The following is a 72,089-nucleotide window of genomic DNA, read 5'->3' as shown; positions in this document are numbered from 1 at the left end:
TTGTGTGAACCGTGGCAAGTCACTAAATCTCAGTTTCCTCTACTGTATAATGGAAATAGCACTGCCCTCCCAGAGTTGTTTAAGAATAAAATGATATGATATTTATAAACTGCTTTGTAAACCTTAAAGTCCTATATAAATGAAAGTTATTATTATTATTATTATTATTATTGTCCTTTTTTGCTAGGATTCTCCTTCTGTTAATGAAGGTTTCAAACCCTCCCCAACTTAGTACATAGTTTGGTCTGATTTGCTGTGGTCAAAAATTTCTTCCTTAGTGGCCAGTACTCTGGTGATGAGCTACATTTGTCTGGGCTAGTTATACAGACACACAGTCTGACATAGGGATATAATCAAAGGTTTCCTGTTTGTTTGGACCCGCCAGAACTTATATCTCCATTTCCCCCACCCCACAGACTTAAAGCACTTGGGGGCTTCCTCCATGTTACTAAGAGTTTTGAAATTGTTCTTGATGATGATCTTTTGTTTATGAAGAGGCCCAGTGACTTCATGGGTAATGCCTTGACTTGTGTGTGAATTGGATTTAAGTGAGGTGAAGTTTTGCAAATCATCGGCCTCACTCTCTTTTCCAGAGTCATTGAAGTCCAGTGGCAAGCAAAAGTCGGGAAAACTGACTATGGCCTAGGATGTAGTGGATGACCTTGGCATCTTTGATATCTGACCAAGCTCTCAGTGCTCCACAGTGCTTGCTTCAGCCATCTTCAAGGCATTGGAACAAATTGTTCTCATTCACCCATTCTGCCAAGAGAAGTCTTCATATGGTTGGGATAGGCATTCCCCTAATTCACCAACAGAAATAGAACTCTCATGGAAGAATCTATCAGCCAGTCAATAAGTTGACAAGCATTTTTAAAAGCACTAACTATGTAAGGTAAATTAGGAGAGGAAGGAATAGTTTACCTCTCAGGTCTATGGAGAGGAGAACAATTTATGATCAAACAAGAGATAGAGAATATTATGAAATGCAAAATGGATGATTTTGATTACATTAAATTAAAAAGGTTTTGTACAAACAGAAGTAATGCAATCAAAATTAGAAGGGAAGCAGAAAGTTGGGAAACAATTTTTATAGCCAGCATTTCTGATAAAGACCTCATTTCTAAAATATATAGGGAACTAAATCAAATTTACAAGAATGCAAGTCATTCCCCAGTTCAAAAATGGTCAAAGGATATGAAAAGGCAGTTTTCAGATAAAAAAATCAAAGGTACATATTGCCATATAAAAATGCTCTAAATCACTATTGATTAGAGGAATGCAAATTAAAACAATTCTGAGGTACCAGATTGGCTAATATGACAAAAAAAGGAAAATAATAAATGTTGGAGAAGCTGTGGAAAAACAGGAACACTAATGCATTGTTGGTGGAGTTGTGAACTGATCATTCTAGAGAGCAATTTGGAACTATGCCCAAAGGGCTATGGGACTGTACATACCCTTTGACCCAGTAATACCACTACTATGTCTGTATCTCAAAAGATCACAGAAAAGAGAAAAGGAGCCACATGTACAAAAATATTTATAGCAGCTCTCTTTGTGGTGCCAAAGAATTGGAAATAGAGGGAATGTCTATTAATTGGGGAATGGCTGAACAAGTTGTGGTATATGAATGTAAAGGCATACTCCTGGTCTGTAAGAAATGATGAGCAAACAGATTTCAGAAAAACCTGGAAAGACTTAAGTGGACTGATGCTGAGTGAAGTGAGCAGAACCAGGAGAACATTGTACACAGTAACAACAACATTGTGTGATGATCCACTGTGATAGACTTGGCTCTTCCCAGCAGTGCAATGACCCAAGACAGTTCCAAAGAACTCATTATGGAAAATGTTCTCCACATCCAGAAAAAAGAACTGTGGATTCTGAATGCAGATTGAGCTGTACTGTTTCTACTTCTTGGCTGTTTTCTTCTTTTTTGAGGTTTTCCCCTTGTATTCAGATTCTTCTTTCATAATATGACTAATGCAGAAGTATGTTTAATGTGAATGTACACATATAAACTATATCAGATTGCTTTCTGTCTTGGGGAAGGGGGAGGGAAGGGAGGGAGAAAAATTTGGAACTAAAAATCCTATGAAAACAAATGTTGAAAGCTATCTTTACATGTGACTAGAAAATAATAAAATACTTCTATTATAAAAAGCACTATGTAATAGAAACTGTACTAAGTGTTAGGGATACAAAGAAAATGTGAAAATAGTCCCTGCCCTCAAGGAGTTAACTTCGAATGGGGCAGGCAATATCTGAATGTGTTGGTGTATACAAGATAAATAACAAGTAGATATAGGGTAACCTTAGAAAGGACAACACATCTGGGAGTTGTTGGGGAGAAACCTCTTGTAGAAGGTCAACTTGCATTAGAAATACCAGAAGTTTAGAAAAACCAAATTTTCAATGAAGTACTCATACCACAAAATATAATGTATGAAACTATAATTTAGAAAATTTTTATTTAGGGAGTCATTCTTCAGTTTAGAAAATCATAGTAGTCATTGTATTAAATAGGTAAATTACTCTCAATACATCTAAAAATGGACTTAAAAACACATCTATTATCAGTGACAAGTTATGACTCCAGGAGGCTTTAGGAAGCATATTTCTCACCTCTTGGCAGCCATGTGATGGGCTGGAAGGCAGAAAGAAATGCACATTTTTAGTAATGTTTAATCAGTACTGTATAATAACATTAGCCAATAAGCTTCTTGAAGGCAGGGATCGTATTTTGCCTTTCTTTGTATCTCAGCCCTTTGCACAATGCCTGACACATAGTAAACACTTAATAAATATATACTGGCTGACCAGTGGAATGAATGCTGGCTTTGGAATCAAAAGACCAAGTTGGTTCTAATCCCAGCTTTGCTACTTACTACCTGCATGACCTTGAGCAAGTCACTTAACTTCTCTGGACCTTAGTTTTCCCATCTGTAAAATAAAGGGTTTAGATTAGATGATCTTTGACATCCCTTCCAGCTCTAAATCTATTCTAATTGTAATTTGGAACTATGCCTCTAAAGTAATTAACTGGACCCATTAGTACCACTACGGTCTAGTCTCCAAGAAATCAAAGAAAGAGGGAAAGGATCTATGTGTACAAAAATATTCATAGCAGCTCTTTTTTTTTTTTTTTAGTGCTAAAGGATTGAAAAATAAGGGAGTACCCATCAAGTGAATTGCCTAAAGAAAGTGCGTTATATGAATGGAATGGAATATTGTTGTACTGTAAGAAATGATGTAAAGTAATCATACATATATAACCCATATTTTATTGCTTGCCACCTCAGGGAGGGGGAAGGGGAGGGAGGGAAGGAGAGATAAAAAATTGGAACCCAGAGCTATAAGTAAAAATGTTTATGACATTTTTTTTAAAAAAAGAAATGATTTAAAGGACAGTTTCAGAGAAACATAGGAAGACTTGTAAGAACTGAAGCAGGATGAAGTAAGCAGAACCAGGAGGAGTATTTCTACATTAGCAACAACATTGTAAAGACAAACAGCTTTGAAGGCCTAAAGGACTCTGATCAATATATTACCTAACCTCTATTCCAAAGGACTGATAATGAAGCCTACTACCTATCTCCTGACAGAGAAGTGATGGACTCGAGAAGCAGAATGTGAGACACACTTTTTGATAGGTGGGACTTTGTCTTGCCTGACAATGCATATTTGTTGCAAGGATTTGTTTATTCTTCTTCTTTTTTTCCAAGTTTGAGAAGAGGGAAGTGGGAACATTAAAAAAATTCTTGTTAATTTTTAAAAAGTTCAAAATAAAAAAAAATCCTGTGCTAATTGATCAGGGTTTATTGTGGCTACCCTGGCCTGCATCCCATGGATCTGGTGTTTCTGATGAGCAGAGTGGGGGAAGCAGACTGGAGCTCTCGCCCTGGGCGGCCAGCCATGAGACAGAGGGCTGTGGTGGCTGGCAGGCTAGTGACTTCAGTTTCCTTCCTTTCTGGAAGCAAGCAACAGAAGGGGGAGGGACCCCATGGCTGGCGGCACGTGAGCTGTTCTCCTGAGATCCTGGCCCTTAATTACTTAGCCAGCCTGGGAGCTCCAGCACAGGAAGGCAGAGCTGGCCTGTGGGTTCCATCTGTAGCCTGTGGAGATAACCAAGCTTCCAGCCAGGTGTTGCTGTGCATTGTTCTCATGTGGAGCAGCAAGAGAAGTTTAATTAAACTGCTAATTACCCTGACTTTTCATTGGGCCATTATGGGCAGTGATTAGAATCAACCTTAACACTTCCTTCCTTTCCATAAAGGCTTTCAAATCAGTGTGTACAAGCCTACTTCGATGTTTTCCTTGTTCCCCTCACATTAATGTCCCTGGCTATGGTGATGTCTATAGCAGAGATGTCAAACACAGCCCTTGGCGAACGCGGCCCACGACACTCCCAAGTGCTGCCAGAACTAGATTAAAATGTAATTGGGAAATACTTAACAAAATAATGTCGAATGGGGATAATAATAGCACCTACTTCCCAGGGCTGTTGTGAGAAGCAAATGAGATAATAATGGTACAGCGCTTAGCACATAGTAGGTGCTATATAAATTGTTAGCTATGATAATAATGTTAGCATATTCACAGACATAACTGAAGGCTTCCTGACCATGAGTGGGATGCCTGTTTGGTCAGTATGGGGGGGGGAGGGCTGAGGTTGGCTTGAGTCTAAAACAATGCTGGCTGTTAGGATCCTAGATTTAGAGATAAACTAAGTCTTGGCCTTTGCTGGTGAAGATTTTGCTGTCTCTTTGGGATATAAAACACAAAAGTCTTCTGGGAGAGAACTAAGCTGCTGGAAATTGTATTACCTGTGGTTTGGCCAGAGACTTCTTTGAGAGGGGGTATGGGAGGAGGGGGAGAGAATAGGAGGGGAACTCTAGGGGGAAAAAAGGTCATTTTCAGTTAGTGCCAAACAATCTCAGTAAATAGCAAAATGTTAAAATTCCACTTCTACTGCTCCTTAGTTTTGTGGCTTTGAGCAGTCACTACTACTACTGTTAATATTATATAGGACATTAGGTTATGCAAAATGCTTTACAAATGTTATCTCACTTGATCCTCACAATGACTCTTTTTTTGGGGGGGGCAGTGAGGGTTAAGTGACCTACCCAGGGTCACACAGCTAGTAAGTGTCAAGTGTCAAGTGTCTGAGGCTGCACTTGAACTCAGGTCCTCCTGAATCCAGGGCCAGTGCTTTATCCACTGTGCCACCTAGCTGTCTCACAATGACTCTTTAAGGTAGGTGCTATCATTATCTCCATTTTGCAGATGAGGAAACTGAGACCTAGAACTGTAACTCAGGGTCACACAGCTAATAAGTGTCTAAGACAGGATTTGAATTCAGGTGGCACACTATTGATAGAGTTCTGGGAGTCAGGAAGACTCATCTTTCTGAGTTCAAATCTGACCTCAGACACTTATTTAGCTGTGTGACCCTGGGCAAGTCACTTAACCCTATTTGCCTCAGTTTCCTCATCTGTAAAATGAGCAGGAGAAGGAAATGGCAAACCATTCTAGCATCTTTTCCAAGAAAACCCCAAATGGGATCACGAAGTCAGACATGACTAGCGATTTGACAAGAAGTAATAATAATAAATAACTAGCATATTTTGACTTATCTCATTTAATCTTCTCACCATCCCTAGGAAAAGGTTCCATTATAAGCCTCATTTTACAGATGAGGCTAAGGGATTTGCCGAGAGTCACATAGCTAGTAAATGTCTGAGGCATGATTAACTCAGGTCTTCTTGACTCCAAGCCCAGCACTGCTGCCTCTCTGCGTCTAGGGTTGGTTTTTTTCCCCCCATTTTTAAAATGAAGGGATTGGACACTCTCCATTTGGATTCAATAGGCAGTCGTGTGCGCCAGGAGGCACCGTGCTAGATAAGTGATGGAAATACAAAGGCAGAAGTGAAATAATTGCTCCTCTCAAGAAGCTTCCCTTCCTGGGGGTGAGGAATAAAACTTGGCCACAGATAAATAAATGCAAAATATATACAAGGTCGCTGAGGTCTTTACCAACACTAAATCTAAGATCTTGACTCTAAAGCTTTTTGATTTTTAACCTTAAAGGTAGGAAAATTGGGGACTTGCCCAGTTGTATACTTACGAGTCAGAGCAAGGTAAGGTTGGTCAGTGCCTGAGGAGAGAGCCTGGCTTCTACTCTTTGATCTATCAGAAAAGCTGGTCAATTTGACCCCCATAGGGTATTGAAGGAGGAGTAGGGCAGGTAAAAAGGTAGTGTGCTGGGGATGGGGAGGGGAATGGGGAGAAGAGAGAACTACTTGAAAGAAAACCCTTTAAGACAAACTGGAGGAGGGATTCTGAGAGCCAGAGGCAATGATGTATTCCCTGTGGAGCAGGAAGGGGTGGGGAGAGAAGGAACTGCAGGATTCGTTAATATCTTTCCTCCTTTCTTTCTCTTTATTGGGCTAATAAACTGTAAACACTGTAAAAAGTTCTAAAAGGAAGTTGGTGACTTCTGCAAAGGGGTCTGAGAGTGTCTTTGTATCAGGCAGCCAGCCAGCCAGCCAGCTGCCCCTTGGAAATCCCATCTGGGGCATTGCTGTGTGAGATGGAAGCTTTAAAATTTAGAGGTCCAGCTTTGTGGAGGGTTGGAGCACCTGGATGAGGTCATGTCTAAGGGCCCTTCCATCCCCGACAGTTTATGTTTTAAGGATTCGTCCAGTTATGATAATCTGTGATGCCATGGGAAGGAACAAACTAGTGTCCTTAGAGCACCATCATGGTATCAGCTGTTATTATTATTATTATTATTTTTAGTGAGGCAATTGGGGTTAAGTGACTTGCCCAGGGTCACACAGCTAGTAAGTGTTAAGTGTCTGAGGCTGGATTTGAATTCAGGTACTCCTGACTCCAGGGCCGGTGCTCTATCCACTGCACCACCTAGCTGCCTCCATATCAGCTGTTATTATTAAGGCTCATCATCAGGGTGTGGTATCTAGAACCTTGAATTGAGAGTCCCCCCTCCCCAATATAATCTAAGCTTTATGAAGGCCAAGACTCTTTATTTTATTTTTTGTACCTTCCTGTGGCAGGCATATCCAGGTGGTTATTCAATTCTTGTTGAATGATTGAATTTGGGGACTAGGCATCTCACTTGGGCTCTTCCCTTCCTCTCGGTGTCTCATTTTCACTATCTATAGAATGAGAGGTATGGACTTGATGATCTTTAAGGTTCTATTCTCCTCTGGATCCTATGATTACATGAGTCCCCATTTTAAGAGAGAACTATAGGATGATATAGGTGGAAGGTAACTTGGAGCTAGAAAGTCTATCATTTTTCAGATGAAGAAACTGAGGCACAGGGTGGTTAAGTGACTTGCCCAGGGTCACACAGCTAGTAAGTGTCAAGTGTCTAAGGCCGGATTTGAACTCAGGTAGTCTTGAATCCAGGGCCTGTGCTTTATCCACTGCACCACCTAGCTGACCCCTGAAGTAGAATTTGAAGCCATGTTTTCCTGACTCCAAGTCCAGTGTCCTATTATGTCACATTGCCATCGGCCAATTTGTTCCATCCTGCTAGTATCTTTTGAAACAAGCTAGTCCTAAAAATAAATAAATAAAAATAAAAAAAAAGAAGGAGAAAAAGGAAAAGAAACTAGCTAGTCCTCTACCACTGATTTTATTGACCATGGGAACCACTCTAACCCAGGTCTTTGGCTTGTCCTGGTGCCCCATATTCTCATCATCAGCTACTTCTTTGGATTAAGGTATCTCGGTTTCCTATAAAGATGTGACCATGAAGTCTGGGAGGACTCTCAGTAAGTTAACCATTAGCATCTCATTGTGAATTAGATTATCAGATTAGCCTCAGGCACCCAGAAGAATCATGAGGAGACCAAACAGGAATGGACTATAACCAATATCAACTCACATTTCTATAGCCCTTTAAAGGGATGATTTTACATGAATCCCACAAGGTGAACAGCATTATTCTCACTTTAAAATTGAGGTTTACTTCAATTCACATAGAGGGTATGTGTTAATTAAGACTTGAATTCAGGTTTTCAGGTTCTGATTCAATATGGTCAGACCAAATATCTTCTTCCAAATGGGGGGGGGAGGATAGGGGAGATAGGACAGGACAAAGAAAGAATTATTGATTGATGGATCCACACAGTTAGCCACTAAGCACCAAGGAAGTTTTACTAATCCTTGTGTGCAATCCTGTCTAGCTTCACTCTCCACAGTTCTTTTTTTTTCTTCTGGATTTGGAGAGCATTTTTGAGTAAATGATTTTGTAAACCTTAAAGTTCTATAAAAATGAGTTATTATGATAAGTATATGGAAAAATATCTTCTTTACAGTGACATAACAGTATGTATGCCTGTGGGTGTTTTAAAGAATAACAGTTATTCACTCTCAATTAGTATACTCAAGAGTGGCTGGGGTCTGCTTGTACCAGAGTGTCAATTTTTAAAGGTCATTATCTCCTTTTGTCCTCTTGAGTATAAAACAGTAAAAGCCAGCTTCCTAGAACCATTCAAGTCAGCCTGCAATCCTGGCCAAGCTGGACAGCTCCTCCTTGAGCCTAAGTATTGTGGTATGTGCTGAATCAGGACAAAAGTGGAATGGCTATGTCTTGGATGGACATGTGTGTTCACTGGTTTTAATACCAATAAGTTCTATTTCATTTCCTGTGAATGGGAGTTCTGTGTTCTTTTCCTTCAATCTAAATAGATTTTTACAGACTTTGAAGACCTATGGTCTTTCTACTACACCAAAGCTATTGTTATAGGGTTATAGAATTTTTTTTCTTTAGTGTTAAAAAAATGATACCTTTTGCTTTTACATAACCCTATTTTACATTTTTTCCCCCAGGGTAGTTAGGTGGAGCAGGAGATTGAGTGCTACATTTGGAGTCAGGAAAATCTGAATTCAAATCTAGCCTCAGACACTTACTAGCATTGTGATCCTAGTTCCTTAATCACTGTCTGCCTCAGTTTCCTCATTTGTAAAATATGGGTAATAATAACACCTACCTCCCATGATTGTTCTGAGGATCAGATGAGATATTTGCAAAGCACTTAGCACAGTGCCTGGCATATAGAAGGTGCTTAATAAATTCTTGTTTTCTTCCTTTTTCCTTCTCCCTTACCCACTCCAAGGACCATCCCCTATAGGAAAGAATAAAAATGAGGGAAAGAAATCAGTTCAGCAAAACTAACCAATGTACTGATCAAGCCTGACAGTGTATGTGATATTCTGCACCCACAGTCTCCCACCTCTTCAAAAGAAGTGATTGTGAGATTTTATAGTGTGATGAAATAATGAGATTTAGCAGATACTCAAAGACCCACCTAGACATTAATCTAGACTGATTGAATCAAGTGAGAGTGATTAACTACTGATTAGCCTACTTCAAGTTAACTGGATTGTAATCACACCTTGAGAACACCTTCAGAACCAATGGATTTGGATGATGCCAACCAATCAGCTTGAAGCAGTGTGTAAGGACCGCCTCTGTTCCAGACCTATAAAAAGCTTCCACAATGAGTTTGCTGGAGAGAGTTCGTGATTGAAGCAGGCTTGTGGCAGAGGACTTGAAGAAGAACCAGACCAGGCTGGAACTCTAGGCTCAATAGGCTTTTTTCTTAACTTTCTGAACTCCATGGGAATATCTGTATGCTTTAATAAATGTTTAATGCCCAAGGACTGGTGCTAAAGCCTCTAATTTAAGGCGACCACAATTTAGATTTTGAACATCACAATAGCTAAAAGGGACCTCCAAGATCATCTATTTCAACCCTCATATGTTACCGAGGAGGAAACAGATTCAGAAAGGGGGAATAAACAATTTGCCCCAGATCACACAGTTGGTTAGTAGGTTATCTCAGAGTCAAACCCAGATCTTCTTAGTCAAAATCATCTGGTTGTCCCATGATATCACCATGGGACATATGGGGAAGAAATATAGTTTTCTGTTTGGGACAGGTCGATCAGGACAAGGCCCTGGGGGAGGGGTACAAGGAACATGTTGGATTGGAGTGGGAGGGAGAGGGGTGCAGCATTGGCTGGTGGGATTCTGGAAGGAGGAAGGGGACTGTGGAAGGGGACTGGGAGCAGACATACATGCAAACTTTGGCTTTCCTCCATATGGCTTTAGGTTGGCTCCTGCCCTGAAATTGGGTAATAAGGTAGAAAATGAGAAAGATCTGATTCCCAAACTGAGAATGAGCAGCCCCACTGCCCTTCAACACCATAGTGACAGAGAAGAGCTAGGCCTTGTAAAGGTTTAGAGGACAGGGACAGCTTCTTGTCACAATGCCAGAAAAAACTAGAGACCAGAAAGAGAACCAGGAGCCATCTTCCTGACTCAGTTTCAGGAAGGAGGACTTATTTTAGAGTCAGAGAACTGGATTCAATTCCTAACCATGCCACCTTCTATCTGTGTGACCCTGAGAAAGTGATTTATCCTCTTTGGGCCTCAGTTTCTCATCTGTAAAATAAGAAGTTTGGTTGGGATTATCACTATGGTCTCTTCCAGCTTTCAGTCTGTGTGATATTATGCATTCAGTAGCAGCAGGGTCTTTAAAGATCTGAAAACCCCTGAAGCCTGCTCCCCCCCATACTCTTCAGATCAGATGTTTTATGCTCCCAGGGAAATATGATTTCCCCATTCTGAGCTGGGGCATCCTTAATGACATCTATAAAATATTTTTTTCCTGTGACCAGTGAGTGACAGGATGGAAGAGAAAAGCAGCCAGAGGAAACTAGTAGGAGAGAGCATGGTATAGTGGAAATGGCACTGTTAGGAGTCAGGCCACTTGGGTTCTGGTCCTAGTTATGCAGTTGGCTTACCCTGTGACTTTGGGCAAATTCTTTCATTTCTCTACATCTCAGTTTCCTTGTCTGTAAAATGAGGAAGTTGGATGAGTTGATCTCGAAGGTCATTTTCAGCTCTAAGCTTCTGATTTCTAAAAGGACCTTTTTTTGGTTATGTCCCTTGTGCTCTCCCTAACCTCTAGTGCCTCCACGTGATGACCAGGGTCATAGGTAAGCACTTTCCTGATGTCAGGTCTCCTAAGGCGGAATTTATCATCTTACCATCTGCCCTGACACTGACCAGCTTCTCACCACCTGGAGCAGCACCTCCTGACTGGACTCCCTGATACCTTCCCCCCTCCCACAGCCCAGTCCCTGGGGAGTCAATCCAGTAAGCCCTGGGATGATACTTGGATTGGTGCATGATTAAGCAAAATTTTCCTTAGTCTACTATATGTATCCTGCCCTGGTTCCCAGGTCAGAACATCAGAGACTCACCTCCCATCCAGTCATCTTCCATCTAGTATATCCACCCCCCCCCACCATCCTGGTGACTCCCCAAGTAGTCCTTCCCCTGGCCACTATGCCCATATATGAAGCAGCTAGGTGGTATAATGGAGAGCATGCTAGACCTGGAGTCAGAAAAACCTGAATTCAAATCCTGTCTCTGACACTAGCTATGTCATCCTAGGCAAGTCGAATAACTTCCCAAGCTCACTTTCTTCATTTATAAATGAGGATAATAATAGCATCCACCTCATAAGGTTGTTATGAGGTTCAAATGAGATGCTATCTGTAAACTCTCTGTAAACCTTAAAGTGTTATAGAAACAGTATCTTTATTGTTATTTGTGTTGTTTCCTATTAGAATGTAAACTCCTTGAGACAAGAAACAATGTCAGTTTTGTCATTGTATCCTCAGTGCTTGGCATAAGACACTTAATAAAAGCTTATTTTTTTATTCATTCACCTTTTGAATTAATTAAAAGGCCTTTGATCAGTTTCAGGAAAGGCAATATGTAAAGTTTGTAATTTAATCAAAGTCTTGTTGCAGCCTAGTGGAAAGAGCCCTAGTTTTCAGAGACAGAGGACCTGGGTTCAGATCTTACCTTTGATACTTATTACCTGGCTGACCTAGGGAGAGTTACTTAATCTCTTTACCCCTTAGTTTCTTCATCTATAAAACAAGAGGAGTTGGCCTAGAAATTCCACCTGGAGCTATTTATAGCCCAGGCTGGTGGAGGAAGGAGCTCTAGGATGAGGTATTAGGACCCTTCCCTTTTTTCCCTTCTCCCCCTCCTCCTCTTCCTCCTCTCCCCTTCCCCCCTCCTCCTCTCCCCTTCCCCCTTCTCCTCTCCCCTTCTCCCCTCTCTTCTTCTTCTTCTCCTCTCCCTTCCAGTTCTAGGTCTATAATTTCATTGGTTCTCCACTAATACCTCCTCCTGATGTGGAGGTGACCCTGGGGTGTCAGAAGCCTTGTGGAGGCGCAGAAACTCTTTCAGGTGCTACTAAGCTGAAAAGTCTTCTAGTACAGGCAAATTAATGGACTCCATTTCTGCCTCCCAAAGACTAGCCTAGCTAAGTTTGGAAAGGCTCATCACTAGACTGACCAAGAGGCAATGGATTTTTGTTGTTACCACAGGAAGGCTGTCTCCTGAAGTTTGGAGGAGTGGCTAGCTTTGGGAGTGCAACGAATGACTGCATCAGGAAAACCGTGACCCCTTTAAGGATGGGAGTAGATGGGTTGCTACTGTTAACACAGCTGGGTCCTGAGGCCTTGAGGTTTGAGGGGAGAAGGTGCTACTGGGTTGGGGCTCTACCCTTACCCTTTAGCCTGGAAGCAGAAATGGTTGTAGGCAGTAATAGTTTGGTCTTCACGCTTTAGAAACTATAGGCTTTCCCCACTGCATGAGAGAAAGGAGAGGAGGAGGAGGGGAGTGAAGGAAAGAGGAAAGGAGAGGAGAGAGAAAAAAAGAAGAAAGGAGGAGGGGGAAAAGAGGGGAGAGGAAGAGGAGAGAAAAAGGAAAAGTAGAATAGAGGAGAAGGGAAGAGGATGGGACAGGAAGAGAGAAAGAGAAGAGAAATGGAAAGGAGGAGAGAAAAGGGAGGAAAAGAGAGGGGAAAAAATAGGGGAGAGGGGAAGAAGAGAAAAGGAAGGGTCCCAGTCCTTCAGCCTGGAGCTGCTTCCTTCCCCAGCCTGGGCTATAAATAGCTCCAGTTGGAACTTCACTCCTGACTCCTTCAGCAAAGTCAGCAGCCCCAGGACCTCTCAGCCTGAGATAGGAACCAGGAGAGCTTCATCATTAATCACCAATCTTTAATTAACAGCTCTGAGCCTGGAACAAAAGGTGCTTACCACAAGGATGCCAAAGGGCCCTGAACTCTCCCAGTCTGTTTTCATTTGGAGGACCCGATGGCCTTGGGGAGCCCAGGCTGGCAGAGCACAGCTCCTGGCTCCTGGCAGGGAATAGGGGGGGCTTGGAAGAAGAGCAGCTGGCAGAACCCCCGTCTGCTCCAACCCTCTTTGCTCCCAGGCAGATTTGAGCTGACTCGACTTGGGTAGTAGCCTTAGAAGGTCTCTGAGCTAGCAGCCGGCTAGCCATGCATGTGCAGGGTGTGAGCCGAGCAGAGTCCTACAGCCCCAGCCTGGTCTTCCTAAAGTTTATTTTCTGATTCTTCCTTCTCCTTGCCACCATCCTGGGGACCACAAGTGGGGATGGACAATATGTAGTCCAATTATTTAAAGTAAAAGTTGGTTAAATCAGAAGCTGGCTTTCCTAGGCCTGGCTGGGGATCACAAACTGGGAGATTTCTCTTTGTTGTTGTTGTTTTTTTTTAGTGAGGCAATTGGGGTTAAGTGACTTGCCCAGGGTCACACAACTAGTAAGTGTTAAGTGTCTGAGGCCAGATTTGAACTCAGGTACTCCTGACTCCAGGGCCGGTGCTCTATCCACTGCGCCATCTAGCTGCCCCGAGATTTCTCTTTGTACCGAGCCCAGGTAGTTACCTGAATCTGCTAGGAATTGACTCAGACCCTGTGAAAGGGACATGGTTAGGCAAGATGTGGTGGTCCTGGAAAGGGCATTGATTGGATCATAGCATGACAGCATTCCCAATCTAGGGTTGGGAGGGATCTCAGAGGTCAGCTAGTCCAGCCCCATCATTTTACAAATGAGTCTGAAGAGCTGAAAAATGGTTCAGCCAAGGTCACAGGCTTCATTTCAGTTCCCTGGATGTTTGTGGCATGGCGGCCAAACTTTCTGTTGGGTTTCACTCATATGTTTCACTAAATCATGGGCTAACTTTGGTCTTTGGAGCAGAAAATGCTCTGGGGGGAGCAGGGGTAGATGGGTGACAGGCATGTGTGGGGGAGTCTGTTGGAAGGATGGGATCTGCACCTGGCTTAGAGTCTAGGGGTGAGTTTTAGCCAGGAGTTGCCTATGGCCCAGCCTCCCCTGGGTCAGGTATAGAAAGTCCTGCTCTGAGGACTCTCTTCTCACTTGTGGTGACCTCTAAGTATTGATGCCTATTTTTGGAACATCCTTGGCTTCACCATTCTCTGTCTTAGCTGAGGGTAAAGTAGAGATAATGAGCAGAGGGAAGGCACTAGAATTAATGGTGATCAGGAAAAGCTTCCGATTTAAGGTGGGATTTTGACCGGGACTTCAACAAAGCCAGGGAAAAGCAAAGGATAAAGGAGAGCATTCCAGGCATGGGGGACAACCAGGGAAAATGCCTGGAGTCAGGAAATGGAATGTCTTGTTTTGAAGATTAGCAAGGAGCTAGGTGTGGTGAGTGGGGCACTGGATTTGAAATGAGTAAGTTGTTCAGTCATATCTAACTCTGTGAACCTCATTTGTGTGTGTGTGTATTTTTAAGATACTGAAGTGGTTTTACAGATGAGGAAACTGAGTCAGCCAGGGTTAAGCGACTTGCCCAGGGTCACATAGCCAGTAAGTGAGGCTAGAATTGAACTCAGTTCCTGCTGGCTCCAGGCCCTGTGCTTGCTGCAAGAGTTAGTAAGTCCTGAATTAAAATACTACCTTTAACACTTAGTAACTGATAACACCAAGCAAATTATTTATTCTTTCAGTGCCTCAGTTTCCTCATCCATAAAGTTCGGGGTTTGTACTTGGTGACATCTTTGGTCCCCTCTATCTAGGTTCATTATCAACTATGACCAGATCTCTAAGATTCTTTTTAGTTTTAACATTTGATGGGATTTGATTCTATTTCCTTCCACTCTAACAGTCCCATATGAATGTCAGTTGTAGGCATTCCTATTCACTTTTTACTGATTCCCTAACATATTCTCCTTAGGGTCTTTTAAACCTGCATCTTCCATGACTCTGGGAGAGACAGAGTGAGGCTTATGACTTTGTGCAACTGTGCCTCACTTAAATCCAATTTATGCACAAGTCAAGACATCACCCTGAGATGTCATTGGTCCTCTTCAGAAATGAAGAATGAACAACAGCTTACAACAGCTTTAAACCTGCTGCATTTTCCTCAATCTCCATTACTTCCACCCCACCCTTCCTTTGCCATCCTCAATTTAGTTCCACATTCATTTATTGAACATCTTCTCTGTTTCCAGTTCTGCACCAGGTGCTGGGGGTTATAAAGTTTACAGTCTAGTTGGTGGGGCGGCGGGGGGGGGGGGGGGAAGAGACAAAAGACATCTTCATACAGAAAAGGATTGTCCACACAGAGCTTAGTGTGAAAATGTACAAGAGAGGGAAAAGTGCTAGAAGGCTGAATCAGGAGGCTGCTTGGAATATCAGGAAGAATTCAACAAAGTAGTCAGCAAATATTTATTAATCATTTACTATGTGTAACCCCAATCCCAAAGCCCATTGGTATGGGACTCTCTTCAGTGGTGGAGACCAATGCTCAGTGTCTGTGTGAGGGATAGTCAAAGAAAACTCAAGTTCTTTCCTTTCTCCTGCTCTTGACAACCTTGCTCTGACCCTCACACACACACACTAAGCATTGGTCTTGGGGTAGCTAGGTGGCTCAGTGGATAGATCACTGGCCCTGGAGTCAGGAATACCTGAGTTCAAATCCGGCCTCAGACACTTAACACTTACTAGCTGTGTGACCCTAGGCAAGTCACTTAACCTCAATTGCCTCACAAAAAAAAGCATGGGAAGCATTGGTCTCCACCAATGAGGAGAGAGTCTCATACCAATGAGCTTTGAGACTGGGGTTATAAATATTTAAGGCAAGAGACAGACAGCTGGACTCCAAGCCACAAAGACCTGGGTTCAAGTTTTCCCTTTGCCACATATTGGCTGCGTGATCCTGGCCAAATCACCAATCTCTCAGAGGTATAGGCAACTTTCTGAGATTAAATAGCAGAGATGGTGCCAATCTGCATTGGTAGAGGAAGTTTCCTTATTTGGGGGTTCCCTTTGTCAATAAAAACACAGGTCTGGTCTCTGTCCCTATATACAAGGCTCTATACCTTATACCTTGGGGATATAAAAGGCAAAAAGGAAAAACAACCCACCTCTCAAGAAGCATACATCCTGCTGGATTTGGGGTCAATGTAAGAGGTTTTGGCCTTCCACAGGTATGGTGCCATTTGAAGGATCTCTCTCTGGTGTCCAAATTTACAATTCTCCCTTCAGGTTAGAGGGCAGGTGATTTCCCCCAGTGAGTTCTAATTACTTACTGTGGGATTGCTGGACAAGAAGAAACCTTGGATGCTGCTTTGTTGTTGTTTAAAACAAATTTTAAGCCCATATTCTCCCCTTTCTTTACATTTTCTTTTACTTTCTTTTTCCTCTTCCAAGTTATTGTGGGAAATGGAAAGCATGATGGTAGAAAATGGGTCACCTAACGGGGAAGAGAAAATCTTGCCCTATCACAAAATCACTGAACCATGGAGAACAGACTTGTATATCCCAGAAGCTCACTCTCCTTGTGTCCAGTTCTTTGCATAGAGTTCTGATGTCTGCCAATCTACACCTCTACCCTCTGCACAGGAAGGCAGGAGCCACAGATCCATATATAAGATCTGAGAGTATTCCCTTCTGAGAGAGAGAGAGAGAGAGAGAGAGAGAGAGAGAGAGAGAGAGAGAGAGAGAGAGAGAGAGAGAGAGAGTCTGTGTGTGGGTATATGGGCAAAAAATATTGCTCTGGGGAAAGAAGGCAAGAGAGTTTTGAAAGCCATCATCCACTTTCCCAAGGAACCAGACTGAGAGCCCAGTCAAAGTGAGGCAAAGGAGTGAAGGGAGTGTGGAAGGGGCTGGAGGGATCATTGCCTGACTTCAGGGCACTTGATGAGTCTGAGCCCCGTATCAGGATGAGGAAGGACAAGGTGGAAACAAAATGGACTTTGGCAGTGTCTGAAAGGAAGTCCGCTAAGTGCGGAGATAGCTGCAGAGGATGAAATATGGCCCTGTTTGCTGTTCCAGTGCTGAGCTGTGCACACATATCCCACTGATCTGGGCCAGCAGGGATGTTACAGGGACACCGTTAAATGCAGGCAGTAAATTTCACTTTAAAGGGCCATGAAGCACGGCTTTTGGCTACGAGCTCACATGCCATTACTCTTCACTGCGTCCTTTTGCCTTCACTGGGAGTAAGGCGGTATTTTGTTCTCCCGTAGCTAGTGAAGAGTAACATTGAGGGTGTGTGTGTGTGTGTGTGTGTGTGTGTGTGTGTGTGTGTGTGTGTGTGTGTGTGTGTGTGTGTGTGAGGGGGCTATAATAATGGAAGCAGAAAAAGTAGAAGCCCCTGCAAACAGAGCTTCTGCGGGGCCTCCCTGCCTAGCGTCCTTTGCCTTGGCCATCTGCTTCCCTGATTTCCCCTGGGTCTGGGGCATGCCCCCTTAGCCACATCCCCTCAGGAAGCTGAGCCACCAGGAGAGAAGATGGGGAGGCCTGGAGACCAACCACTCAGGTTCCCCTTTCTTTGCTCCTCCCACTTCCCCAGACTTGGAGGCAGTGGGGACCTGGCCTTGAATGCAGGCCTCTGAGGGGGTTGGGGAACTTGACTGCCAAGAACATAGCCCTTGGATGAATGAGGCTAAGGCTGATCTAAGAGAGGAAGGTGTAGTCAGCTCATGAAAAAAGAGCAGGTCCAGTTTCTGGGTATGGGTGGATTTGGGGAGTTTGCTTCTTACACCTTCCTGACTTGGCACTTTCCCCTTTCCTAAGGGCATCCTCACCAGGGCCTGTCCTTTTTGGTTCTATTTATTTGTTTAAATTAAATTTATTTTTTCCAGTTATCAAAAAACTATTTTCTCTTTCTCCCTACCCCCCATTTCCACCCTGAGGGAAAATAGAAAAACAAAATCTTCTAACAAATATGCATAGTCAAGCAAAACAAATCCCCACATTGTCCATGTCTCCAGGGCTTTATTCTACTGTGTCATCTGGGCTCCTGACTCTTCTTCTGCACCTCCTCTACTCCATGCCTTTGCCCCCTCCCCTCAGCTCCCTCTGGAATCTTCTGTGCCCCACTCCCACCCCTCAGTTTCCTAATGCCCTGTCCTTCTCCCTCTGAAATACCCCCAGTTTCTCTTCATGTCTTCTTGCTCTGTTCTACCTCCCCAATACTGCGCTACTCTGGCTTCAGACTATGCCCTCTTGTTGAAGTGACTTCTCTGCCCACAAGGGAAGCCCAGCCACTCTTAGGGCCACACTTAGGGTACTGCTGGGAGGCCACTGTTGTCAGCATGGTCCTAGACATGGGTCTGCTCAGGGGTCAAGGCTTGAGGCCCCTAGTCCTTTGAACCAAACTCAGGAACCTGGCTAGAAAGACAAAAGGCCAGTTTATTAGCTCAGATTGGGAAAAGTTGATGTCCAAAATTGAGGAACCTGCTAATGGCTCTGGAGGAAGGTCACTCTGGAAATGACAAGACATTTCAGAAAGCTTCTTGATGAGCTGAAAAAATGACCATTTCCTACAAGAACCACAGGATTGTAGGGCTGACGTCCCAAAGGGACCTTTCCCATTCATCTGATACTCTAAGGTCTCGTAAGTGCTTTCTTTGCTCACCACAAACCATTGTGGTGGCTATTGCAAATATTATCACCTCCCTTTTATAGTTGAGGCCCGAGGAGGTAGAGTCATTTCCCCAAGGTCACATAGCTACTAAATATCAGAGTTGGAGCAACCTGATCCCAGATCTTTGCTGTTCAAATCCTGCTTTCTTCCCCCTCTCCCACACTGCTTCTCTTGGGTTATGGATCTGGGCATAAAAATAGGACCAAGACTTGGGCTTCCTTGAGAAAGAATACAGAGGAGCCCCAGGAAGCAGTTAAGTCCTGCCTGGTTCCTTTATATTTTGGGTGCTGGCTTGCTGAGTGTCATTGCTCCTTCCAAATGAGATAACATTTGCAAAGTGCTTGGCACAGTGCCTGGCACATAGTAGACCCTATCTAAATGCTTATTCCCCTCTCTTCCCTTCGCCCTCATCTTTGGTGGCGTCTCTACTGCCAGGCACCATGTGGCGAGTGAAACTATGTGCTTGTCTGTTCTCATCCACAGTGGCTCCTTCCTCTCTGGCCTTGTCTGACCTTAGCTTTGGCTTTATTCCTTGGTCAGATATTCCCTAACAGGCAGCTGCATCTTTTCAAATCCACCTCAGCCAGTATTTATTAAGTGCCCACTGTGTGCAAGCTTTGGCCGATCTTTCTGTAAACTTGTTTGCCCCTCGACTGCTTCCTACTGTTTTAGAAAGCAACACAGCCCATAAACTTCCTCCATTCTCCTCTGTAAGTTTTTACAAATGAGTTTGTATTCTGGACTGGTGTTGCCATGTGCCAGGCACTAGAGGAGATAGAGTTTAGATAGTTTATGGTCAGCCCCTTGTGAAGCTGACCGTGTAATAGGGGGACAAGACCCAAACATAGACAACAAATGACACTGCGCAACATTATGGTATGAGCGCATTAGAGACCTGGAAACAAAGTGCTCTGTATAACAAGAAAGTGTTTGTGAGTATGGGAAGACTTACACGAATTGATGCAAAATGAAATTAGCAGAACCAGGAAAACAATAGTAGGTTCAACACTGTCAATGGAAAGAGCAAAATACTGAAATTGAGTGTGGTATAATTATAATGACCAAGCTAGCTTGGCCCCAGAGAAGAGATGAGGAAATCCTCCCTTCTTTGCAAAGGTGGGGGATTATGGGTGTGAAATGTGCTGGTTAATTTTGCTGAACTGTTTTCTCTCTCTTTTCCTCCCTCTTCTTCCCTCCCCCTCTCCCTCTCTGTATTTTTTTCTTTCTTTCTGTCTCTCCCTCCCTTCCTCTCTCCTTTTCTCTCTGCTAAGTGCTCTTTCATTCTTTCCCCCATAAGCGGCAAGGTAGAAGAGGGTACAGAGTTGTGTTTAGGAATTTGAACTTTCTCTGTCTGTCTCTGTCTCTGTCTCTGTCTCTGTCTCTCTCTCTGAGATTCCTTAACTGGTCACCTCGAGCAGCCTAGCAGGGTTGTCCAGAGGAAGGGTGACCATCATGAGCACACCTTTGCTCGGATCCAGAGGAGACACTTAATAGGAACTTTATAGTTCTGAGCTACAGGGGACTGGCAGAATGGAAGAGCATCCTAGGCTGAGCTGTTGCTTCTCAGGCAGAAATGCTTTTGGGTGGGAGAACCAGAGGCCTGGGTGATGCTGTTAACTCTTTGTTGTCCTGGATGTTCTAGTTCACCTCACCTTCCCCAATGGGTAGATTGGGAGGAGAAAAAGCAGAGTGGAAAAGAGCCCTTTAAATAACTCATTGTTTAAGCCATTATTCTTAATGTATTCTAAGCATAGTTGGAGAAAAGAGGAAAAGTTGCTATTTAGGTGTGAGTCAAAGTGCACAGTATGTGATGAAGGGGTTGTGGGGCGGGGCTGGGGGGTGGGGGACCCCGAGATATTTTCTTTCTTGCTGGCTTTTTCCACCCTATTTCTTTTTCCTCCATGTCAACACCAAACAAGACAGGACTAAAATTAATGGGGAAAGCAGCAATTAGCAAATTAGGTTAGCGGCGTGTTGCAGAGTACCATGGCTGCCAGGGGCCGGGGCTCTGGCAGGATATTTATTAGCGGCTGTCAGAAAAGTGACACTTTGATAAATGGAGTTGGGTAATCAGCACCTCTCCGACAGCCGCCGCATTGTGAGGCCTACCGCTAAACTGCAAAATCCAACATTTTCTTTAACCCCGCACAAAAGTGAAATAACAAAAAGCCCCAGCCCCATGCCAACCCCCACATGGCGGCAGTGGTGGCAAGGGCCCTGGACTCCCTTCCTATCTAGGGAAGGCCGGGAAGGGAAAACTCGAAGAAACAATTTCTGGGGAAAAGTTACCAAGGTTTAGAATAGTTCTTGAGCTCAGATCCAAGGTAATGAATTGAGTATTTGTGACTAATGGGCAAGGCTGTATTCAGAGTCAGATAATACACATAAGGAATTGTTTGTGAAGGAGCTAAGGCCTGCTGTGATTTGGGGGAAGATGATAGAATCGCAGACTTTCAGATTTGCAAAGGATTTCAGTGTCTATCTCGTCCAACCTCAATGGAGCTAGGAATTCTCTACAACATCCCTGACAAGTGGTCATTCCAATCCCCATAGTTGTTAGTGTTTTGAAAATGAATACTTATGCATTATATCCTCTCAGGTGAGCACGTGTTCCTTGAGTGTAGAGACACAGTTTTCAGTTTTGCCTTCATAGTCCTTGTGTCTTTCACATAAGAGGTGTTTAATAAGTGCTTATTGGATTGGATTAGATCGGATTGCATTTGGCTTCCACTTGAAGACCTCCATAGAGGGGGTCCAGTGTTCTCTATCTGTACTCAGAAATGGGTTTAAATTACAGCTAAAAGAAAAAAAATTACTTAAAAACATAGAAAATAATAAGATTTGAAGGCTGGAAGACATCTTAGAGATCATTTAAGAGAAGTAACAAAGTTTTTCAAGGAATCACACGGAATTACAAAATCTTTGGTTTTGAAGGGATATCAGAAACCATTTAGTTCAGTGGCCTACCACATTCAGGAATCCTTTCTATGACATCCTTGACAAGTGATTATTGAAAACATTTTTTCATATGGCCACAGACAGCTTTAATTTCTTCATCTGAAAGCTGCCTGTTCATATTCTTTGACCATTTTCCAATGGGAAATGACTTGTATTCTTACATATTTGATTCAGTTATCTATATATTTTATTTTATTTTAATTTTTAATTTTTTTTTTGCAGGGCAGTGAGAATTAAGTGACTTGCTCAGGGTCAGACAGCTAGTAAGTGTCAAGTGTCTGAGGCCATATTTGAACTCAGGTCCTCCTGAATCCAGGGCCGGTACTTTATCCACTGCACCACATAGCTGCCCTTATCTATATATTTTAGATATTAGGCCTTTATCAGAAACACTGGCTGTAAAAATTGTTTCCCAGCTTTCTGCTTTCCTTCTAATCTTGTTTGCATTGGTTTTGTTTGTGTAAAACCTTTTAAATTTGATGAAATCAAAATGATCCATTTTGCATTTCATAATGTTCTCTATCTAATCTTTGGTCATAAATTCTTCCCTTCTCCATAGATCTGACAAGTAAACTATTCCTTCCTTTTCTAATTTGCCTATGATATCACCCTTTGTGTCTAAATCATGTACCCATTTTGACTTTACTTTGGTGTATGGGGTAAGATGTTGATCTAAGCCTCATTTCCACCATTCTATTCTCCAGTTTCTCCAGCAGTTTTTATCAAATGAGTTCTTACCCTGGAGGCTAGAGTCTTCGGGTTTATCAAACAGGAAGATTGGTATATTCATTTACCGCTGTGTTTTGTGTGTGTAACCTATTCCACTGATCCACCTCTCTATTTCTTAGCCAGTACCAAATAGTTTTGATGGTTGCTGCTTTGTAATATAGTTTTAGATCTGGTACAGTTAGGCAACAAGTGATTATCCAGCTTCTCTTCAACACATTTAGTGACAAGGAACTAACTGTTTCTAGAGGCACTTCATTCCGCTGTTGGACAACAAGGAATATTTTCCTTATATTTAGCTAGTTTTCCTCCTTGTAACTTTCCTGCCTGGTCCTAGATTTCTGCTCTGGGGCCAAACGAAACAAAAGTCTAATCCCTCTTCCATGGCATAGCTCTTTAGGTACTTTGAGGCTGTCATTTCTCCCCTCCTTTGCTCCAATCTTCTAGATATCCTAGATAGGGATAAACATCTACAGCTCTTCCAAATGATCTTCACATGGCATGGCCTCTAGTCCTCCTGCCATCTTAATCACCACCCTCTGTTTGCCAGTCTGCTGATATGCTTAATCTTATCAAGATCCATCCTAGAGTGTGGCACTCAGACCCCAACAATGATCTAGATGTGGTCTAAGTAGGACACTGTGACTCTCTCGTTCTGGACATTATAGATTAGTAAGGATTTTTTAAGCATCTTCTATGTGTCAGATGCCATGGTAAGTGCTGGACATACAAAGGCAAGAATGAAACAATTCATCACCATAAGGAGCTTATATTTTCTAAGTGAAACAACAAAAGTATATAATACATAATATGTTATTCAATATATAATGTATATATATATATATATATATATTTTTAGTGAGGTAATTGGGGTTAAGTGACTTGCCCAGGGTCACGCAGCTAGTTAAGTGTTAAGTGTCTGAGGCCGGATTTGAACTCAGGTACTCCTGATTCCAGGGCCGGTGCTCTATCCACTGCGCCATATAGCTGCCCCTATATAATGTATATTTAAAATGATCATAACTATGGAAATTTTTTTGGGGGGAAGGCTAGCAATTGGAATTAGGATGGGTCTTATTTAGGAGGTGATACAAGTTGAGTTTTGAGAAGCTAGGGATGCTAAGTGGCAGATTTGAAGGAGAGCATTTTGGATGTGGGATAAAGTCTGGGAATGGGAGAGCAAGGAGTGGGTGAAGGGGAGCAATGTCTAGGTTGGAGCCAGGTTATGAAGGGCTTTGAATGTCATACAGAGGGGTTTGGGTGCAATCCTAGAAGGTACTGGGGAGCCATTGGAATTTATTGATCAGGAGAGTGACATGACCTAATCTATGCTTTAGGAATACTACTTTGGCAGCTATGTGAAGGATGGATTGAAGAAGGGAGAGACTCAAGGAAGGGAGACCAGTTAGGAGGTTCAGGTTGGATGTGATGATAGATACTATGTCATTAATAATGTATCTAAGTCAGTATTAACTTTTTCAGGCCATCTTATCAAATTGTTGATTCAAATTGAGCTTGTAGTCCCCTAAAGCCCCTGGAATCCCAAGTGAGGAGTGATTCTGAAAGGAGAACTGGAATGGCCTTGAGGGAATAATGTCTCTACTTTCTCTTGGTCTCTGTGGTTTTGGGGAGTCCAGATAGAAGGCTAGTTTCTCAGAGGAAAGTTTAACTTGATAAGGCTCAAGAATAAAAAACAACAAACATACAAAAAAATCTCCTATAAAACAAAATGAAAGGAAGCAAATGCCATATACTTATAATGATCGATCTTGGTCATGAAGAAATGAGGAGATGATTTCCTTTTCTCTCTTATTCCTTCTTTTCAAGGGTGGGGGACTGTGGATGTGGAATATTATGTATATTTATCATAGTATAGTTGGGTTTGGTATGGTATAGTATAATATAGTATGGTTGGGTTTGGTAAAGTATAGTATAGTATAATATAGTATGGTCTAGTATATTATAGTATAGTATAGTTGGGTGTGGCATGGTATAGCACATTATAGTATAGTATAGTCAGGTCTAGTATGGTATGGTATATTATAGTATAGTATAGTTGGGTGTGGTATGGTATAGTATATTATACTATATACTATATTATAATATAGTATGGTTGGGTTTGGTATGCTATGGTATATTATTGTATAGTATGGTTGGGGTTGCTGAATTGATTCTTTTTTTGGTAGTATTTCATATAAAGCATGAAATCAAAGTTTTTTTTCTTTTCTTTTAAAAAAATGATTATTTTTAGATAGAAAAAAAGATATATGCTTCTCTATTTCCTTAAAAAAAAATAACTATCTTTCAGCAACATTTCAGGAGACCCCCACTCTTCAACCCGTTGTCCTGGGGCAAGAATGTTAAGGCAAAGGCTCTCAGTCTTCTCTACTCAGCGACCGGTGGGGCCTCCATCAGTGAGATGGCCTCTCCCTCACGGTGACGGAGCCGTCTTCCATGCCAAAGTAGACTCTTTTGGCCATGTTGATAAAGAGACCCATGTCCACGACTCCTGGTATCATTTTGATGGCTGTGTTCACTTCACTCCATTTATGCACATGGTCAAACTTCCAGTCCAGCAGAAAGTTTCCATTGTCCGTTCCCATAGGGCCTGCCTTGCGTTCCACCATGTGCAGCTCTGCCACACATTTGGGACAGGGTCTTTGTCAGGGGCACATATGCCTTCGGGATGACTTCAATGGGAATTCCTTCACCCAGTGGTCACCAAGTTTCTTTGAATCAGCAATAACAATGAAACATTTGACATAGACGGCTACAGTCTTCTCCTTCACCTTTGATGAGATTGAGGTCAGCATCTACTTCATCAGCACCATCAAAGCAAGAACAAGCTCTGGGTGTTGTCACTTTGGGGTAAGCCAGTTATCTGCCAGGCCTGAAAGGGTGGAAGAGTACAGACAACTCTCAGATTTCCTTGTTTTACCCTTTCAACTAGCCTCTGTACTGCGTGGATGAGGGTAGAGCCACTGCCGATCCCCAGCACCTGATTGTTCCTCATGTGGTTCTCCATGGCCACACGGCCCGCCAGCCACTTGGCCTCCTAGGTCTTGGAAAGGGTCCGGTCAGTGGGTGCCAGCGGGAGTGGGAGCTGGCAGGGTGCCTGAATTGATTCTTAAAATCTCTTTTTTATTCTTTACTACAAGAGATGGCTTTCTAGTTAGGGGACTTAGGAGAGATAATGTTTAGAATTCAAGATTGGTTTGTTTGAAACAAAAGATATCAATAAAAATAAGAAAACTCCAACAAAACTTAACAGAGTAGAGTTGTGCTAAGTGAGGGGGCCCTGGGCCAGATTTTTAGCTTTTGGGAGATTGTTTTTTTTTTTTTTTTGGTGAGGCAGTTGGGGTTAAGTGACTTGTCCAGGGTCACACAGCCAGTAAGCATTACGTGTCTGAGGCCGGATTTGAACTCAGGCCCTCCTGACTCCAGGGCCGGTGCTCTACTCACTGTGCCACCTAGCTGCCCCGAGATTCTGTTTTAAAGGGAACACTTCTTAAGAGGCGCCACTTCCAGGAAATCTTCCGTCGCTCACCTACCCTGTCTCTGGTCAATCCTGGTACATTAGTGAAAATCTCTACAAATATTCTAACCACCAGATAAACCAACCAAGCAACCAACCACTCAGTAACTTGGCCAATCAACAGACATTTTATTAAGCATATGTGAGTAGACTGATGCTTGAGTTCCAAGCAGCTATTTCAGTTACTATCTGTCAGAATTTGCTAGGCCCCAGCCCAGACTTCTGCTCTGATTTTCCATGCTTAAACATAGCACACGTGATCCTTAAGTCCCACTTCCTCTTTTCTGTCTTCTGGGCCAGCTGTGAGGGCTTGTTACAGACATTTAAGTATAACGACTGTACATAAAAAAGTCTTACTCCTGTTGCAACAGGTAAAATAGACTGTATTTATTTTATATAAAACAGGCTGCACAAAATAAATATGATATAGTGGAATACAAGACAGTTGAGGGAGGCAGGGCATAATAGTTTCGGGGGGGGGCAGTGTGGAGAGTGCAATCAAGCAAGGTTTCAAAAAGGTAACACTTAAGCTATGCCTTATCTAATAAGTCAAATGGGATGGCCAGTAGAATACCTTGGAATAATTCTAATAAGTTTGGCCTGATACTCTTTCCTGGGGCCCTTTTTTCTTCTCTCTACACACTCTCTATGGATGACCTCATCAGCTTCCATGGGTTTAATTATCATCTCTAAGCAGATGTCTCACATATCTATTTATCCTGCCTCGATCTTTCCACTCAGCTTCAGTTCTTCATTCTCAGCTGCCTATTGGACATTTTCAACTGGATGTCCTGAAGACATTTTATGTCCAAATTAATTAACATTAATTATTAACATGTAATAAATTATTAATGAACAATTAACATGTCCAAAACAGAATGCATTACCTTTCCCCCATACCCACCCCTCTACCAAACTATTTTTATCAAGAGCATAACCATCTTTCCAATCTCCCAAGTTCACAATCTTGATGTTATCCACAACTCCTCACCCTTCCTCACCTGACATATCCAATCAGTTGTCAGATCTTGCCTTTCATCCCTCCACAGCATCTTTTGCATGTTATTACTTCTCTCCTCTCATACAGCCATCATGCTAGTTCAAGGCCTTCATCACTTCTTGCCTAGACTATTGCACCAGCCTCCTAATTGAGTTTCCCTGCTTCTAGACTCCTTTATTCCAACCCAGGCCGCCAAAATGACCTGCCTTAAGTTTAGATCCAACCATACTACTCCCCAACTCAATAAATTCTAGTGGCTCCCCTTTGTCTCTAGAATGAAATAAAAGCTGCTGGTCCTAAAAGAAAGTGGATGGATTCTTTATAACCAACTTGAACCTGCCTCCTCCTTACCTTCCCTTTGATCCTTTAAACAAATTCCTCTGATTGGCTTTTTTCTTTTTAAAGTAAATTTTGCTGATGTCTTTTTTTTAAACATCACCCTATTTTCCTCAATACCCCTCCTATAAAGCCATCCTCTCTCTCTCTCTCTCTCTCTCTCTCTCTCTCTCTCTCTCTCTCTCTCTCTCTCTCTCTGTATATATGTATATATATGTATATGTATATATATATATATATATATATATATATAAAAATTTATTTATTTATTTATTTTTTGCGGGGCAATGAGGGTTAAGTGACTTGCCCAGAGTCACACAGCTAGTAAGTGTCAAGTGTCTGAGGCTGGATTTGAACTCAGGTCTTCCTGAATTCTGGGCCAGTGCTTTATCCACTGCGCCACCTAGCTGCCCCAACAATATTTTTTTAAAGACAAAAAAAGGAAAAAGAAAAAAAAATCATTGTGACATCAATCAATACATCGAAAAGTCTGAGAATATATGCAATGTGTTACACCTATGGACCTCTCATTTCTGTAAAGGGGAAGGGTGGAAGTATCTTCTCACATCTCTTCTTTTGAAATGTTCTTGTTCATAATTCTGCAATCTTCCCCTTTTTGGTGGTTTTTTCCATTTACATGGTTGTAGCCATTGTGTAGGTTGTTTTTGGCTCTGCTTACTTCACTTCTATTTCTTTTTTAAACTTTTTTTTTTAAGTGAGGCAATTGGGGTTAAGTGACTTGCCCAGGGTCACACAGCTAGTAAGTGTTAAGTGTCTGAGGCCAGATTTGAACTCAGGTACTCCTGATTCCAGGGCTGGTGCTCTATCCACTGCACCACCTAGCTGCCCCACTTCACTTCCATTTCACTCAGCATCAGTGCATGTACATATTTCCATATTTCTCTCCATATATCACATTTGATATTAGCTATTCCCCAATTGATGGGAATTTACTTCGATTCTAATTCTCTATCATGAAAAGTGCTATTATAAATATTTTGGTGTATGTGAGAACTCTCATCTTATCAATGGTGTCCTTGAGGTATAAGGATACTAATGGAATCTCTAAGTCAAAGGGTATGAATATTTTAGTTACTTCATTTGCATAATTCTAAATGGCTTCCCCAAATGGTTGCACTGATTTATAGCTCCAACAATAATCACTAGTGCGCCTATCTTTCCATAACCCTTCCAATATTGACTATTTCCACCTTTTGAAATCATTACCAATTTGTAGGCAATGGAGATGAAACCTTGGGATTTGATTGGCCTTTTTCTCGGTCTCCTATTTCTCCCTCTCTTCAGTGCATTATCCACCCAGAGGCCAAAAGAATTATACCAACACACGGGTCTGACCAAATCATCTCCTGCTCATAAACCTGGAGTTGCTCCTTATTGCCTGTTGTGTGCAGTCCCAAGGTCTTAGGCTGGGCTTTAAAGGCCTCCTTAATATCAGTAGATATTTTAGAAAGTATAGCTAGAATTCTAGCCCTTACGCTACCTTGATCACTGCTACCCCAGATGCTATTGTTATCCCTAAGGGAGGGCTTTCTTCTTCTTATGTGAATAGTTATTATTTTACTTGGATGTTACATTCCATTAAGAAAGCAGCATGATGTATATAAGGCATCAAATGTCGGGGAATAAATGTTGGCTATGTAGTGAGAGAATCTGGGGTTTGATTCCTAGCTGCATTATTTACTAGCAGTATGACCTTGAGGAAGTCCTTTCCCCTCCCTGAGCCTCAGTTTCCTCTGGAAAATTGAAAGGGTTAAAGAAGTTGGTCTCTAAGGCCCTTTCCTGATCCAAATGTGTGATCCAAGGAGGTCTAGCTATAGTTAAACATGGAATCATTTCCAAGGTCCCTGAAACTGCGGTATAATACGCTCTAATTTTTCTAGATTGAAGTAAATGAAAATTCTATTTTGAGAAATTGGGGAGAATTCTATGGTACTTCTCCCCCAAGTGAGACCCATGACAGTATTTACTAATCTAGTACCCTGATTCCGGCAAAGAGGATCTGTATGCAGCAGGTTTATTTCTCCAGAGACTCTGCACTTTCACAGCCTCAATTTCTGGTTTAGAAAGGAAAGGCAGGTCCCCCGGGGAAGGGAGGCTTTTCAGAAAGGCTGCAGCAGACCTGGCAACAGAGTGCAGAGAGTCTGACCATCACACCACACTCTCTCTCTAGAGGCTGAGATAACATTGATAAAATAACTGTCTTTGACATTTTGTAACACAAGATTTACATTCCTGGGGATGTTTTTGTCTTTTCCTTTTAAAAAAAAAATCTCCTGTCATTCCCCATTTGACAAATGTTCTTCTTGAGCCCCTAGGGTGAATACAAACTGGGTAGGTCAGGTGACTCTGGACACACAAGACAAAGCTGTCCTACATGAATGTGTTTGGAGAGAAAATATGGTGTTGAGAAAAGAGCCTTGGACTGGGAGCTAGCTTTTGCCACTCACTAATTGTATTTTCTTAGACAAATCACTTAACCTGCCTGGGCTCTAGTTCTTCATCTGTAGAATGGGGATAATCATTCTTTCTCTATAGGATTGTTGTAAGAATAGAATAATATAAACAACATTTGCTAAGCATCTAATAGGTGCAGAGCATCATGGTAGGTGTTGGGAGTGATATGAAGTTTATATAAGTAGTCCCTTCCCCACTCTAGCTTATGGTCTATTAAGGGCAGAAAATGCCAACACAGATAACAACAGCAAAATGCATGATCAGTGCATTAGGGAAGTTCAAAACAAAGTGAGATGTGACTTCAAAGGGGAAGATTTTAGCATGGTATCTGGCACATAGTAGGTGCTTAATAAATGTTTATGGATTAATTGATTTACCAGCTGGGGCATCAGCAAAGGTTTCCTGGAGAAATGACTCTTGAGGATGGGAGGAAGATGTTCAACAGGCAAAGAGATCATAAAGGCAAAAGCACTTTGATAAAAAAAATATCATAAAAGGCTGCAGCTTATATCAGAGCTCAAAGAAGACCCTCCTGTGTACTTTTATAATAATGCCAACTCTCATTTCTCTAATGCTTTTAGGCTCAGAAAGTACTTTCCCTACAACAACTCTGGGAGGGGAATAGTACAAGTATTATTAACCCCATTTTTACAGATGAAGATAGCAAGGCCCAGAACGGTGATTTAGACTTGGAAGATTTAAGCCCAAATCCTGGGTATACTACCGCTCTGGGCCTCAGTTTCTATATCTGTAAAATGGTTGGTTCTTGTTCTTTGTTCTCAAGGAGGAGCAAAATGACCTCACTATGCTGGAATCAAGGTATAGTGTGTCTGACAGCAGCCTATCAGACCAACATGAGCTCAGAAGGCTCTACCACATGTTGGGTACAAATAGTCCACATGAACATTTGGAGTGGAGGCATCTGTAAAATAAGTTTCCATATCTGTACAATAAGAGGGATAGAGCTGTCCCCTTCAAGCTCTAAATTCAAGATTCTATGACTGGCCAGAGGTCACCCAGCTTTGGAATATAAGGGACAGGATTTGAAATCAGGTCTCTGGACTCCAGGTCCTCCACTTTTTCCACTGGCTCTGTAGCTAAAATTTCTTTGTTCTGAAACAGCATAAGACAGTAACAAGAAGCCAGTTGCCAGTGACTTTCCTCACCCTGAACCTGGCAAACACTCTTAAGGCTCACTCTGCAATCCAGGTTTTCCCTGAATTCAGAGGGTTAGCAGAATGAGAAGCCCCTTTTTGGTAATGCTTCTGGGGGTGTGGTGTTTTGCCTTGATGTTAGCTTGCAAATGCCATCAGTATTAATGGGAACTTCCTGACTTAAGCCATATGCAGAGAACGCAAGGCTGCTAATTGTGTCCCCAGGATCCTATGGGATTTGGGCAGGAATGATGCATCTCTGATGCCCCACGTCATGACAAGTTCTTGAAATAATAGTGGAGAAAGGGGTCAGGGACCACAGGCTTACATTTAGGCTGTTTTTATAATGGGAAGACTGATTTATTTCTAAGGAATGGGGACTGGACCTAAAATATCACTGGTATAGGGAACTCTTGAATGAGGCACTGGTGCGGGCCTATACTTTTTCTGCAGTTTATTGTTTAAGAGTTTCTTGGGTCACTGAGAGTTTCAAAAACTTGCTTAGGATTACATAGCTAGTATATGTCAGAGGCAGAAGAATTTGAACCCTGATCTTCCTAGCTCCAAAGCCAGTTCTGTATTCACTACAGTGTAGTGTATACACTGTGACTGTATAGTGTCTATACCATGCTGTCTCTTCTTTTTCTAACTATTTTTGAATATCTGAGGTTTTTTATTTGTTTGTTTGTTTTTGGAGAAACATAGATATGCAAAGGATAAAAGTCTTAAAAGATTTAGAGCTGTAAGATCTAGTCCCCTTATTTTTAAATTTAATTTAATTTTTTTTGTGGGGCAATGAGGGTTAAATGACTTGCCCAGGGTCACACAGCTAGTAAGTGTCAAGTGTCTGAGGTCAGATTTGAACTCAGATCCTCCTGAATCCAGAGCCAGTGCTATATCCACTGCACCACCTAGCCACCCCTAGTCCCCTTATTTTACACATGAAGAAACAGAACTAGAAAAGGGGTGTAATTTGGCTAAAGTCACATGGGGAGAGAGTAGTAGAATTAGTATTCCAACTAGATAATTGATTGAATATTCAGGGGCTGCTTGCACAGTTCTGACCTGGAAAAGGACATGCAATCCTATTCCAAATCCCATGAAAATGTTTGACTTGGTGTTTGTGGAGAAGTTTCTTCAGTGACTTTATGTCCTCAAAGCTATTAAATGCCTACTGTGCACAGTGATGGGTGATGGGAGCATTGCAGGCCTTATGTCGATGTAAGTCTTTGTGTGCAACAGGCGAAAGACAACTTGGAATAGTGTTTAGAACACTGGACCCTGAGCCAAGAAGTCCTGGATTGAAGTCCTTCCTCATATACTTAGTAACCATGTGATGCAGCTCAAGTCATTTTACCTCTCTGTGACTCAGTTTTCCCTTCTGTAAAATGAAGCGGTTGGACTTGATTGCTTCTTTGCTCTCTTCTAGCTCTGAATCTGTGATGAATGAGTCTTATCTAGTTATTAAAGCAAACCCAGTGGGATCCCTACTCAGTAATGCTTCCTGTGTTTTTTTTTTAAAAGGGAAAAAAAATCCAGTCATCAGAGAAATCCATGCCTTCTGGCTTGCTCAGTAAAGAATAATAAAAACAGGGGTTTCCAATTGTGCCAACCTCTTTCGTCTTGGCTCTTGTCTGGTCCCTTCTGAGTGGTGCCACCTCCTGAGTAACGCATGGCCCCTCAGGCCCCTTGTGATGATGTACAGCCCCCATTCATCCCGGGTGTGGGGGTGCACTCTGCTGATGGATTGTAGTCATACATCAGAGGCAGGGTGCACCCAGGTGATGTATGAGTGCCCTGAGAATGGATTACTCAAATGGTTGAATTGTTCAGGGAGAAAACCAAGCCAAGGAGTGGACTCAATTTAATTACCTACAAAAAGCAGAATAGGGCCAACAGGCACTTTGACACCCATGTCCTGGCTTCTGTAAAAATATGACTTTCACTCTTCATGTTGTCAGGCCACTCCCAATGCACCATGAAGAGGTGGGCTATCGTTGTAATGCTTTTTATCTATTCCCCCATAGAGGAATGTGTAGAAGGGTACTTTCATGAAGGAAAGTCAGGCAGTAGGAGGAGAACATGTCCCATATGGAGAAGAAGGAGTTCAAATGAATCTTGTGATTATTTGGGTGAGTGAATTTTGTTTTTCAGTTGTATCTGAATCTTCGTGACCTCCCTTTGGGGTTTTCTTGGCAAAGACGCTGGAGTGGTTTGCCATTTCCTTCTCCAGGTCATTTTACAGATGAGGGAACTGAGGCAAACAGGGTTAAATGACTTGCCCAGGGTCACACAGCTAGTAAGTGTCTGAGGCTGGATTTGAACTTAGGAAGATGAGTCTGCCTGACTCCAGGCCCAGAACTCTGTGCCACCTAGCTGTAATGTTTACATTATCATTTTGCTTAGAACCATTTCTTTATTGACATTATAGTAGTATATTTCTGAAGAAATATATATATATAAAAGTAGACTTTTTTACACATTCAAGTAGGTCAAGCTATCCCTGCCTCAGCTCTAAAGAACAGACACCTCCCTGAAGAAGTTGGAAATCTTGCATCCTTTCTCTTATACTGGACATTCATTTATACCTGCCTTGTCCCAGTGAAAGGCTTCACAATTGCTGAGCTGCCCCTTCTTCTCCCCCCATCTCCCTCAACCATCCCCACTAGGGAAATCAAAGCAAAATGTACAAGAGACTCAGCCAGCGGCTCTGCACAGGGCTGGTGCATTCTCTCCTTTTTTCCTGCTTTTCCTAATGTGGTGATCTCTGTTATCATGTGTTTTGGGAGAGTGAAAAAGGGTGGTGAACTTGGAGGCAGATGACCAAGGGACCCTGAGAAGGCCTCTTTAATTCTCTGAGCCTCAGTTTGCTAATCTATATAATGGAGATAATAATACTTCTATCGGCTTCACAGGGTAGTTGTGAGGAAGGTCCTCTGTAAACTTAAACATGCTACAGAAAGCATGAACTGTTTTTATGTTGTACTTATGAGGACCCATTGCTATGTTGGGAGCCATAAGGAATGACAGCTCAGGCCTTCCTTCTTAAAGTCAAGGAGATGGGATCATTGAGTTGTGAGAAGGGGAAGGCAGCAGTTATTGTTAATGGTCCTAAGGAGGCACCAGTCTCTCTTTGACTCTCAGGATGCCTGCAGGTAGTAAATAAAAGCAGGGAGAACCTTCCCCTCTATGCTGGTGTCAAACCTGCTCTTAGTGTCTTATTCACAGTGGGACTTAATAATGAAAAAAATTTAAGTTTAAATAAAAAAAATTAAAATTAAATTTTAAAAGAATTAAACAGCTTATACAAAATGACAAATATGGTAATGTTATACATAATCATACATGTATAAACCATATCTGATTGTTTGCTGCCTCAGGGAGTGGGGAGGAAAGGGAGGGAAAGAGGGACAAAAATTGGAACCCAAAACTATAAATGAAAATGTTTATTATTTAAAAAAATAAACAATTTCAAAAATTGAATTACACTTCCTGTAGAGTTGAATATTTTGGAAGGAAAGAGAGCCAGAAAGCCAGGTGAGACTTCTTTGGGACAGAGCAGTATGACTTTGGCAGTGGGGGAGGGGTATCTGGTTACCCGATTGGCTTTCCTTGTGTTGGGGGAGATGAGAGGTTTAGATAAGAGTTCCTTCCCTGTGTTTTGTGTGTCCTTTGGAATATCTTATGTTTTGGTCTGTGCCTTCAATTCCCTGAGTTTTTTGGCCTAGAATATACATACATGTCAACTGGAGAAGGAAATGGCAAACCACTCTGCTCTCTTTGCCAAGAAAAGCCCAAGCGAGGTCATGAAAAGTTGGACTGAAATGACCCAACAACAACAAAATATATGCCAAAGAGCAGGAGAGAGATAACTGCATCCCAAGGTCAACACCAGTTGCATCCTTGACAATATTTTCTAAGTTCTTCCCAATTATCTCATGATATGCCTTTGTCAGAGGTCCTAGGACCTTTATGATCAAAGTTCATGAGACCTTGAGACGAAGGGTAATATTCCCCCATAAACACTTAGCTGTATGCTTTACCACTGCTCAGAGGTACCCATAGAAGAGGGACCTGCCTGATTCTTATTGTGTGTGTGTGTGTGAGAGAGAGAGAGAGAGAGACTCACAGGCCCTGTTTTTAGCTGTTACGAGGGAAAGAAAGGGGGGTGGGGAGCAAGCAGCCGCTCAAGTTTATGGATGAAATAGAGCAGCTGAGGACCAAAGGTTGGGCACAGCTGCTGTGCTGCACCCGAGGCGGGGGACAGGGGTCGAGCACTGGAGACTAATTTCTTGGATGGTTAGAGCCAAACTTTAATAGAAGCCTTGGTGAGGACAGTGATTGAGTTCACTGCCAATAGGACCTACAGTTTAGGTCAAGCGAAAGGTAGAAACAAGCAGAGAGCTGTGGGTGTGGGTTTGTTTCTCTGCGTGTGTGCATCTGAAAGCAGGGGGTTGTGAGGGGAAAAAAAAGAAGTAATATGTTCAGGATGCGTCTAGTGCCTTTTAATAAGATGTGTTCAACTGTAGCTGTACAGGCGGGCCCATGGGGGCTTGATGCTTCATTGCAGCCCAGAGATCAGACTCGTCATGGAGAATGCTGGGCAGGTAACTGCTCATTTATGCCACCCTCTGTGGGGATGGCGTAGTGGCACATACTGATGGGCCACTGGATTGGGGTCTGTTGTGGGGTATACACCATAGAAATGTAGCGAAAGGCACTCTCAGGGAGCTGATACTTAATAGAAAAATAGGATACACTCCACTCTAGACCTCGGTTTGTATGCTGGTTGTTGTCCTTTGTGCTCAAAGAGGACCAAGATAGCATCACTAGGTTGGGGTCAAGGTCGGGTGTGTCTGCCTGTGGCTGATCAGACAGATATATGAGCTCAGAATGCTTTGCCACAGGTCAGACACAAATAAAATAGTCCACATGAACATTTGGTGTGGAGATAGCTCAAAATCTGCACATTTCTCTGTTGTTTTGCGCTACTACAGTTCTGCTTTGCTCAAAGAACAAAGGGAGGACTTGGAGTAGAAAACACCTACGGTCTCTTCCAATTTTAACCTTATTGTGTTCTATGTTCTATGGTTATTGTTAATTATAACCAATAATTTGTGTGGCATATTTGATATTCTTCAAAGAAGTTCTGCATCAGGTTTCTCAAGCTTCAAAAACCTTTGGGAAGCATTTAGGGAAGGTATTATTTCCATTTTACAGATGAGAAAACAGAGACTCCTGCGAAGTAGCATGGACAGGAAGAGAAGCAGATGGGAGCAAGTGGGAGGAAGAATACTGTGTATTACAGTTGGGAGAGAGAGGTAAGACACCTGTCCCGTGTTATCCATGTGACCCAGGGCAAGTCATTTAAATTCTGTGGGTCTTAGTTCCTCCATGTGTAAAATGAAAGAGTTGGATAGAGGACCTCTAAGGTCCTTTCCAGCTCTAAGTCTATGATCCTACAATTCTATGATTCTCTTCAGTGTTGTGTGGGGATTTGTGTCCTGGGACACAATCACGGGAAAAACAGAGTCAGAAGATCTGAGGATGTTGACAGCTGACATCTAAACAGAAAAGTTCATGAAGGACCTTCAGTGCTGCAGCTACTCTCTAATTGTGTGACCTGGGCCAAATCACTTTCTTTTTATGGGCCTCAATTTCTTCATCTGAAAAATGGGTTCATTGGATGAGGTCATGGCTAAAATCCCTTCCAGCTCTAGTGTGCTGTGGTTCTAAGGAGGCATTTGATGTTCGCTATGTGGATAAACTCTTACCAGCAGTTTGGCAGGTTGTCAGCTGGGGGAGAAGTCGGGCTAAGTGGGCATGAAGGTAGCCCACTGAGCATTGTGAAAAGGCCATAAAGAGGCAGTTACCATAGCAGCTAACAAGAGTAGCTGCCCTACTTCAGGCCCTCAGCCATCTTCACCTGGGTTATTGTTATAGCCTTTGAGTTGGACATGATGGTTCTAGGTTTATCTACTACAATTTATATTGAATACATTTTCCAAGAAATTTTCTTAATCTACCACCATGAGCATGTTACTCCTCTACTCAAAAAACCTTCTGTAGCTCCTCATTGCCTATCAAAAAAAGTATAGATTTATTCTCTCATTCACGGCTCTCTACAATCTAGTTAAAATTTGCTTTTACGGCCTTTTATAAAACTCCTCCTTTTCATATGTTCTCCTTTCCAGCCTAACTAGACTATTTATTTTATTCCTTATTACTTTATTCTTTTAACCAATTTCTCCGGCCTTCCATTTTTGTTCTGCCCTCTCTTGTTTTCTCACTTTGTCACTCCATACCCCAAGCCTAGAAGGAACCTCTTCACGTGTTGACTTAGAGAGGATGAAGTCATCTTAGACAACTAGGTCAAATAAAGTCAACAGGCATTTATTAAGATCAAACTATGTATCAGCCACTGTGTTAAGCACCCAGGATACAAAGAAAACAAATAAACAAACAAACAAAAAATCCCTACCTTCAGGGAATTGGCAATCTAATGGGACAGAAAATATACAAACAACTAAGTACAAACAAGATAAATTAAAGGTAATCTCAGAGGGAAAGCTAACTAGCATGAAGGGGGACCAGGAAAAGGTTCTTGTCAAAGTTGGGACTTTAGTTAAGTCTTGAAACAAGTCAGGGAAGCCAGGAGATGGAAATGAGGAGAAGGAGAAGGGAAAGAATAGTGCAGGAAAGAGTCTTCTCTTAATGAAAATGTGGTTCAATTCCATTCAGCTGATTTCAGTTCAACAATTATTTATATCTACTTTGTGCCAAGTACTGAAGATATTTTGCTGTATCCAAGCATTTGTTAAGAGAAAGATCCCAGTGATGCCTTCTCTGTCCTGTAGGAATTTAGGGGAATTTGAATTTGAATTTTATTTTTAGAGATCCTTGGGAGGCAGAATTGTCTGGCAATGTTTTTGTAAAAATTGTGACATTTGTCAGATTTCCTCCCACTTTTTACCCACCATTTTTCTTCTTTTTTAAAATCATAAAAGTATTTTATTATTTTTCTAGTTACACGTAGAGATAGTTTTCAACATTTGTTTTTATAAGATCGCCTACCATTTTCTACAGGGAAATTGCCTGCCTTGTCTTTTAATTTTTCTGAGAAGTCTGGATGATGGCATCACAACAGTTAATTCTGCCCCATCACAGGAAATTTCGGTTGAGGCTGCTGCTGCCACTGCCATGGCCCAGCCAAAGCTTGTTCAGGATCCCAGAGTTCAAGGACAATTTCCCCTGCCAAACGTGTTCTGTGAAGGACTAATTGAGAGCCCACTGCACCTGCCAGATCCCCTGGTAGGTGGAGCCAAGGGGAGGGGGAGGGGGATTATTAATGATTTTACCATTCCTCGGAAGGAAAACAATGGGAGAGCTGGCAGAGGGGCAGAGGTCACAGAATCTCAGCAGTTCCAACTCTCAGAGCTGAAAGAGAGCCTCAGAGGCTGGTTGTTCAACCCATACCCAAACTGGAATTTCCTTTATGTCAGAGGTGCTTAACCTTTATCATATGTGTGTTATGGACCCCTTTGGAATTCTGGGAAAGCCCATGGACCTTGTCTAGGAATAATGTTTTTAGATGCTTAAAATCATAGGATTACAAAGGAAACCAATTAGAATGAAATCCAGCTATCAAGATGTTTTCAAAAACCAAGCTCATAGGCTGCAAGTTGAGAATCTCTGCTGTATTGAAATTATTCAGTAGGGAATGAGAGGCAGTGGTATACTGGATTAAGGACTGGCCTTGGTTTCAGAAACATCTGCCTCTGACCCGTACTAGCTTTATAAACATGGGTAAATTACTTAGTCTCTCAGTGCCCTAGGGCAATTCTCTAAGACTATAATAAATTACAGGTGAGTTGAAGATTTGCATCAGTGGAGGGAGTTTTCCATACTAGGGGTCCACTAGGACAGTGAAACTGCAGATCAAGAAAGAAAGCAAGCAAGAAAGCAAGCAAGCAAGAAAGGGAAGGAGAAAGAAAGATGAAAAGAGAAAGAAATAGGAAGAAAAGAAGGAAGGAAGAAAAGAAAGGAAGAGGGAAATAGAGAGGAAGACAAAGAAAAATGAAGGAAAAGAATATGAGAGAGAAAAAAAGAGAAGTTAAGAGAAATGATATGGGGGGCAGCTAGGTGGCACCCCGGATAGAGCACCAGCCCTGGATTCAGGAGGACCTGAGTTAAAATCTGGCCTCAATTGACACTTACTAGCTGTGTGACCCCGGGCAAGTCACTTAACCACAATTGCCTCACCAAAAACAACGACGACGACAACAACAACAAAACCAAAAAGAGAGAGAGAAATGATATGAAAATCCAATGAAGGTTTCTGAATAGGGCAGTGACATGATCAGATTGGAGCATTAAAAAGATGCATCACAGAAGAATAATCTGTTCCCACTCCGTACTTACCCCCTTCTTGTGTGTGTGTGTGTGTGTGTGTGTGAGAGAGAGAGAGAGAGAGTGAGAGAGAGTGAGAGAGTGAGAGAGAGAGTGAGAGAGAGTGAGAGAGTGAGAGAGTGAGAGAGAGAGAGAGAGTGAGAGAGAGAGAGAGAGAGAGAGTGAGAGAGAGTGAGAGAGAGTGAGAGAGTGAGAGAGAGTGAGAGAGAGTGAGAGAGAGTGAGAGAGAGAGAGTGAGAGTGAGAGAGAGAGAGAGAGAGTGAGAGAGAGTGAGAGAGAGTGAGAGAGTGAGAGAGAGTGAGTGAGAGTGAGAGAGAGTGAGAGAGTGAGAGAGAGAGAGAGAGAGAGAGAGAGAGAGAGAGAGAGAGAGAGAGAGAGAGAGAGAGAGAGAGCACGAGCGCGAGCAAAAGCAGCTGGAGAACTTTTGTGGCAGCTTTGCCTTTACTTCCTTTTGGACTTGGCAACACCTGGATTCTGCTTCTTCTCTGCCCAGAAACAGGGTTAGACTTACTGGGTGGGTGTCCTTCAGGCCTGGACTTCTATTCAATAATACCTGGCATCCTGGGGTTTGGGAGGCTCAGAACCTGATTGCATAAAAAACATCCTCACTGCTTTAGTCAGGAACAATGGGGCTTGTGGCTGGAATCCAAGGCTCTCTATTTCAGAAATACCAACAGACAGGGAAAAGACTTGCATTGCTCAAGGTTCTCTGAACAAGTTTGGGATCTCAGAACAAGCTTACGGAGCCACAGACTTTTTTGATTTGCACTTATTGCCAACAGGACTGCCTGATGTAGTGGCAGACTACCCAACCCCCACATACCTAATCCAGTAAAACCCTGAAATTTATACCAGACCAAATAATGATCAAGGAATCCATTGAGAAAAGACACTAAGTGACTTATGACATACCAGGAACACAAAGTAAGCCACAAACCCAAGGACAACAGGAAAGGGGCCCCTCAAACAAAAGGAGCTCTTGCTTGACCAGAGATGGCCAGATCTCATGTTGACTGCAAGGCTTTGTGTCTAAGAGTAGAGGGCTTCCCTGAGAGAGTCTCAGGTTGGTCAGAAAGCCCCAATTCAGGAATTAAAGCTGGAGAGATGAGAAAAATCAAAGAAAGTATCAACTAACATATAAAACAAAAGATTGCAAATCTAGCTCCAGAACTAGTAGAAACTCATATAGATTTTCCACAAGAACACGGAAGCAAGAGATAAAAATGAAACAAATGCAATGAGGAAAGAATTGGAAAGAGGATATGTAGTTTAGGAAAGAAAGTGGTAAATCTTATCAAGTAAGAGGATTTCCTAAAAACTAAGATAGACCAAAGCAAAATCACTAACTTTATGAGACAGGCAATTAATATTAGAACAAGATCAAAAGATTAAAAGGAGAAAATGTAAGATATCATAAATATAACTGATCTAGAAGACAGATCAAGGAGAGATAACCATAATGATGATAATAATAATAATCTATGTAGCAATTTACAATTTTCAAAGTGCTTTGCATGTGTCGCTCATTTGATAATTTGAGTCATGAATCTTTGAAAATCATGATAAAAAAGAAGCCTTTCATGAAATAATAAATGAAAGTAACTTAGATTTATTAGAAACAGTGGGCAAAGTAAAGATAGAAAGACTACACCAATTATTTCCTGAAAGGAACTTCAAAAGGGACATTTCTAGGAAAGGTGTAGGCTAAATCCAGAGCTTCTGCATAAAAGAAAAAGTACTGCAAGCATCCAGAAAGAAGTAATTAGGATTATATAAGACCTGGAAGAATCAACTAAAAACTAAAGGAAATTATATTACATTACAAAAGACATAGACTTACCATTAAGAATAATTTACCTGGCAAAACTATTATCTTACAAGGAGAAAAAAGGATTTTTAATGGAATGAAGGACTTTTAAGCATTTCTGTTGAAAATGAGATTGTGAGCTCTTTGAGGGCAGAGACTGTCTTTTTTGCTTCTTTTTGTGTATATAGTAGGTGCTTAATAAATGTTTATTGACCATTGACTGAAAAGACCAGAGCTGACCAAGGAAGACATATTTATTTGAGTTTTAAATAAATTTATTTGAAAGGGGCCATATGCTAGTGCTAGCATTTTTTTTTTTGTGGGGTAATGAGGGTTAAGTGACTTGTCCAAGGTCACACAGCTAGTATCAAGTGTCTGAGACCCGATTTGAACTCAGGTCCTCCTGAGTCCAGGGCCAGTGCTTTATCCATTGTGCCACCTAGCTGCCCCATAGCATTTTTTTTTTAGTGAGGCAATTGGGGTTAAGTGACTTGCCCAGGGTCACACAGCTAGTAAGTGTTAAGTGTCTGAGGTTGGATTTGAACTCAGGTACTCCTGACTCCAGGGCTGGTGCTTTATCCACTGCGCCACCTAGCTGTGCCTTTTTTCCCCATAGCATTTTAATAGAAGAAAAGAAACAAGTATTCCTTCAGAAACATAACGTATTCAAAGGCATTGAGGAAATTAAATAAGAAAAACAGGGCTTTGGAATGGACTGATTCTACTCTAAGGATATGAAGATGAGGAAGAGAAGTGAAGGTAAAAGAATATACAAGTGTAGCAAGGAAGAAGGAGATGGAACTCACTATTTCTCATAATTAAGGTGTGTGAGAATATATAAACATGGAAGAAAGGGGAAATGGGTATCGGGTAAACCTCATTCTTATCTGAAATGAATAAATAAAAGCTATACACACACGATTTTGCATGGAAACACTCGAATTCAACAGAGAAACAAATTAAGAGAATGAATTATAGTGGGAAAAGAAAAGTCAAAAGCAAAGCAAACTTCCTGATCCTGGAGGAAGAATAAAAAGAAAAGAACCAGGGTCTAAGGGGATACCTTAGATGGTCTCTTAGACAATTGGGGAATGGCTGTGCAGATTATAGTATATGAATGTAATGGAATTATTTATGACTTTTAAATGATGAAAGAGATGATTTCAAAGAATCTCAGGGTAGTATAAATTGATACAGTAAAGTTAGTAGAATCATGAGGACAATTTATACAAGGACAACAACATTGTAAAGAAAAACAACTTTGAAAGACAAGAACTCTGATCAAAACAATGACTAATCATGTCTCCAGAGAAACTATGATGAAATATGTTAGCTACTTCCTGTCAGAGAGGTGATGGACACAAGGATACAGATATACATTTTATGGACATAGCTACTGTGTTGATTCATTCTGTATGATTATGCTTATTTCTTACAAGTTTTTTTTAATCCCTTTTCCTGCAGTTAATGGAGGTGAGAGGGTGAGAGATGAGTGTAGGGAAAAGGATTGAGCCCTAGGGATGCCCCCAAAAGGGCATTGAAACACATTTTTAAAATGCACAGAAGAGAATAGAAGGAAATTCCGAAGGTAGCCCAGACAGGCAGGATACTTTGGAAAAGAACATGTAAAATGTATTATATATAAAAAATAGCGTTGTGGTTTGAAATGGAGACTCATGGTTTCATGCAAAAATCTTCCCTTTGTAGTCTGCTGTGTATATGGGCATACTCTTTTTTTTTGGTGTGTGTATAAGGTCAGAATTTCTAAAAAATTAAAAACTACCTATTGAATTAGATCTCTCCTTTTATAGATATGGAAACTGGCACCCAGAGAGGGAAATTGACTTGCCTAGTCAGACAACTAGTAACTGTTCCAGTTGGGCAGCTAGGTGGTTCAATGGATAGAGTACCTGGCCTAGAGTCAGGAAGACTCATATTTCTGAGTTCAAATCTGACCTCAGACACTTACTAGTTGTATGGCATTGGGGAAGTCACTTAACCCTGTATGCCTTATCTGTAAAATGAGCTGGAAAAGGAAATGACAAACCATTCTAGTATCTTTGCCAAGAAAACCACAAAGGGGATCACAAAGAGTCAGCTATGACTGTAAAGTCAGTGAACAAAAACTGTTCCAGTTAAGACCCAGGGTTCTTGAACTTCTCAATTCAGTGCTCTTTTTTTTAAATTATAAAAGTATTTTATTATTTTCCAGTTACATGTAGAGATAGTTTTCAACATTTGTTTTCATAAGATTTCTAGTTTCAATTTTTTCTCTCTCCCTCCCTCGCTTCCCAAGACAGTAATCTGATATAGGTTATATATGTACAATCACATTAAACATATTTCTGCATTAGTCATGTTATAAGAGAATAATCAGAGCAAAAAAGGAAAAACCTCAAAAAAGAAAAATAACAGCACCAAAACCAAAAGAAATAGTATGGTCCAATCTGCATCCATATTCCACAGTTCTTTTTTTTTCCTGGATTTGGAGAGCATTTTCCATCATGAGTTCTTTGGAACTATCTTGGACCATTGTATTGCTGAGAAGAATCAAGTCTATCACCATTGATCAACACATAATGTTGATGATATTGTGTATAATGTTCTCCTGGTTCTGCACATCTCACTCATCAATCAGTTCATGCAAGTCCTTCCAGGTTTCTCTGAAATCTGCCTGCTCATTGTTTCTTACAACACAATAGTATTCCATTACATTCATATACCACAACTTGTTCAGCCATTCCGCAATTGATGGGCATCCCCTTAATTTCCAGTTCCTTGCTACCACAAAAAGAGCAGCTATAAATATTTTGTACATGTGGGTCCTTTTCCCTTTTTTATGATCTCTTTGGTAAAAATCAATCCAGTGCTCTTTCTGTGCCACCATGCTACACTCATATCTAGCAAAATCAAGATGTATCTGGGGCAGGCAGAGATGACCTCCAGCAATGATGCCCAGATTCTGTCCATCCAACATTACTTTAGTCAATTCAGTAGAAAGGACAGTGGAACTAGTTATTTGGCTGTGTATGAACCCAAACCAATTAAATGGCTAGATGGCTTAATGTTTTACTCCTCAGCTGGTTGTGTTAGGTGTTCCAAGGCCTTTCTTAGTTGGATCTATGAAAACGTTTCAGGAGACTTCTCTTTGACAAGGTACAAACATAATTCTGGGGACATATTTATGTTAACTATGATTAGAATCAGGTTAGTAAGGGCAGAAGGACACTGGGAACAAGAAAGCAGCAAAACTCGAGTCAGAGAAATGTCAAAACTGAGAGGGACCTTTGAGATCATCTAGTCTGACCTTTTTTATTTGGTAAATGGAGAAAAAAGAGGCCTAGGGAAGTGAAGAAACTTGACCAAGGTCACACAGCTAGCAAATAGAAGAGACTCAAATTTAGCCTTGGTCTCCCAAGTCTAGCATTCTTTTACCATGGTACTCCCAGTACAATGGAAGAGACACCCCAGTGTGTCTCTTTGTTGATAGAACCAATGCTGGTTGGAGGGAAAGTGTATATGTGAGGGTGATGAGATATAACTGAGATAATGGAGTCATTGAGGACATTTGGGGACAAGTTAGAATGAATGAAACCCATTTTCATCATGGAACAGAATCACTGCATATAATGAATATTTTTGATGCCTACACATAGTTGTCTATTTAATCTTTCAGAGTGAAAAATATCACTAACGTGGACATTTTCACACAGAAGCTCTATTCATAATGCAAGGCACCCTTGGTGTAGGTGAGACATTGTGAGGGAAACCCTGCTCTGGGTACCTTTGGGTAACCCAAGGGGCCAGAACACAGAGGGTCAGGGCCAGAGGGTGAGGTGGGGGCAGGCAAAGAAACAGCTCTGCATAAAGGAGGGTTTGGGGGGCTTGAGAATGGGAGGGAGTCAGATTTTTCCCACTGAGCCTGGCCATTGCAGAGGGGAGGCCAGAGCAAAGAGGCCATCCCCAGAGGGGAACCACCTCTCTGGCCTCATAAATCAGCTGCTAAATCTAAATCTACGGCCCCAGGGCACTGGAATGGACTCTTAACCACTTCAGAGGACTGCTAGTCCATCAACGCTAGCGTCAAACCTTTTCTCTTTATGATTCATATTTACCCTCTCACCCTCTTTCTGTATTAATCATCCATCTTCATTCCCTGTTTTAGCAGAATTTCCTCCTGACAGGACTGGTGTTTGGGGAGCAGCTGGGAAGGAGGAAGAAGGGAGGGAGGGAGAGAGAAGTTGAGTAGTTTGAGAGCAAAGGCCTGAGCAGCCCCCTGCTGTTGTAGGGTCTGTGTTCTGGAGGGGAAGGAGAGAGTGCCTATAAAAAAGGGGTGGGGGTGGGAGCTACTGGCCTTTGTGGCTTCTTGCTCTCCCCTTCTCCTTGCCCCATCCTTACCCTAACCATCTCTGAGAAAATTCCAGCAAAAGCACTTTCTTTCCTTTTTTTTTTAAATTAAAAAAAATTTGCTGGGCAATGGGGCTTAAGTGACTTGCCCAGGGTCACACAGCTAGTAAATGCCAAGTGCCTGAGGTCGCATTTGAACTCAGGTCCTCCTGACTCCAGGGCCGGTGCTTTATCCACTGCACCACCTAGCTGCCCCAAAAACACTTTCTCTAGAGCAGAGCTTCTCAACCTGCTCTCTCTCCCCCACCCCAATAAGGTACCTGTAGATAGGTTTCAGGGGTTCCATAACTTGGTTGGGAAAAATATTATGCCTTTATTTTCACCAACATCTATCTGAAATTTAGTATTTCCTTCAATGATGACATTAGGAAGGGAAATATTATTCTGAGAAGGGGTCCAGAAGCTTAAGTAGCATGACACAGGGGTCTATAACACAAAAAGGTTAGGAATTCCTGCCTGGAAGTATTTAAAATGTAGGGTCCAGTGGTTCGTGGAAGAGACAGTGTCTCGCAGTGAAAATGAGCCCAGGTCTAGATTTTCTTTCTGATCTCCTGTAAAAGCATTTTCCTCTGGGTATAGGTCTTCCCATTTGTAAAATGAGGCACTGTATTAGGTGATTTCTAAGGTCCCTTCTGGCTCTTGGATTTTATATTTCCAAGTCCATTCCAATTCTTATATTCTGTGATACATTCTAAGGTCCCTCCATTTCTTACATTCTAATTCTTTGTTTTAAGGTCCTTGCAGTGATGGGAGGGCAGCTAGGTGGTGCAGTGGATAGAGCACTGGGCCTGGAGTCATCAAGACTCCTCTTCCTCAGACACTAACTCTGTGACCCTGGCCAAGTCACTTAACCTTCTTTGCTTCAATTTCCTCATCTGTAAAATGAGCAGGAAAAAGAAATGGTAGACCACTTCAGTGTCTTTGCCAAGAAAGCCCCAAATGGGGACACAAAGGGTTGGAGAAGACTGAAAATGACTGAACAAAAAAGCGATGGCATTGTATTCTGTGCCCACTGGTCCTTTCCAGCTCTGACATTCTACAGTTGTTGTCTGTTCCAGCTTTGATACTATATGAATCCATGATAACTTCTAACTTTTCATGGTAGCCAAAGATTGGAAATAAAGGGGTTGTCTTCCTATTGGGGAATAGCTAGCTAAACAAATTATGGTATATGAATGTAATGGAATATTTTTGTTCCATAAGAAATGATGAAATGGACAATTTCAGAGGAAAGTGGGAGGACCTTTATGAACTGATACTGAGCAAAGTGAGCAGAACTAGGAGAACAATTTATACAATGCTGCGAAAAACAACTTTGAAAGACTTTAGAACTCTGCTTAATGCAATGATAAACCACAGTTCTAAAAGGAAGAAGATGAAACATGCCACTCACCTTCTGACTGAGAGGTGATGAATTTAAAATGTCAAAAGAGACATACATTTTCAGACATAGCTAATGTGGGAATTTGTTTTTTCTGTACAGATATTATTTGTTTTTCAGTTTTTTAAAAAAATTGCTCAATAGGGAGGGGAGTAGTAGGAAGGACAGATGAATAACAATACTTGTTACTAAAAATAAAGATATCTAACTAAAAAATAAAAACAATAAAAACATGACTCCTTAATCTACAAAGGAGATTCCTGCTTCAGCTAACAAGGTATCATAGAGAGCTAGTTACCTGGAGTAGCTCAGAAAGAAGAGATGTATAAGCCTTTATCTCCTCTACCCATTATCCTAAACATAATGTCTTGTATGTTTTTTTCTTTCTCAATCAGGAAATCAAGATCCTTACTACAAATTTGCCACCTGTGAGAAAATGGGTAGTTGTCTCCTCTCAATGAGGATATTACAGTCAATTGTGCCCCTCCTGACCTGCTTGTAGGACAAAGATCTTAGATCCTTTTCTCCAGCTCCGGCAAATGAAATCACATGGTTCTAGGAGCCCGAGCTGGTCTCAGTTAGGTCGAACTGGTCTCAACTAGGTCCCAATTAGCTAGTCTTTGCTGGTAGATTGTAACCCTTGAGTAATCAATTAGTGATGAAAAAGGGGAGTCTATTCGTGCTAGGGACTAGGGGATAAAATGGGGACTGCAAGCCTCCATTCGGGGGCACCCATTAGCTGCACACTAGGGTGCCTTCTCACGAGAAGGAAATAAAAGAGCCTTTTGTCACATTGCTGTTGAGTTCCCGAGGATTATTGAAAAGAGGATTGATTTATTCCTCCTCTTGTTTTGGCTTGAATGTTTTTTTTACTTTCTCAATTGGGAAATCAAGATCCTTCCTACAAATTTGCCACCCAAGGAGGCTTCTCTGTCCAGTAATTTGTAGAGAGAAGGAGCAGTCAGGTATACTACTGAGCTGGGGGATCTCATGGTGTCCAGTGAGGGGCAGGGGAGCAGGTTCCAGTTGGAAATATACCTTTTAAGTCAAGAAGATAGGACTTAAAAAGTTGTTTTACATTTTATAATAAGGGCAAGAATTTGATTAAATTCGTATTTATTTTTGGGTGGGGCAATGAGGGTTAAGTGATTTGCCCAGGGTCACACAGCTAGTAAGTGTCAAGTGTCCGAGGCTGGATTTGAACTCAGGTCTTCCTGAATCCAGGGCTGGTGTTTTATTCACTGCGCCACCTAGCTGCCCCCACCTTTTCATTATTTTAACCATGGTTTGGGGCTATAGTTGATTTTGTCCAAGAACATGGAGTACAATAAAACAAGACACAATGAAAATCAGCAAGAAAGAAAAATGAAAAGAAAAATATCATGAATCCTCGATAAGAACTTGCCCCTAATGGGAAGACAGCTGATCAATGGCTAACCATTGTATGTATCAGTCTGATTGTTCCACAAATATGGCCAAGAGTTATTTTCATTATTTGTCATCTATCAGGTCTGTAAATAACAGTCAGCAATGGGAAGGCCTGGCCTGGCTCATGTGCATCACTCTTATTAAGGTACAACGAGGATGAGCTGTAGATGGGAGAAACATTCTTTACGGCCGCAATCTTAGAACTGGAAATTTCCCCTAAGAACCAAGAAACTGTAGCAGATGGCATTTGGTCACAGGAAGATAGAGCTTCTTCCTGGCTGTACTTGGGTTCTGTCTCTTCCCTGGAATTTCAAAGAAGTTTAGAGCTGGTATTTGCAGAGATATAAATGGGAAATGTCTCATCTGGGGTAAAGATTCTTTTTGGGAGGGAGTAAGAGAGGAGGATAAGTAACAGCATTACTTTCCATACAATTTTGCCAGGAGAGGAAGTTCCCCATCCCTTCGAGAATTTGGCCCTTGCCCCGCAAAGAGTTCTGTGGGGAGGTAGACTGTGGGAGAAAGGCAAAATGAAGGTAGAACCATGGAGGCTAGTGACCTGGGAGGGTGCCATGGTCCTGCAGAAACTTCAAAGTGAGGTGCTAGAATATTGTGGAAAGGAAGTGTGCTCCTGCCCATGTTAGCTCTCTGGGGAAAAACCCCATTCACCCTTCCTTAGTTGTGGTTTTGCTCATTAGGTACCAGTTATCACTATTATTGGTTGGTTATGTGCAAGAAGATGTTGAACATAGATTCACCAGGTAGATGATCTCTAAGATCCCTTTCAACTCTGACCTCCTGAGATTCTTGGACCTACCTGGACTTCGAGGGGAGAAGTAAGATTAGGCTCATAATTCTGATGCTTAACCCTATATTTTTCAGCTTCACATTATCTGCAAATTTGACAAGTAGGCCATTTATGTTTTCATTCATTTGCTCATTCTACAAACCTTTTTTCAGTGACAGATGTATCCATTTTAGACCAGTACACTCCTCCCATATTATACTAACTAGGTGCTGGTTGGAATAGAGAGGGATGAGATAGGACCTCAGGAAGCTATGATACACACTATTACCTGGTAAGTGAATTAGAGATTTACCCAAGGAAGTGCTGCAAGGGGAACACTATGAAATGTTTTATGGATTTGTACAATTTATACATCAGTGATAAAATGTTGAACAAAGATTGCTAAGCATAGAGTCCTGCAATGGCACTATATATGTATATGTATATATATATATATGTATATGTATATACATGTATATATACACACATACAAACACATGCATCATTTACTTAGCACTTTACAATTTGCAAAGCACTTTATAAATATTACCCCATTATAACTCATTTTATCATCACAATAATCTTATGAGGTAGGTTCTATTATCACCCCCATTTTGTAGATGAGGAAACTGAGGTGAGGTGATTTACCTTGGGTTACACTGCAAGTAAATGTTTGAAAACATTAGAGATTTCTTTCCAGATATACATCAATTCCTTTATCTTAACTCCTATTGTTCAGTCATGTTCAACTCTTTGTGAATCCATTTGGGGTTTTCTTGACAAAGATACTGGAGTGATTTGCTATTTCCTTCTCCAGCTCGTTTTACTGATGAGGAAGCTGAGGCAAAGAGGGTTAAGTGACTTGCCTAGGGTCACATAGCTAGTAGGTATTTGAGGCCAGATTTGAACGCTAGTCTTCCTGACTTCAGGCCCAGCACTCTATCCACTGCACCACCCAGCTACATCTTAATTCTTGACAACAGGTTATTCCACCAGCTATGTAACTATGTAACTGTATAACCACCTATTTAACCCACCTAACTATACCATCAACCAGTTCATTTTCCCAAGATGTCTCCAAAGATAGCCTGAAGAATTACTGGTAAATTACTGACTGACATCAAGGCATACTCTGTTGACAGCTTTTCCTGGTCTAATCAATCTGGTAAGCAAGTTTCATGAGTCCTCTAGATTTCTATGAGCAGGTCTTCATCCATGTAACATTAATTTAATGTGAGCATAAGGGCCAGAGACTGGTCTAGAGCTAGGAGCCTTAATCAAGGAGACTTCCTAGGCAACCTTCCAGGGGTTCCTGCTGTTTTGGATTGTAAAGTGGATAACTTGAAACTGTCAGTCATTATTGTGAACAGTAGATCTCAGGCATTCATTCAGTACAAGTTCTATTCTAGATTAGGAAGTAATAATTCAAGAAAAGGGCCTAGAAATCCCACCTTATTATACCTGGAAGCCACAAAGGACCAGGTCCTAGAACTCATTTAGTAGTGATATTGAAGTTAGCCCAAAGCCTCAGTGTTTCTCAGAAGCAGGTGGGACTTGGAGAGCCTTCCTGGGTCAAAGAAATGTGGTGGGCCACTGATGATAGACCTCAGGAGGTAGGTTGAATCTGTGTTTCTAGAGGAGGAGTTAAGTCCTTGGGCACTATAATTAGGGGTCACAGGAGAAGCCAAGGCCCAAGACTCTCCTGGGATCTGAATCCCACTTGTGGCCTTTTTAGGGATCCTGGCGTTGAAATAAGTTTAGCTACAGAATAGTTTAGGGGACTAGACATGAAGATAGAACACATTAGAAATTAGAATTAGTGGGAGAAGAAGATTGATTAAGGTCAGTCAGGTGGAGAAGACCCTGAAGAGAGTATCCCAAGTCACAGGAAAAGATTATCTCCAGGTAGATGAGCTATTCAATAGTATCAAAAGTGCCTGAAAGGCCAAGGTGGATGAGGAAAGAGAAAAGGCAATTGGATGTAGCAATTAAGGGATACTGATGACTTTTCTTTTCTTTTGGTGGGGCAGTGAGGGTTAAGGACTTGCCCAAGGTCACACAGCTAGTAAGTGTAAAGTGTCTGAGGCTGGATTTGAACTCAGGTCCTCCTGAATCCAGGGACAGTGCTTTATCCTAGCTGCCCCACTGATGCTGATGACTTTTTTTTTGGGGGGGTGAGGCAATTGGGGTTTAAGTGACTTGCCCAGGGTCACACAGCTAGTAAGTATCAAGTGTTTGAGGCTGGATTTGAATTCAGGTCCTCCTGGATCCAGGGCCGGTGCTTTATCCACTGCATCACCTAGCTGCCCCTGCTGATGACTTTTAAAAGAACAGCATCATGGAGTAGTGGAACTGGAAGCCAGAGAACATGGGTGGGGGAGGGAATGGGTGGTGAAGAAGTGAAGGCAGGGATTCTAGATTATTCTTTCTAGGAATTCAGCAGTAAAAAGGAAGAAGATATAAAATAACAGCTTGAGGGGCAAGGAAAGGGATTTCATTTTCAATTTTAAAATTATGAACTTGATAATTCAACAAATAGAAACATTTTCATATATTATGGAACCATGAATTTCCATTATATAGGAATTTCTTCTTCTTAAAAAGTGTATTTGATATAGTAGTGCCAAAACTGTTCTTATCTTCCATTCTGAACTTTTTTCAGTTCTCTTCTGTGTATTTTTTTAACATTTCTTGGCACTCTACTTTAAAATTTTATTTTAGTTATTTCTTATTTTTTATCTATTTTTAATTTCTCACTCCCCTCTTCATTTCTCCTTATCCATATCCCCTTCCCCAAAAGGTAAAAAGAGGATTTTTTTTTTAAGTGAGGCAATTGGGGTTAAGTGACTTGCCCAGAGTCACACAGCTAGTAAGTGTTAAGTGTCTGAGGCCAGATTTGAACTCAGATACTCCTGACTCCAGGGCCGGTGCTCTATCCACTGTGCCACCTAGCTGCCCCAAGACGGTTTTTCTTAAAGCTAGAAAGCCCTTCATAACCCAGCCTCCTCCTACCTTTCCAGCCTTCTTAAATCTTGTCCCCCACCCCATCCAGTGACACTGGCCTCACTGTTTTCAGGAACAAGGACACTCCTCCCTTGGCTCAGGGCATCTTTCTCTGGCTGTCCCTCATGCCTGGGACACTTTCTCTCTTCTGAGAGATCTTACTGATCTCCCTGGTCCTCTTTTAAGTCCCAGCTAAAACCCCCACATTCTATAGGAAGCCTTCCTGAACTCCTCTTATTCTAACTACTTCCCCTCTTTTCCCCTCCCAATGCTTAGTGCAACACATAGTGGTTGCTTAATAAATGTCCTATTGATTGAATTGTGGGTAGCAGAAAAATAGTCATAACACAGAGACGAAGAGATGAGGGAGTAAAGAGGAAGGGGGAGGAAGAGAGGAAGCAGAGAGAAGGGACAAGAGGAGGTAGAGGGAAGAGACATAGAAAAACTAATCGAATAAGTTCCCAAAGAAGATGGTAGAAAATGGGATAAAGGGTACAAGTAGAAGGGTTAGTTTTAGTAAGGAAGAGGGCTCCTTTATCTATGAAACAGGAACTAATGAGTAGAGGATGAGTGAAGATGTAGGTGTGAAGTACATACAAGGAACTTGATAAGGTGAATGACCTCAGTCTCAGTAAAGTAGGAGGGAAGGTTACCTGCTGAGAGAAAGGTATTTGGTGGGGGGAATGACCTTTGGGGATCTAAGGAATGAGGAGACAGTTTGGAATAGTTGCTGTGGGAAGTATGGTAAGGAGGGAAAAGAAGGATGCCTCAGAGCTGAGAGGGACCAGTTGAAATGATGTACATCTGAACAAGGTGCTCTCCATTCCATGGCTTCCTTCTGCAGAATTCAGTGACTCTCCAGCAGAGATCTAGAGCACAAAGGGTGGGTGACCCAGGCTTAAGAATTAGGAGGGCAAGAACAGAACTCCAGGCTGTAGGACTGGGATCGACTGAATGGCTAATGAAAGTCAAGATTGTGAAGGAAAGAGAGTAACCCCCAGACCAAGAAGGTGGGACTGGGAGAACAGGAAGTGAATGGAGGTTTTGCCTGATCTCTACTCCCTGCCTCCAAAATTACTGTGTTACATATATGCACATACCACACAACAAAACATGCATGTACAATACATATATGTGTCTATACACAATACATCTACATACATACATATATGTATATATTTTGTTGTTGTTCATTTGCTTTTCCAGGCAAACCCAGTTTGTGGGTTTCTTGGCAAGATACTGGAGTATATTGCCATTTCCTTTTCCAGCTCATTTTCCAGATGAGCAAACTGGGGCAAAACTGGGTTAAGTGACTTGCCCAGGGTCCATAGCTAGTAAGTATCTGAGGCTGGATTTGAACTCAGGAAGAAGAATCTTCCTGATTCCTGATTCCAGGATTTTTTCTGCTATCACTATGGCCAGTCCTGGTTCCCCCTGGATGTCGCCCTATTGGAAACAAGCCTCTTTTTTTCTTCTGAGGCATTTCACAAGAGCTGCAAGGCAGGTCTTAATTCAGTCCCACCAAGGTGAGGAGTTGAAATCCTTTTTTCTGGTTCATTTGATTAGCTTGTATGTGACCATTCAGCAGATGGGATTTCCAGAAGTGAAATACAGGTCACAGAGTCAATGAAGCACACAATGCACAAACAACTTTATTTACACATGAAGAAACTGAGGCCCAAGTCAGGTAAAATTCACAGGCCAAGTTCACAGTTCTTCCCACACACTTTGAAAGAGTCCCAGGGATCAAACCCAGAAGCTAAAGTTCACATCTTTCCCACAAAAGTGGGAATTGGATTCACTAGGGAAGTTACTCCAGAGAGGTTTTTGAGGCAAGATGGTGTAGTGACCCAAGTGAAAATGAAGGTGTTCCATAGGCAGGGGTTAATTTTAATAATAGCTGACCCTGACAAAGCTTTAAGGTTTGCAAAATGCTTTACTTGACATTTTAAAATTTGGTTTTCACGATAACTTTGTGAGGTCAATGCTATCATCTCCATTTTACAGACGTGGAAACTGAGGTTCAGAGCAGAGTGGTGCAGTGCAGAGGACATGGGCTCTGGAGTCAGAGCACCTGCGTTCAAATTTTCCCTCTGACATTTAACACCTGCATGACTTTGGACAGATCACGTAATCTCCACTGGTTAACCCTGCTTTAGTTTTTTCTTCATAAAATTGAGGGACTTGGATAGGTAACCTGAGGACCCTTCCAACTCTTGAACTATGATCATTTGACTCATCCAAGGTCATTCTGCTAAGCAGTGTCTGAGGTGGGAATCAAATTCAAGAATTTCTGACTCATGAGGGAGAAACTGGAAAGTAGATGTTTACATCCTAATAGTGGGGGCATTGGGGTTTAAGATGTCTTAGAGGACAGTCAGTAAATTGCACAGGCCAAGAACATTTGCAAATTGTAAGGATTAGGTCTGGAGTTTGAGGGCCTGGACTTTGAATCTACCATTTATCTTGACCATTTTCTATTGACCTTGGGTAAGTCACAGCCTCTCTGGGACCCATATTTTCCCCCTCAATATAATGAATGACCATCATCAGACTAGATGATCACTAAAGTCTCTTCTACATCTAAATCTTAAAGTCCTGGGCTTGGGTTCTACTCGGGCAGTCCCAATCCCTTCCTGTTCTCATAGGTCTCTTTGACGGGAAATATGTTATTTCTCAGCTTCTCCAAGGAAGAGGCAGAGATGGGGGTGGGGGTGGGGAGGGAGGGAGGAAGCTGGGAGGAAACTTATCCAGGCTCAACCAGAACGTGTACCTGGACATCTGGCTCTCTCTGACGCCTTCATTTTAAAGCCATCCATCAGTCACCAGGAAAGGCAGGCAGCCCCAAAATGCAGTGCCGGCACCTGGGATTGCTCAGCTGGAACCAGCACCTCTTCACTCAGAGCCCCAGCATGAGCTTTCTCTTGGGGTCCCTTCCCCCACCTTAACCAGCCCAACTTTTTTGCTTCTTCCTTCAGGCCTGGGGAGGGTTTCAATGGCATGTTCTGACCCCTGACAGGCTCCGGCCACCCTGGTTCTCCATTTAGCAGCTGGGAGTGTGGGGGGAGCTGGTGGCATTTTTACTGAGCTCTATCTTTTAGCTTGAATCCCCTCTCATATTAGGCCTGCATGATGGGCTCTGGGGGTTTTGGAGGGGGGCGTGCTTTTGGAAGGTAATGATATTAATATATTCATCAAATGAGGTTATGGAAGTGAAAGCTGCTTTGTAAACTGTGAAGGGCTCCACAGAGGTAAGGAATTCTTATCACCATCATCTCCATCAATTACAATATAGACCTTCTAGAGACTTTCCCAGGCCCTGGGGAAGAGAATTCAGTCAACACTTGAGTAAACTCCAGTCTAGCATTTGTACCTTGGTACATATGTGGCTGAGGAATGGAAGGTGAGGACTTTAAAGTGTCATAACCTTTTTTAAAAAATTATTTATTTTTTTTTGGGGGGTGAGGCATTTGGGGTTAAGTGATTTGCCCAGGGTTACACAGCTAGTAAGTGTTAAGTGTCTGAGGCTGGATTTGAACTAAGGTACTCTTGAATCCAGGGCTGGTGCTTTATCCACTGAGCCATCTAGCTGCCCCTGTGTCATAACCTTTTAAAACGAGTCAGGCCCCAGGACCTCATTCCTTCTTTGACCATTAGGCAGGTCAGAGACTCCACATCTTTCCTTCTGCTATCCTGTGTTCTCCTTCCCCCACCTTCCATATTTTGCTTAGGGCAGCTAGGTGGCACATTGGATAGAGTACTGGCTCTGGAGTCAAGAGTACCTGAGTTCAAATCTTACCTCAGACACTTACTAGCTGTGTGACCCTGGGCAAGTCACTTAACCCCAATTGCCTTAAATATCTGGGACCATCTTCAGTTGTTCTGATCTCTGTCTTGCCACTGGACCCGGATGGCCCTGGAGGAGAGAGTGAGGTTGATGATTTTGCCCAGCCCTCCTTCACTTCAATTCAGTGCAAATCATGCCATCACCCTGATGTCACAGTCCTCTTTGAGAAGGAAGGACAAACAATAAAAACAATAGTTTACTCAGATTGATCCTTAAATCTTTTTTTTTGGCCATAGCAGTTAATGATACCATCTACCATGGGGCTGAGATCTTTGTTGATGGAGCCAACACCTACCCTGCTATAATAACAATTAACAACAACAATAATAGCTATCACTTATATAGCTTGAAGGGTTCCAAAGCTCTTTACAGATGTTATCTCATTTGATATTCTCAAAACCCCTGGAACCAAGGTATTAATTATTACCCCCATTGTACAGATGAGAAAACTGAGGCAGACAGAGGTTGTGACTTGGCTTGGGCTACACAGTAGGTTTCCTCTAAGGAATAGAAATAATATAATAATAAGCAATATATAAACAATATATTAATATAATAACAATAATAAGGGATATAAATAATGTAAATAATAATTCTTCCTTGGATCATGCCTACCATTCACTGCGATTGCTCCTAGACATGATCTGCTGAATTAAGGTGGTGAAAATCATGGAACTGTTCTGACTGGGTCCACTACAAATGTATGTTATATGACCTTCACTGGGCCCTTGATGCTGCTGGGCAATCCTACTATACCTCCCTAATCACCTCAGTATCCCATTCTCCACAGCAGTTCTTCCAGACCTTTTCATCCCTCTTCATCCCTCCCATGGCTTCTTCCCTCCCCAGCCTCTCAGCTGATAATCTTGGTTCATATTTTATAGGAAAGATTGAGGGCATTTGTTGTGAGCTCTCTCTTCTTTCTTCCTCATCTTCCACCACTCAGATGCCTTTTGCCACTCTCTCTCCCTTCACCCTTGTCTCACATGATGAGGTGACCCTACTCCTTACCGAGGCAAGCCTCTCTACTCATTCAAATGTGGCCATTCCACCCTGTCTCTCCAGCAGGTTGTCACCTTTGTAATCCATCCCCACTCTTTTCCTTATTTTCAATCTCTCCCTCTCTGTGGGTTCATTCCCTACTGCCTACAGACATGCTCATGTCTTCTCCATTATGAAAAAAATCCTCACTTGATCCATCTATCCCTGTTAATTATGTTCCTATATCTCATCTGCCCTTTGTAACTAATTACTCAAAAGACCATCTATATATAATAAGAGCCTCCACTTTATCTACTCTCACTCTTCTTACAATCTAACTTCTGACCTTATCATTCCACCAAAACTGCTCTCTCCAAAGTTACCAATGATTTCTGGCTAAAACCAATGGTCTTTTCTCAGTCCTTATTCTCCATGATCTCTCTGTAGGCTTTGACACTGCTGACTACTCTCTCCTCCTTAATACTCTCTTCTCTCTCTAGGTTTTGGGGACATTGCTCTTTTCTGGTTCTCCTCCTACATCTGTCTCCTTCTCTCTCTCCTTTGCTGGATCCTCCTCAAGGTCATACCCTCTAATCATAGGTGGCCCTCAGGGTTCTGTCCTGGGATCTCTTCACTTCTCTCTCTACACTACATTTGGTGATCTCATAAGGCCCCATGGATTTAGTTACCACCTCTATGCTGATGATACTAAAATCTACCTTTCCTGCTGAACTCCGGTCTTGCATCTCTATCTGCCTTTCAGACATCTCAAACTTGATGTCCAGTAGACATTTGAAACTCAATATGTCCAAAAACCAAACTCATTATCTTTTCCCCTAAACACCTTCCTTACTGCCACCTCCCCACCACCTTTCCTATTACTGTAGAGGGCAACCCCATCCTCTCAGTCCCTCAGGTTTACAGCCAACGAGTCACCCTGGATTCCTTACTATGTCTCACCCTCCATGTCCAATCTGTTGCCAAGACTTGTCATTTTCACCATTGCAATATCTCTTGAACACACTCCCTTCTCTTCTCTCCTCTGACACTGCCACCACTCTAGTGCATGTCCTCATCACTGCATGCCTGGATTATTGCAATAGCCTGCTGGTGGGTCTGTCTGCCTCAAGTTTCTCCCCACTCCAATCCATCCTCCATTCAGCCACTAAAGTGTTTTTCCTAAAGCACAAGTCCCTTTGTAATCTAGCCCCCTCCAACCTTTTCAGTCTTCGCATACTTACCTCTTCACTGCATGCTCTTCAGTCCAGTGACATTAACCTCCTGGCTATTCCGCAAACAAGTTATCCCATCTCTGGGCTCCAGGCATTTTCTTTGGCTGTCTCCCATGTCTAGAATGTTCTTTCTCCTCAACCCTGCCTACTGACTTCCCTGGTTTTCTTTAGGTACCAACTAAAATCCCATGTTTTACAGAAAGCCTTTCCCAGTGCTTCTTAATTCTAGTGCCTTCCCTCTGAGAGAAATGATTATTTCTCTCATTAATAGCCAATTATTAAGACTGGGGAGACTCCAGTTTTTTTTTTTCACTGTCCTATTTCCTTGTCCAATCTCTCAAGGACAGGGCTGGTGGGAAATAGCATTAACATTTTCATTCTGGGTATTACTTCTCCACCCAACTAGCTCAGGCTTGTGTGGGGGATAAAGATTATTTGTCCAGATTAAGCAAGGCTGGGGATAGTCTCTTGGTCCAAGAGTGACATGATATCACTCTCAGCTCCTCATTGGAGCGAGCTCACTTCTCTTTGTAAAGTCCACCTCTCATTAATTGTTAACCAATTAGAGTTGATTGCCACCCTCAGAAACACCCCTTTTCCAAGGGCATATAGGCATGAGGCCACAGACATGATTGCCTTTGGCATTTGAGAGTGCCACAGACCATTTATTTAAAATGCTGGCATTATTAATAAAATGACTAATTTCCCAGAAGTTATGGCTCTTGAACTTTTTAAACATCACACCTTTTTTTACTTATTCCCTATTGTTTATTTATCCTTTATATACCTTGTTTGTATATATTTGTTTGCATGTTATCTCCCCCATTAGACTGTAAGCTCCTTGAAGGCAGGGACTGCCTTTTGACCTCTTTTTGTATCCTAGCATTTAACAAAACCCCTGGATCATAGTAGGTGCTTACTAAATGTTTATTGATTGGTTGAATAGTAATCATTAACAATTGTTATTGCTAGCAACACTCCTGCAAAGCTCTGCATGGATTGATGATGGGGTGGGGGTGGGGAATGTATTTCAGTGCTATCATAGAGATAATGACTATCTACTGCCCTATGGCTCCATTCAGAATTTCTGTGGTTCTAAGATTCTAAGTTGTATTGTAGGCTGTCTAGAATAAAACTCCCTTCCCTTTCTACCAGTCCCTGCTTCCTCCTACCCATCTATATCATCTCTGTCCTTATCCTTTTTTTTTTTTTTTTTGCAGGGCAATGAGGGTTAAGTGACTTGCCCAGGGTCACACAGCTAGTAAATGTTAAGTGTCTGAGGCTGGATTTGAACTCAGGTTCTCCTGACTCCAGGGCCAGTGCTCTATCCACTGCGCCACCTAGCTGCCCCATCTGTCCTTATCTTACTCTACCTTTCCATTGTGTCTTTTGGAGCCTGCCTAACATTGCTGTCAAAAATTGCCTTTCACGTTAGTCCTTTGCTTTCCCTTTGGCAATTAATTCTGTACATATTTTATATTTTATTTTCTATGTATTTTCCCTCCCAGTGGAATTTAAACTCCTTGAGTGTAGAGATAATTTTGTTTTTGCCTTCATATCCCTAATGCCCACCACAGCGCCTGGCGCTCAGCCTTGGATCAAGTTATCATCATCGTCACCAACCATGTTGGTCACAAATAATGATTTTTTTTGCCATAGCAGACAATGAAATCATCAACCATGGTCTGTGTTGATGGAGGCAGCGCTCTGATAAAAGAATGTCTTTTTCAAGGAGTGATAATAATAATAATTAATAATGATGGTGATGGGGGCGGCTAGGTGGCGCAGTGGATAAAGCACCGGTCCTGGATTCAGGAGTACCTGAGTTCAAATCTGGCCTCAGACACTTGACACTTACTAGCTGTGTGACCCTGGGCAAGTCACTTAACCCCATTGCCCTGCAAAAAAAAAATAATAATGATGGTGATGAGGAGGAGTATGACTGGTAATATTACTACAAAGCTCCAGGTTAATTGATGGAGGAAGGGAATGTGTGGTGGGCTCTGACAATGATCCCCATTTGTCTGGTGGGGATGTTGGGGTGGAGGAAAGGGAAGTAAGTGGATTTTATTGTTGTTGCTGCTGTGATTGCCCATTACCAATCCCCAGAGCTTCTGGTTCACCAATAACAGCCCCTGATTTAATCAGAATTCAGCATTCAAAACAGTTGCAAATAGAAAGACAAATAATGCCATTTCAAGGGATTATTATTTATTTATAAATCTATTTATAATCTACATTTTGCATGTTAATCAAATCCTTCTGTGTGTCGATTCTTTATTAGGAACCTATTTTTATTTTGGATTCTTTTGCCCCTAGATAATGTGTAAGAAATTAGATTAGGGACAGATTTATAAATAAATGATAAACTGCTGCTTTGCTTATCTGCGTCTTCAGAGGCTCTGGTAATGCATTGGAATCCAGGGTTCCCTGCTTGTGGGTAGGGAATCAGAGGTTTTATGCTGAAAAATTGACTGTAGCCCTGGGGGGTGTTTGTGGGGGGTAGGTGGTATAAAAGGAATAGGTGGGGGTGCAGCATCATGGGCTTTAGAGCTTGAAGGGGCCTCAGACATCATCTCATCTAAATGCTTCATTTTGTAGAAGAGGAAACTGAGGCATTTATATTAGGGAAATGACTCCACCAATATCTCACAGCTGACTAAGAAACAACAGATCTGGGATTCCAACCCAAACCTCCCCCTCCCCTCCAGCCCCCAGCTCCAAATCCCGGTTCTCCTCATTACATCATGCTGTCTCTCCAGTGGGGAGAGCTGAGAGCTGATTAGCTATGACAGGGAGGCCAGCCAAAGGAGCAGCAGGGAGAGGGGATGGGTGACAGACTGCTTTCCTCAGTAAGACCTGAACTGCTTTCTGTTTCCCATGCCAAGATGGATTAGCCCTTTCCCTTCTGCTGCCAAAGCTCCTTCTGTCCTTCAAGGACCATTTCAGATTTTGCTTCCTTTTGCCCTCTTTGTTATACAGAAGGAAGAAATCCCAGATTTGAGTCAAAAGACCTGGTTGAAATCCTGGCTCTGCAATTCACCCGTATGACCTTGGGCAAGTCATTTCCTTTTCTGGGCCTCACTTTCTTCATCTATAAATGAAAGGGTTTGGATTAGAACCTCTAAGTTCCTTCTAGGTCTAAATATATGAATTTATAATCCCTCCTCTAATTTCTTATTGTGCTTTGCTTGGACTTCAACTTTGCCTTTTCCTCTTTAGTAAAATTGGAGTAAGGGGCAGCTAAGTGGCACAGTGCATAGAGTACTGGGCCTGGAGTCAGGAAGACTCATTTTCTTGAGTTCAAAACTGACCTCAGACACTTATTGGCTGTATGATCCTAGGCAAGTCACTTAACCCTCTTAGTAAAATGAGCTGGAAAAGGAAATGGTAAATTTCTTTGGTATCTTTGCCAGGAAAACCACCAAAAGGGGTCATAAGGAGTCATATTTGACTGAAATGATTGAAAAAAAATGGGAGTAATAATACTTGCAGCGCTTAAATAACTAGCATTTATTCAAGTGTACCTACTATGTGCCAGAAACTGTGCTAAAAGTGCACTGACAAAGTAAAAGAGTTCCCAATTTTAGAAGCTTACATTCCAATATAAATTACAGGTTTTTTTTTAAATGAAGATCAAATGTACATGAGTAAGAACTTGGTGAACTTTACTGTCCCATATAAGTAATAATAGCTAATATTTAAAAATAACTTGAAGGTTTGCAAAATACTTTACAAATATCATCTCATTTGGACCTCACAACAAACCTGGTAGTTAGATCTATTATTATCCTAATATTACAGGTAAGGAAATTGAGGCAGAGGTTAAATGACTTGTCTAGGGTCAGGAAGTCAGTAAATGTCTGGGGTAAGACTTGAATTTAGGTCTTAGGTAACATAGTGAATAGAGCTCCAGAGCCAGGAATACCCGAGTTCAAATCTGCCCAGCTGTGTGACCTTGGGCAAGTCATTTAACCTCTCCCAGCCTCAGTTTCCTCACCTGAAAAATGGGATATTACTAGCATTTACCTTCTAGCATTACTGTGAGGATCAAATGAGATAAAATTTATAAAATTATTTTCAAAATTAAAAGTAAAATCTAAATATAAGTAGTAGATAGCATTTATATAGCATTTACTATGTGTCAGGCACCATGTTAAATACTTTATAAATATTATTACATTTTCTTGGGGGAAGTGGTACCTGAGCTAAGCCTTGAAGGCAGCAGCCAAGGATGCTAAGAGGTGTCATGGAGGTGGGATCCGGAATATCATGCAAGCAGACCCCTCTGGCTAGAACATAGAAGTTGAGAAGAAGAGTCATGTGTGATAGGCCAGGAAAGATGGATCCATTACAATAAGATTGCAAAGGGCTTTTAAGAACGAAACAGAGAAGGGTTCTGTTGTTTGTTTTTTTTCTTTAGCTTTTAAAAATATCCTAGAGTATAGCATAGAGCAATGACTGAATGAAAAAGCATTTAGTAAGCACTTGGTGCGAAACACTAGGGATACAAACAGAAAAATCAGATACTCCTTGCTCTCAAGGAATTAATATTCTTTTTAAAAAAGTTTAATTTATGGAGGAGATGACAAATATAAAAGATTTTAGCTATAAGTCAGATGGAAAGGTCTCATGGTCTTTAGGTTGCAGAAGCAAAGCAGATGCACTGATAATGCTTCATCTTTACTCTTATTTCTTTTCCTTTCCTCTTTCCCCTTCCCCTCCCCCCTCCCCTCTCCTTCTCCTCTCTTTTTTCCTTCCCTTCCCTTTCTGGGTCTCCTTATCTTGTCCAGGCTGTAAGTACAATGGACAATGGTCCTGATTCCACTGTACTGATAAAAGTGGAAGGCTTGACTTTTGATTTCCAAGCTGGTGGATTTGCCCCTCCTTAGACAGCCTTACTTGTCTCTCTCCACTCCAGAGCCTCTCCAGACTGGTTCTAGACTTAGTACACTCACCTGACCAGCTTTATCCTGACTATAGTTCAGAACTCCCAAACTCAAGTGATCCACCAACCCCAGCCTCCCTAGTAGCCTAGATTATAGGCATGCACCATCATAATTAGCTTTTTGTTGTTGTTGTTTGTTTGTTTGGTGAGGCAATTGGGGTTAAGTGACTTGCCTAGGGTCACACAGCTAGTAAGTGATAAGTGTCTGAGGCTGGATTTGAACTCAGGTCCTCCTGAATCCAGGGCCGGTACTCTATCCACTGTGCCACCTAGCTGCCCCCATAATTAGCTCTTTTTTTGTGTGTGTGAGGCAATTGGGGTTAAGTGACTTGCCCAGGGTCACACAGCTAGTAAGTGTTAAGTGTCTGAGGCCGAATTTGAACTCAGGTCTTCCTGACTTCAGGGCCGGTGCTCTATCCATTGCTCCACCTAGCTGCCCCCATAATTAGCTTTTAATGACATTTCCACTGATCATATCTCATATAATATCATATATATCACATCAGTTTCTGATGCTGATCCACGGGACAATACCAAGGACTTTGGTAACAAGACTCTTCTGATTCTTAAGGAGCTGTGGCTGCAGCTCCCATAGAAGTACTTCCTCGGGTGAACCTCCAAGGGTGTTGTTTTCCAGGATGATGGCTGAGGGGGCTGGGTTGGAAGCTGGACTATTGATTTGGGGTGGGCTGCCATACCCAGGGCTCTTGGGCTTATATGCTCCTGTATGGCAGTTGATGCTGATGGTGTTAGGGAAGGTGGGTCCCTTATCCATAGTGATTTCTCTTCTCAGTGATGGCTGTGGGGCCAGGCTTGAAGGTCATTGATATTCCTAAATCTCTTGGGTTTAGATCCCTGCTCTATCTGGAGGGGGGGGGGGTTTGAAAAGAGGTGATGATAGTTGGACTTGCTTTGTATATACTATTTTCTATTCCTCCCTTAGAGTGGCCTGCTGCTTCAGCAAAAATAAAATAAAATTCCCCATGTGGAGATAGAATGAACAAGTTTTGGCAATTTATTAGATATGGTGGTGGTGATGGTAGGGTAGACCAGCAAATGAAAATGAAGAGTTCATTCTTTCTCTCATCTGTGGTCAGAGATTGGCTGTGTGTGCACACCATTCAAATATTTGGTTTTTGCCTTAGCCACTGAACTTAGAGGGAAAAGTCTCCCAGGCATAGTTCCCAAAAGCAGGGTCTCGATGAGCTTTGTCCACTGCCACCTCCAAATTCTCTCTCGGGAGCACTGTTTGTTGGTTGGCTAAGACATCCTATTTCCTATTGCAGTCTCTGAGCCATAAGGAAATGTGCTACTAGGCCTTACACTCATTGTGATGAGGGAAGCAGGAAATTTAAATTGGCTGAGACTCAGGGAAAGGTGGCACATGAAGGAGGAATTTCTATGTATTGAATATTGGGTAGGCCTAGGATTGTGTTGAGACATAAAACGTATATGTCTGATAGAAATGCAAGAAGGAAATATTCACTTTCTCTGAGATACCAATAACCTTACACCAGACTCTGTCTGGGTGAAGATGTCACCTACCTCCTGTGTGACTTAGGATGAATCACTTAACCAACCTCTCTAGTCTTCAGTTTTGTCATTTATAAAATGGGGGAACTGGAAGAGATGAACTCAATCAAGGAGCATTTATTAAGCTCTTACTAAATGTCATGCACTAGGGATACTTCGAGCTCTAAATCTCTGACCCCCATGATCACAGAATGAGCAAATCTTTCCTTCTTTAGAGATTGCTAAAAACGCAGCTTCTCATCATTTCCCCAAACCTGTGTATTTGAAATGGCTCTGAATTTGGAAGCCAAGGTTCTGGCTTCAAATTCTACCCCCACCACTAAATCAGATGTGCAGTTGGGTCAGTCACCTCACCTGCCTGACTTGGTTTCCTCAGTTGCCCTTCACAAGGCTCCTGTGAGGAAAATGCTTTAGACCCCTTAGAAAGGAGGGCTCTGATGATCCTCCTCCTCCTCCTCCTCTTCAGTCGAGGAATAAGGGTCCGTCCCTCCACCGTTTCTGTGAATCACACCCAGAGCCAGCACTTCACTTAAACCAGGAACATGGAAAGCGCCCCATGGGCTGCCTGCTGTTGACTGCCAGCCGCTCGTGATGACTTCAGCTAATTTCCCTAGTCTGGAAACATTGTTGACAGTGTGATTTCTGAAATGTGAAAGGCGCTATCTCGTCGGCAATCTGCATCTCGTCTGTCAGGGTTTGGCGGCTGCCACGCTGCTCCCTCCCCTTAAAGCAACTCTCGCTGCTCCGTCATCATCTCCCACAACTAATTACTCCAAACTGACAAGAAAAGCTTTTTTCCCTTAATTTTTTTTTCCAATTTCAAAAATGCAGGACAACTCTGAACTTTCTTGCTGATGTCTCTTCCAAGTCTGTTGTGCAATTGGGGTTCCAACGCGCCCCTTCAAACTGGCAGAGTTGGTGTCGGCGCTGGGTCGTGGGGGGCTGTGAGTTGGAAGTGGCGATGGATAGCCGGCGTTAGGTGGATTATGGGTGGAGAGCGGAGTGCAGAAGTCCAGCGGGCCCTGGTGGGAGCCCAGGAAGTAAGGGTGAATTCTTTGGCACGTAGGTCCTTGGTGCTCTCTCATTTTTCTGCTCAGTGCTTGAGTTCCCCTTTTTGCCACTTAGGACCCCTACCCAGATATCTGTGTCTGCCTTCTATAGGGTCAGGTTTTTGCTGGGTGCCTGGTAATCCTGATTTTGTGATGGTTTTGCTGTTCAGTTGTTTTCAGTCATGTCCGACTCTTCCTGACCCCATTTGGGGTCTTCTTGGCAAAAATACTGGAGTGGTTTGCCTTTTCCTTCTCCAGCTCATTTTAGGACTAACTGATTTGCCCAGGATCACATAGCTAGCAAGTGACTGAGACCAAATTTAAACTCAGGGGTATGATGAGTCTTCCTGACTCCATGCCGGGCATCCCCTATGTCACCTAGCTGCCCAAATATTGATTAAGGATAACTAAGTTGTCAGCTGACAATCGCTTCCTGTATAACATTCCCTCTCCTGTCCAGACCAAGGGGAAACAAATCGCCTTTTTGTTTCTTTTTAAAACCTCACATTTATTGCTGTTGTATTTATAACATGCTGATTTCTCTTTAAAACAATTTATTTTTATGATCATTTCCCAAATATCTCCTCTCTTTCAACTTTCCCCCCACCCATTGAGAAGGCAAGAAATACAATGTGCATTATACATATTAAATCATGCAAAACATATTTCCACATTAGCCATGTTGGGGGAGGGAGTGGGAGCAAGAAAAAAAATAAAAAGAAAAATATATAGACTTCAATCTGTACTGAGACTCCATCAATTCTCTCTCTGGAAGTGGACATCATTTTATTTCCAAATACCTCCTTCCACTCCCCAGAGAACAAACCCTTCTAACAAAAATTAAGAAAAGCTGTTCATTACAGCCAATCAACATATCAGTCATGTCTGACTGATATTCCACACTCTGTAGGCAGTTAGGTGGTACAGTGTGACAGATCTCTGGACCCAGAGACAGGAAACCCTGAGTTCAAATGTGACCTTAGTCACTTAATAGCTGTGTGACCCTGGGCAAGTCACAAATCTCTGTTTGCCTCAGTTTCCTCAATTGTAAAATGGGCATAATAATAGTTCCTATGGCTTTAAATCTAGTGATTCTTCTGCTGTACTGTTATGTCACTCTCTCTAGTCCCTTCTTTCACTTTTCCCTGGTTGTCTGTTTTGAAAAGTTTAAATCTGTGGTAACAAAACAGAAGTAAAGATGGTCAAATACACAGGAAACTTGATTCTCCCCCTCCCCGCTTACTATGTCTCACATATGAAGTGCATGGGAAGACTGACCTGGAGCATTATCCAGAAGGCATTCTTTCATTGTCTTGAATTCCCAGTGTCTCTTGTGGCTATGGTTCTGCATAGTGGACAAGAAGGTGCCTCACAGATTCTATTGTGGATGCTTTCCTGTCACCAGTATAAGGCAGTCTTTCTTTTCAAAACCCAATCTTTCCCCTTTAAAGCTCATCTTAAGCATTACCTCCTCTATGAGGATTTTCCTAACACTGCTCCCATGCCCCATATACAAGTGCTTCTCTGAAATTACCTTGTGTATATTTTGTTAATATTTCTGAGCTGTTGCTTTGGGAAAGAAGTCTTAAGAGGAACATAGATTTAGAGGTGATCTGATGTACATATTGTCTGGTTTCAAATCCCTCATGCTCCTGGCCCCCTTCCTCTGAATAAACTCTGTGGTGCAGCATAAGGAGCTCTGGTTCTGCACCAAAAGGAGATGGGTTCAAGTTCTGACTGATGATTATGAGCTCATCTTCTGATGATTATAATCCCATCTTTTACAGGAGGCCTTTTCCAATGCCTCTTAATCCTAGTGCCTTCCCTCTGTTACTTATTTCCTATTTATCCTGTATATAGCTTTAAAAAATATATTTATTTGCATGTTGTTTCCACATTAGATTGTAAACTCCTTGAGGGCAGGGTCTGTCTTTTGTCTCTTTTTGTATCCCTAGCACTTAGCACAGTGCCTGGCACAGTAGACACTTAATAAATATTGATTGATTGACTGAAGAGATGTAGCTATGAATTTTTTTTCATGTGGGAGGTAAGGGGTAGGAAAGTATCTGCTTTTGATGGTGGTGAGATGGGGTAGAGATAGAGACCCTGGGATTTTATGAAGTAAGGGTGAGAGGGAGAGGAATTTTTAACAGAGGAGCTCACCACTCTGTACCATCTGGTAGCTTCTGATTTTAACTAAGTACATGTTAATTAGAGGAAACTGGTGGCTCAGTGGATCGAGCACTGGGCCTGGAGTCAAGAAGACCTAAGTTCAAATTCAGCATCAGACAATTCCTAGCTGTGTGATCCTAGGCAAGTCACTTAACCTCTGATTGCCTGACAAAACGGATCTACTAGATCAACTGGAGAAGGAAAAGGCAAACCACTCCAGTAGCTTTGCCCAAAACACCCCCAAATGAAGTCATTAACAAAAAACCCTATTAATTAATAGTGGGTCCCTGGTCTGGGCTGGGTCAGTGGTGTTGGGGTGGGCCAATAGTCTTATCTACCTACCTCCCTCTCTTACTCACCAGCACCATTTCTGTTCACATGCAGATATGCAAACCTGGGCACCCTAATCTCTCTCTGCCTCTGTTTTGAGCTATTGGTAGGTGAGGCTCAGCCACAGAGAGGAGGCAGCAAAAGTCTGGGACTCTCCACTGAGGTGGGAATGTAAGGCATCATTGACATGCACAGCAGATTCATGCCTGTTTGGTTTCACCCCTACAGTGTATATGAAGTCTATGTGAGAAGGGATTGCATCATTGCTGGACTAGATGCAGTGCTGGGGAGGGAGGCATGTGCCCTCAGTGATCTCTAGTGTCCATATATGAAGCTCAGGGAACTCAACCTTCTGGGCAGGGAAGAGTTTATGGGAACAGTACCCTTGATGCTGTTTGGATGCCCTGTCTCACTCTGCACTGCAGAACTGAGGTACTGGGGTGATGCTGCTTTATTAATTCTTTGGCCCTGGACTCCCCTGCCTGCTCTGAGCCTCCCTTCAGGTATGGTGATCCCAAGGTGGACTGGGAGTAGGATGGTTGGGGTGATGGACAGCTGAGCTGAGGCCTCAGGAGTGAATCTACTACTTGGTGGTTGGGGCAACCTCATGTTTTCCATCTATCACAATTGTCAGGCCCAGTTCCATATTTCTGGCACAGAAGTTTAAAGTTTTGGGGGCATGCCCACCATTCTCCCTTAACTCACTGCTCAGGTAGAAGAGGCCCAGAAGTTTTGGAAGGCCTGACAGAAAGGGATATAGCAAAGCTGGCCCCTCAGCGGGGAACCTCCATTAATTGAAAGAGTTAGGAGTATTGGCATAATGTTGGTACAGGGTGGGTAAGAGGGGTCATAGCAATATGTTTGTGGGGAGATTTTTTTGGGATCCTGCCCTTCTTGCTATCACCTTCCCAGGTGTAGGCCCATTGCCATTTTTCTCATGCTAATGGAGGACTTTAAGTGTGATACCCTCTAAATCTGGGTGTGTTTGAGTCAAAGCCCCAGTTGCTTCAACCTGGTTATTACCCCGTGGCTATGGGCAAGTCATTTAAGTTTCCTTATCTGTGAAATGGAGATGGTAATGCCTTTACTACCTATCTCCCAGGACTTTTGTAGGGAAAGTGTTTTCTAAACTGTAAAGTAAAATGTGAGTTATTATTAATATTATAGAATGTGGCACTCAGAACTGAACACAATACTCTATATGTAGTCTGCCCAGAGCAGACCAAATGGAAACTATCGGCTTCTTCATTCCAGATGCCAGACTTTTGTTAATATATTTTAGGGTTACAGTGTCTTTTCTGGTGGCCACAACAAGCTCTGTTTAGCTCGTAGCCCACTAACTGCCCTCCTTCAGCCAGGTCTCCCCCATCCTTTGCTTGCACATCTGATTCTTTGAACTGAGGTTTATCTCTGTTACCTTCCATCTTATTGATTTTAGCCCCATTTTCATGGCCCACAGAGATCAGTTTGAAGCTGGCTGTGAAATGATGCTGGGCAAGTGACCATTTACCCTATTCCTTGGTCCACTGAGCCCATAAATGAATAAATAATGAAAGCAAATGACATTCTGATGTCTACCCCCAATAATGCCAAAATTTAAGAAGGCATCCAAATTATTTTAATCCTTTAAAAATAATTAGAATTTTTATATGGCTCTTGGGGAAAGGTGGGACGTAGTGGAATAAGAGAGAATAAGAAACACCCACAGTGTTTCTGATGGAGAAACTAAAATGTGTCAGTTACATGTCCAAGATCCATTTAAGAGGCATACAAGAAAGCCATTACTGGTGTCAAGGTGTAGTGGATAGAGTGCTGGACTTGGAATAAGGAGGACCCAGGTATGCATCCCACTTCAGAAACTTACTAGCTGTGTGTTCCTGGGCAAGGAAGTCACAGCTTCTCTGGACCTCAGTTTCCTTATCTTTAAAATGATGGGTCTGGACTTGCTGACATCTAAGGCCCCTTCAAGTACTAAATCCATGATTCTATAATCCCTCACTAGGCTCCATTTCTTACTGAAAAGAACAAATCTCTGAGCATCTGTGATTCATCAGGAAGAGGCTTATTCTAATGGGCTCTGAGATTTAGTTTGTTAACACCTTGTAACCTACTTGACGTTTACCTAAGTGCAGTTATAATTGGGGCTAGGAACAGGAAGCAGGGTGTACCTTTTCTTCATTTTGATTTGTTTTTAACCCAAACTGAGGTTCTGTGTAATTGCATAGAAATATTTGTAATTGCTGGTGTTGAAGTTTATAATTTGTCTTTTGTTTGCAACATCAGTCCTGTGAAGTGCAGCTTTGATAATTAGCTGGAATCATTAAAGGGGGAGAGATGCAAGAGGAGTTAGTTTACTCAATGAAAAACAGAAGCATTGGCCCAACTCTGCCTTTGGACTGATCCCTATGTAGATAAGCCGAGATGTGAGTTATCCAATAGAATGTCCTTGGTGGATTCCCTGATGGCTTATTGGTGATACCCCAAGAAAACAGGCTGCTAGATCACTGTCACCCTGGAGGGTCATCTCTAGCAGGGAGCTAAAAGGCTCTTGGCTCTGTTCTGTTTGACATTTTGGTCAGGATGAAAGCATATACTTAACCAAACCTGCAGATAATGCAGAGTTGGGAGGCATGACTCACATGTTGGATGATAGAGCTGGGATCCCAAAAGATCTGGAGTGACAAGTCCAAATAAACAAGATGGAAGTTCTCAGGGGAAAAAGGCATTTAGTTCTGTATTTAGGCTCTGAAAGGTCATTTAGAAAGGGCCTTGAGAAGTTGAAGTTAATCCAGAGAAAAGGTGATTAGAGGGGATCATTAGGTCAGTGGAAACCAGGCCATTCAAGAATTGGTTGAAAACACTGGAGATGTTAGGCCAGGATGCAGCTGACCCTCCCAACAGTGCTCTCCAAAGAACTTTAAAATAAATCCTCAAATCAAATTTTGGAGTGGCAGAGTCAACAAAAGGTCAGAGGGAGATATTTTTATAGCCTTAGACAGTTTAGGAAGTCTGCAGGAGAGGTCTGTATCACTGGGATAGGTGCAGGCCTGGTGAATGGCAGGAGCACCAGCAGTGGGCCTTGGAGGTGGCTAACAGCAGCAGCAGCAGCAGCAGCAGTTGCATTGGAAGCTCTCAGCCCAGAGATGGTAAGGGGCCAGGGGCAACTGGTCAGAACGAGATTACAGGGGACCCTTTGCAGTCACTGGGTGCAGCTGGTGGCGATTTGCAACTCTATTGCCCATAAGCAGTTCTGGGCCATAGTTGCAGGGAGGGGAGGAATGCTTGTAATTGGTCACAAGGGAAAAGGGGGTCTGGTCACAGTTCTAGGACCAAGAGGAATGCTAGCACTTGTGGCTAGAGAACAGAGGACCTAGTTGCAAGGCTAAAAGGAACATTAGTACTTGTGGCTTCAGGGAAGCAGGGGCTCTCTCTGGGTAAGGACCAGAGCACAGATCAGGTCAGTGACAAAACCTCTCCCAGGATAACACCACCTTGGAAGCACTGAAACTGGCAGATCTCCAGAATTAACTCTGAAAATAGCAGCACAAAAAGGCAGAAGCTTGGCACATTGCCTCCTTACCTTAAGGGGGGCAGAGCCCAACTTTAACATAAAATTCAAAGTGAAGAAATAGGCTGGAAAAATGAGCAAACAATACTTGATCATAAAAAGTTAATACAGTGGCAAGGAATACCCAAGACATAAACATAGAAGAAGAAAATAGTGTGAAAACAGCTATAAGCAAAGCTTCAAAGAAAAATGCTAAATGAAA

At 42.2% G+C, this 72,089-nt stretch overlaps 1 pseudogene; it reads right to left on the bottom strand.

The window, feature by feature from the left end:
* Positions 1 to 24,919: 24,919 nt before the first annotated feature.
* On the bottom strand, positions 24,920 to 64,010 carry LOC122738901 (annotated as a pseudogene).
* Positions 64,011 to 72,089: the final 8,079 nt, after the last annotated feature.

The sequence above is a fragment of the Dromiciops gliroides genome, chromosome 2 (genome assembly GCF_019393635.1).
Source record: "Dromiciops gliroides isolate mDroGli1 chromosome 2, mDroGli1.pri, whole genome shotgun sequence".
Lineage (NCBI taxonomy): Eukaryota > Metazoa > Chordata > Mammalia > Microbiotheria > Microbiotheriidae > Dromiciops > Dromiciops gliroides.
This window is presented reverse-complemented; position numbering and strand designations above follow the sequence as displayed.